The following is a 72,089-nucleotide window of genomic DNA, read 5'->3' on the forward strand; positions in this document are numbered from 1 at the left end:
CTTCTTTAAGAAAGTCATCGAACTCTCCAGACATATACTCACCACCTCGATCAGATCGAAGGGTTTTGATCACTTTGCCAGTTTGCTTTTCCACTAAAGCCTTAAAGACCTTAAATACGTTAAAGGTCTCGGATTTGTGTTTGAGCAAATATACAAACCCATATCTTGAGTAATCATCAGTGAAAGTAACGAAGTATTCGTATCCTCCACGTGCCTGTTGGTTGAGCGGACCACATACATCAGAATGTATTAGTTCCAGCAACTCAGTGGCTCTTCGACCCTTATCGGAGAAAGGTCACTTAGTCATTTTTCCTTCTATACAGGATTCACAAGTAGGTAGTGAACCTATTGCAGAGGCTTGGAGTGGACCATCCCTCACAAGTCTCTTAATCCTATCTAGACTGATATGACCAAGTCTTAAGTGCCAAAGGTATGTTGATTTTGTTAGATCGGAGGATTCAGAAAGTTTGATCCTCTTTGGCTCCCTAATTAGATCGTTATCTATTTCGGTGTCTAAAAGAGAAGGTTGAGTGGGATAGATGTAAAAAAGACCATTCTTCATACATGCATCAGTGACAAAAGAATTATCAGGAAACGAAATACGAATTCCATTCTTAATGAACTTTAAACAATAATCTTGCTCACGAAGACGAGCAACAGATATTAAGTTCTTTCCAAAGGAAGGAACGAAATAAACATTATTCAAGTTTAAAGTACGGTCTTCAAAAGACAGCGTCACGGATCCCACAGCCTTCGCAGACACCAGGCTCCCATCACCCCATTTGAAACAGAACTCGCCTTCCTCTAAGCTTTTGGTTTTCTTGAAACCATTCAAGGAACAACAAATATGGTTAGTAGCAGCGGAGTCAATAATCCACGATGAGACATTATCAGCTACTAAGCATGCTTCGGTAACTAGTACAATACTATGTTCCTTTGCTTTGAGATAGGCGGGACAGTTCTTTTTATCGGCCTTGTAAAGTCTCTTCTTAGTTCCAGAGGCGGAGGCTTTGTGCTCAGTAGCATGTGCCTCTCCTTGATTCCTCTTTCTCTTAGTGAGACCTACAGCAGTGTGAAGTCCCTTCATAAGCTTGGTAACAGTGTACTCTAGCTTGTTTATGAAGTAGTTCATCTTGGAGGTATCAAGAGATGCGGGGAGAGTTTCTAAGATCATATCTATGACATTCTTCCCATCAATCTCAGATCCTAGGATTTCCATTTTATTCAGAAAACTAATGATCAGTATCATGAAGTCTCCAACAGGAGTCCTAGCCTGCATATGACAGTTCATAAACTGTCGGACTGCTTGTAGCCTTGTTTGATGCCTTTGCCCTCCAAACATCTCAAGGAGATTGTAGAGCATGTCAGCGGCAGTCTCGATGTCATGATAATGCTCTTTCAGCATATTGTTCATAGATGCCAAGATATAGCACCTCACAATCTCATCGGATCGAAGCCTGGCCGCTAAGGCGTCATTGTCCTCTTGAGTTGAATCATCATTCGTCAGAGGAGGACACGGGGTGGTGAGTACCCATTTGTGCTTGTTATCGGTAGGTATTATGTCGAGGTTACGTTTCGAATCTACGTAGTTTTCATTTTCGGGTTTGATCAAGGAAAGAAAGATAGAGAGATGGTTGAGAGACATATTGCCTATATAAGTTGAAACAAGTTTATGATTAGTCTTTGGTTTAGGATTTAAGTTTTATTAAGACTTTTGTAAAATCCAAAGGTATTATAAACCAAACGATAATTTACTCCCTCAAGAGAAGGCCGCAAAAAATCTCCATTTATAAGTAAATGACACATCATTAATGCTAAGCCAAGATGTCAATACATCTATTTTGACTAGACACCTTTTAAATTGGTTTGATCACTCACATCCTTTCGCAGAGCCTCAAGGGAGGATTACTAGGGATTGAGTCTAAGTGTGTAACCAACCACTTAGTCCAAAAGATCAGCTTTGAAAAACAATCCCCCAAGGGGAGGCCTTGTCATCATTGCATCACTCTCGGACGTAGCTCATTGAGCAATGATCGAAGCAATAACGCCTTGGAGTACTCACATTTAAGTGAGGGTCGCAAGAGCGGCTCTTAGTCCCACGTTATTGCATCTTTCATTAGTGTTGGGGATCGTGGGTTATAAACAACGAATATAACCCTCCCACTTAGTTTTTGGAGTTGGTTCATCGACTCTTATAATTTCGGAAACAGATTTCCTAGTTAGAGAGCGACAGAGCGGACAACTAGAAGAGAATCCTAGATCGACATGTTCAGAGCAGTATTAGTGCATAAAGGCACAAGGTACATACTCAATCTTTTCCTATTTTCTATTTCGGGAAAGTGCGTGAGGGAAGTGTGAACTTCAACTCACTCGAACACTTGAAAGTTTGAGATTACACATCTTTTATTTTTCGGCTTGTCTACAAGGAGACCTCCCACTTAAATTTTCAAGAGCATATAGATTTTGAACATATGTGATATAGATATAGTTTTGAAAATATTTTGAAAATTTATTTGATTTGGATGACAAAATATTTTTCAAGTTTGAAAGTGAAAACGGTTTTTCAAAATTCAAACTAGTTTTGTAAAAATTCAATTTCAATTAATCTTTCAAAAATCAAAACTTTTAATCTTACACATCATGTTTATAATCATATGAAAAACATTTTTGCTCAAGAAAGTTTTCTCATTAGAGTTCTATAACTCATGGTAGTGGGGTTTGTAAATCCGGATTTCTAAAAAACTGGAGTTTCAGACAGCCGCGCACCTCGGAGTAAAATCGCCATATCTGGCGGCTCCCTTGTCCTTTTCAGCCGAAACCGGTGGAATTGGACAGAGGACAGACAGAGCTTTAATTTGATTCAAGAATCATTAAATTTCGATTTTTGAGCAGAGAGTTATGCCACTTTTAATGCGGGTTTACTCCAGCTCGAAGAAAAAGAAATAAATTAAAGATTGGTCCTTTTTAAGTGCGAAAAAGAATCAAGTGTAACGGAACGTTTTAAGATGTTGTTTAAAGCTTTTATTTGTGTTTTATTAGCAGGGTAATAACATAGAATAAAAGAAATAACAACAAGCATAAAACGAATACGGTAAATAAAAGAAACTAGAAAGACAAAGTAACTAGTCACAAAATTTACCGAAATTTCTCAAAACCTTTAAAACACGTTTTTCAATATAAAAAATTAAAAACTTTTAGAACTGATTCTAATGTGTTTTAAAAACATCCCAAACTCATAGAAAATCAACATGCTTTTTAATTTAAAGACAAGAGCATTAAATTAAAAAAAATCTAAGATTACAATTCTAACTTGTCACAAAATTAGTAAACTTTCGAAAACGATTTTCAAGCTCATAAATTTAAAAACATGTACATGCTAATCTTTGACCATAGCTCTGATACCATTTGTTGGAATCGATCTAGGGTTTGAGAAAATAATTAACGCTTCGGTAAGCGGCGGAATTTTAAAAATTTTCTTTTACAAGTAAAACAGTTTTTACTAACCTAGACAAGTGCAAGTACATGTAATTAAAAACCAATATGAGCTAGAAGTTTACTAACCTTTCTTGAAGCTTGAACTTTGAAGAAGCTTGTGGAAATTTTGCAACGCTCGTCTCCCCTCGCAGCACGTCTCTCTTTCTTTCCTCGGCACCTCGAGCAACCACGAAAGTTTCTATCACTAAATCACTCGAAAAGAAGGAATCAGTGAGTGGGCACTTTTAAACGCTACGACTTAAGAACGAGTCTCAAAGTCGCAGAGCTAAAGACTAGGTCGAGTGAGGACCTGGGTGCCAAGACAAGAAAAAATCGAAAATAAACTAGAGAGAGAGAGAGAGGATTTTCGGCCAAGTTCTAGAGAGAGAGTCTCTCAATCTCTTAAACTTAGGATGAATGAAATGTGAGGAATGGGGCTCCTATTTATAGGAGAGGTTTTACCTTCAATAAGGTACTTTCCTCTTCTATAGAATATCACATATTCATGAGCAAAAATCCCTTATTTCCCATTCCATGTTGGGCGCCCAAGGCTGCCTCCTAGAGGCTTGGATTTGTTTCCTTTTTTGTTCCTTGCCTTGCCCATTACTCTCTTGGCCGAAATTCCTTGTGCATCTACATGCAAATTTGTTTCCTCTTTTTCTTTTGGCAAGTATCTAAATACATTTATGCACAAAATAAACTCTCTTTCCTTGGGTATTATGGGTGCCTATTCTCATCTAGAAGGAGCTTCTAGAAGCTTCTTCATTTGTTCATGACAACATGAGAAAAGCCCATTAAGAATTTTCAATAAAATTCTTATGAAATGAAATTAATTCACAAGGCCCAATGATCAAGTCATGGCCGAGTGAAATTAAGTCATCAAATGAACTTGTCAAAAAATTTATTGACATTCATTTCATCCTTTGTCTCAAAAGACAAAAATACCCTTTTGACTATTTTCGTTCTTGTTTTGACTTAGCTTCCAGTTTAACTATTCCTATCGATGTGATTCGTGACAGTGACCTCATGGACCCAAATGAACAAAGCTTGAGCTAAACACTTGGACTCAAAAGTTCACAAACCTTTTCCAAGTTTAGCTTAATGCCAACTGACTCCACTAAAGAGCTGACACTGAAAATCTCTCGGTTCAAATGAATTTATTTTCTACTCAAGAATTCACCTAATTATAATGAGCGGATCCACTGAATATTATCTATGTTTACCCTTCATGAATGTCATCAGCTAGTCGGGATTTACTAAATTACCATTTTACCCTTCTAGCTGTTATTTCCTCAACTCCTTTGTCGCTTGTGAATAAGTTAGAAACAATGTATTTGACGAGGAGCTAACAAGTCACATTGTTTCATCCAAAAGAGTCAGGACTCTATTTGGACACTGGCCAGTTCATTTATTCACACTCCAAGGAACAAAGCATGAGGTGACATACATTGCATTTCAGCAATCTTGTACATGAATTCCATATCTATGAGAACTTCACAAAGTTACTCATGACAGACTCACAACTTAGTACTTCACCAATAGGCCTTGTTCGGAATCACATAGTGAGTCCGAACTTTGACTTTCTCAAATGAGAATACTAAGGTGTGAAATGGCATGTCTCATTTCAGGATTAAGGTAAGCATGATGCAATTCATACATAGTGACTTCAAGACATAAGAGGTTAAATGGTTTGTTCTTATATTGTCTCTAGAAGTGCACTGGTCAATTCAGTACCTTCGGAAGATACCTAGAAGAACTATAGAGTCCCCAACTCTCAATGCCTCATAACCAGACATCATAGATTCTTCTAACAATCATACTGAGGTCAATAGTCCTTTGACCCTAAGATCGCGAATATATCATTTTAAGCAAACTACGAAGAGTTTGTTCATGCAAATCTACATTTGTCTCTTCGTAAGTTGTTTAGTTTGTTTATGGACTAAAAGACTTTGGTTTTATCATAAAGCTTCAGACAAGGAAGATTGAATGAACGTTTCAACTTTTTATTATAGAATAAGCAATTACAAGCAAGAGTCTTCGTAACACTATATGACATCAAATGTACATAAATAGACACTACTACTCTTCTTGTGGGCACCATTGACAACAAACTCCCACTTGACTCAAAGAAGATGTGAGTAGTCCTACATGCCTTATCCCTCTCGAAGTTGGTCGAAGACCATGTTCGCTAGGGCCTTGGTGAATGGATCTGCCAGAGATCTACTTCACCTCCACGTCTCCGCGTTGCGCGATCTCTCGAATCAAATGGTATTTCCTCTCAATATGCTTAGAGCGCTTATGGCTTCGAGGTTCCTTTGAGTAAGCGACAGCCCCACTATTATCACAATAAAGGGTCATGGGCTCGTCGACGTTTGGAACAACTTCCAAATACTTAAGGAATTTTCTAAGCCATACAGCCTCTTTGGATGCTTCACAAGCAGCCACATATTCTGCTTCCATTGTGGAGTCAGCAATGCAAGATTGCTTGATACTTCTCCACACAACAGCTCCACCATTAAGGATGAACACAGATCCCGAAGTGGATTTCCTGGAATCCTTATCCGCTTGAAAATCGGAGTCGGTATATCCCGTCATAGTCAGGTCAGTACCTGAGTATGTAAGCATTAAGTTCCTACTTCTTCGAAGATACTTAAGAACATGCTTAACAACAATCCAGTGCTCGGGTCCAGGGTTGGATTGGAAACGGCTAACTACGCCAACGGCGAAACATATATCAGGTCTAGTGCAAAGCATAGCATACATGAGGCTTCCTACGGCAGAGGCGTAAGGAATCTTCCTCATGTCTTCAATCTCTTGTGCAGTCTTGGGAGACTCGTCCTTAGAGAGTGAAACTCCATGCCTAAAGGGTGTTTGACCCCTCTTGCAGTCTTGCATCGAGAAGCGATCCATCACCTTATCAATATAAGATGCTTGAGAGAGTCCGAACTTTGACTTTCTCAAATGAGAATACTAAGGTGTGAAATGGCATGTCTCATTTCAGGATTAAGGTAAGCATGATGCAATTCATACATAGTGACTTCGAGACATAAGAGGTTAAATGGTTTGTTCTTATATTGTCTCTAGAAGTGCACTGGTCAATTCAGTACCTTCGGAAGATACCTAGAAGAACTATAGAGTCCCCAACTCTCAATGCCTCATAACCAGACATCATAGATTCTTCTAACAATCATACTGAGGTCAATAGTCCTTTGACCCTAAGATCGCGAATATATCGTTTTAAGCAAACTACGAAGAGTTTGTTCATGCAAATCTACATTTGTCTCTTCGTAAGTTGTTTAGTTTGTTTATGGACTAAAAGACTTTGGTTTTATCATAAAGCTTCAGACAAGGAAGATTGAATGAACGTTTCAACTTTTTATTAATGAATAAGCAATTACAAGCAAGAGTCTTCGTAACACTATATGACATCAAATGTACATAAATAGACACTACTACTCTTCTTGTGGGCACCATTGACAACAGTGAGATCGCTCGATGCTTCCCCTTTCTTGGTGTCAGCTTCTTCCCTTGAGTCCAAGTCTCTGAACATTTGAGCCTCCCCGAATTTGCTTGGGAGAACATCTCCGATCTGGTGGATGGCCTATCGCGTCATTTTTCATATTGTGGGATCCTTGGACGTGGTACATCCTCGCGTCGGCCTGATTTCCTTGCATCACTCTTACTCCTGTTGCCGTTGGGAGTTTCATGAGGAGATGGTACGTCGAGGTGACCGTGAGAAGCTTGTTGATTGTCGGTCGTCCTATGATTATATTATGGGCGAAAGGTCGGTCCACAATCAGGAAGTTTACTAAACGCGTGATTTGGGCTTCCCCCTCCTGTCCAAAGGTGACAGAGAGGTTGACGGAGCCTTCTATGTCAACATGCTCTCCCGTGAATCCAAAAAGTGGGGTCTTGACTAGGGTCGTGTGGATTTCTCCGAGATCCATCCGGTCGAGAGCCGTCTTGAACAATATATAAGATGAGCTTCCATTATCGATGAGGATCCTCCTCACCAGATTTTTCACCACCTGTGCTCTGACAACAATGGCATCATTTTGTGGGTTCATGACTCGGCAAGACTCATCTCCGATGACCGCCCTTGCATAGTTTTTTCACTCGTGCGCGTCGTCTCCCTCCTCGGGTCATTGACCGGGGCGTTGGTCATGTTGCCTCGGGTGTCGTTATTATCACCGCCACTCGTGGCAAACTTCCTTTCCACGGTCTTGTCGCCTGTTGTTATGAGAAGCTTGTCTCCTCAAAGCGGGGCCTAGATTGGCGACCATCATCATCACGAAATCTTTAGCTTGCCGTCCTGGATGAGGTCTTCGATTTGTCTCTTGAGTTGGATGCACTCAGCGGTGATGCGGTTGTGGTCTTTGTGAAACTCGCAGTACTTGTTCTTGTTTCGCATCGATAAGTCCTTCAGCATAGGTCGAGGCTCGGTAAACATGTCCCCGTGTAAGGCTAGGATCTTGTCCGACGTGGTCTTGAGCGGTATGAAGTCCATGTTCCTCTGGAACTTCTCGACCAATAGGGGTTTCTGATTTTTTTTTGGTCGGACTTTCGAGGCTGCGATATTGGTGCTTCGGTTTTTCTTTCATCGTGGGTCATTGTCGGCCTCGTCCTCGTCCCTGCGATGACTTCCCCTCTCGCGGATCCTTCGGCTTTCGTAATACTCCTCGACCAAAATGTGCTGCGTGGCTTGAGAAATGAGCTCTGTCATTGGGGTAGGTCGTTGCTTTACTAGCGACGTCAAGAGGTCACAAGCACGCATACCGTCGATAAAAGCGTAGACGGTGTCTCTATCAGTGCTTCCTATTGGAATTGATCTAGGGTTAAGAAAAGATTTAATGCTTTGAGAAAGCGGCGGAATTTAAAAATTTTCTTTAAAACAAGTAAAACATTTTTACTAACCTAGACAAAGAGCAAGTACATATAAATTAAAACTATTGATGAGCATTATATGTTTACTAACCTTTGAGAAGCTTGAACATTGAGAAGCCTTAGGAAGGTTGAAACGTTCGTCTCCCCTCGCAACACGTCTCTCTTCTTTCCTCGGGAACTCGAGCAACCACAAAAGTTTCTATCACAATAATCACTCGAGAAAGAAAGGAATTAGTGTGTGGGCACTTTTAAACACGACGATTCAAGAACAAGTCTCAAAGTCGAAGAGCTAAAACACTAGGTCAAATGTGGACCTAGGTGTCAAAACAAAAACGAAAGAAAACTTAGAGAGAGAGAGAGAGAGAGAGAGAGAGGAGATGGGCGGCCAAGCTAGAGAGAGAAACTCTCAATCTCTAAAACTTTGGAATGAATAAAAAGAGATGAATGAAGGCTCTATTTATAGGAGAGGGATTACCTTCAACAAGGTAATTTCATCTTCTATAGAATATAACATATTCATGAGCAAATATTGCCCTTTTTCTATCCAAGTCACACGGCCAACAAGGGCCTTCATGACTCCTTGGATTTCTTTCCTCTTTTATTCTTTGCTCTCTCCTTGCTTGTTTGGCCGATTTCCTTACCTTCCTCATAGAGGAAATTTGTTTCCTCTTTTTTCTTTTGGCAAGTATCTTGATACATCAATGCACAAAATAATCTCTCTTTTTTCTTTGAATTGGGCGGCCTAGAAGGTCTTCTAGAAGGTGTTTCTAGATTTTTCTCCACTTGTTCATGACAACATAAGAAAAGCCCATTAAGAATTTTCAAGTAAAATTCTATGAAATGAAATTAATCCACAAGGCCCAATGAACTTGTTATGGCCGAGTGATAATATGTCATCATATGACAATGTCAAAAAATTTATTGACATTCATTTCATCCTATGTCTAAAAAAATAAAATTACCCTTTCGACAATTTTCGTAAAACTTGTCTCGTTCTTGTTTTGATTTAGCTTCTACTTTAACTATTCCTACTCGATATGATTTGTGACAGTGACCTCATGGATCCAAATAAACAAATCTTGAGCTAAAATGCTTGGACTCAAAAGTTTACAAACTTTTTCCAAGTTTAGCTTAATGTCAACTGACTCCACTAAAGAGTTGACACTGGGAATCTCTCGGTTCAAATGAATTTATTTTCTACTCAAGAATTCAACTAAATTGCGATGAGTGGATCCACTGAATATTATCTATGTTGACCATTCATGAATATCATCAGCTAGTCGGGATTTACAAAATTACCATTTTACCCTTCTAGCTGTTATTTCATCAACTCCTTTGTCGCTTGTGAATAAGTTAGAAGCAATGTATTTTCGAGGAGCTAACAAGTCACATTGATTCATCCAAAAGAGTCATGACTCAATTTGGACACTGGCCAGTTCATTTATTCACATTCCAAGGAACAAAGCATAAGGTGATATACATTGCATTTTAGCAATCTTGTACATGAATTCCATATCTATGAGATCTTCACAAAGTAACTCATGACATGTTCATAACTTAGTACTTCACCAATAGGTCATGTTCTGAATCACATAGTGGATCCGAACTCTGACTTTCTCAAATGAGAATACGTAAGCTATGAAATGACATGTCTCATTTCAGGATTGAGGTAAGCATGATGCAATTCATACGTAGTGAATTCGAGACATAAGAGGTTAAATGGTTTGTTCTTATTCTGTCTCTAGAAGTGCACTGGTCAATTCAGTACCTTCATAAGATACCTAGAAGAACTATAGAGTCTCCAACTCTCAATGTCCCATAACCAGACATCATAGATTCTCCTAACAATCATACTGAGGTCAATAGTCATTTGACCCTTAGATTGCGAATATATCGTTTTAAGCAAACTACGAAGAGTTTCTTCATGAAAATCTACATTTGTCTCTTCGCAAGTTGTTAAGTTTGTTTATGGACTAAAGACTAATGTTTTATCATAATGCTTCAGACAAGGAAGAATGAATGAACGTTTCAACTTTAATTAATAAATAAGCAATTACAAGCAAGAGTCTTCGTGAGACTTTATTACATCAAATGTACATAAGTAAAGACTACAACTCTTCTTGTGGGCACCATTGACAACACTTCCTTCCTTGATCACCATGAGATAAGATTTCTCTTTTCTCCATACTCATGAGGCGGAGAAATGAATGAGGAATCTCTCTTGGAGATCCTCGAACGATTGTATCGATCCTCGTCCGAGCCTTTGGAACTACTCGAATGCAGTGCCAGTGAGTGTGAGGCAAAATGTCGGACACATCTTCGATGGCGAATGTCCTTCCATTCTCATATTCGTCTGGTATTGATGGATGTGTTAGAGTGGGTTCGTGCTCCCATCGTAAAGTGGCACGGTAGGCGGGCGAAATTTCCCCATGGCATCGTCAGCGAGCACGTTCAAGGAGAACGGCGAAGCTACACTTTTGATCATACTTCTCACAAGCGGGGTCCTAGTTTGTGCTGCTCGTAGCTCCCGAACTTCTTCTCTTAGCACGTTGACCTCGTTGGTCAATTCTTCATTTTTGGTTTGTGTAGTAGCGGGTGCAAATCGAGTAGTGCTTCCCATTTCGTTTGACGCTTGGGTGGCACGCGGCCTCGGCGGCGTTAAGGTGATACCTTAAGTCCACGTGTGGCTCTAGGCGTCCTGGCAATCTTGTGCATCGGGGTGGTGAGAACCTCCTGACGTCTCCACTGTCGATGACCTTCTCTCCTTCTCCTAGTCGTTCGAAGGTGGATCTTCGCGATTCAATCCTTGTTCCTGCCGCGCAGCGAGCGATTTGAGGAAGGTTGGCGCGGGATTGTGGGGTGCTCATCCCTGCTCCCGGGCGGTTCTCCACTCCTCTTGGTGGTTGTGGACAATGTCTCGGATGCTCGGTTCGGGAACGTCATCTTGACCACCCTCGTCTTGGAGTTCTTCAATGGGCGCTTGTCCTTGCTCGCGTCCATGGTCTCCCAAATAGGCCTCTTATGCTTGCTCGCCTCTTGCCCAAGGTGTGGCACCTCATGGCTCATTCTTCTCTATCTCTGACGAACTCGCTCGTTAGCAAGAAAAGACTATTATCGAGACGTTCCATCCGATCGTCTCGCTCGATGAATATCGAGCCGGTGGGGTTCGCCATGCCGATGGTATTCTGATTGGCCGTCAAGTCAATGAGGCCCCTTTTTCTTGTCCATGTCTTGCTTGTGTTCGTGCTCGCGTGTAGAGTTTTACCCTTTTTGTTCGTTTGGGGGCAGCACTTTCGGAGACGGCCGTGCGGTTCAACATAGTAGTTCCTTGGCGTAGTGAAAATTTCTTGGATGTTGTCAACGCTCCTTCCTCTCAAAGAAAAGAGAGTTTACTGGTGAAGAGCCCGTTCGTGGTTGTTCTCGGGGACCCTTCCTTCTAGCGCAAAAATATTAAGCCGTTTTTTGGACTTAACGTTTGTGGACACGTGATGTGCTTGGATTTGTCGCGTGCCTTGTCTTGGGTCGGCCCAAATTACTTTTCAAGAGTCCAAAGGGCTCGAAGAAGTTCAGGACAAGGCTCAAAGCGTCCAAGAGCTTCAGAGGATCTTTGAATCGCAAAGAGGGAAATAATGCTTCGCCTTGTTTTTTGTCGAGAATGTGTTCTTCATCCTTGATTCCTAAGAAAATTTGGGAAAAAAAAAACGTGAACTAGAGGGACGTGGAAGGTTTCCCCTCGGCGTACTCCGACGCTCAACATTAGCGTTGGTGACGTTTATGTGAGTGGAGATGACCTTGATTTTCTTGATTTTAGTCTCAAATGTGTGTAAGTGAGAGAATTTTGTTGAGTAAATTTTTTGCCATAATTTGGCTAGAGAGAGATAGACTTACCTCCTCAAATGATGGAGTTATGGGGGTATTTATAATGAATTGTTGTTGGGCTCTTTAGAGTTATTTTTGTGGGTCTCAATTGGAAATAAGCATTTTTTTTTTTTACTTATTTGTGTGTGTGGCCATGTTTTATTACTCGTGGGAGCTATTCAGCTTTTTTTTTTTTTTTTTTGCCGATGACATTGCCAAAGAAAATGTGAGAGGCATTTTCTTTGGTGGATAAGACTATTGGCAAGTGGGTTTAGTGATGATGTGAGGTATTGAAGCTTCTTTTATTTTTTGGTGGACGACGTGGCATGTCAAATATTTTGGCAAACATTTCTCTTCGTCACTTTGGTGGGGAGGTAAAAAATTGGTTTTTGTTTGGGCTTGATGAGTGAGACCCATTCTTGACAGCTCCATTTTGATATTACCAATTAACAGTTTGTCTTTCACTTCTAAGAGCCCGATAATCAAATATAAAATCTATATTTTCTTACCTTTATTTTCTTATCAATAAATGCCATTATTGTTGATTGAGTTTTTTTTTTACCGAGGTGAATTTCAACTCGATACTGACTTGATATCGAGTCATACCGACTATATTTAAACCTTAGCACTATATCACTACTTGTGAACTTGTGGCCGTGTAATGGCAGTGAACCTGTCTTGGCTGTGAACTCATGAATGTGGACCTAGTCTCGGTCGTGAACATGGTCTTTACAATGATCCATAGCCTTAGGCCTTTTTTGAGGGCTATCGAGTTTCGAGTGAGTATTGAGACGGGACGGGCCGGAGTTGATGACTTTGTCTTAGGGCATGACGTGATTCCGTGGGTTTGACCTATGGCTTTATGACCATTGTAGTCGTTTTTTAGTAGGAGAGTTGGAAAAAAGACGCTACGACGATAAATAAATTAATATTTGGTTAATTTAGACTTATTTTTTCTTTCTCAAAATTACATTTCGATTTTGTTAATTATAACGTATAAAAAACAGATAGGTTAAGTAAGCAGCCAAGTGATGAGCACAAGCGACGTAAACATGAGCATTATAACTTTTTTCTCTTTTTTTTAAGGGAGTTTCTTGTACTAAAAGAAACTACCCTAAAAAAATACCAATCTTTCATTGCTTTGGCATATCTGCCTCTAAGTCACAGTACAACAAAACATCAGAATCAACAATGGTGGAATATTTGGCCAACTTATGAGCCAAAATATTACATCTTTCCGATACGCGTTGTTTTAAGTGACAAAGCATTACTTTCTGTTGATTTTTATATATATAAGTGAATGAAAATGTTAAACAGGGCTTTTCCATAATCATAGCCTAGTTTTAATTTACAGAGGTAAACTCGTGAAACCTATTTTCTTTACAGCCGAAGTTCAATACACTCAACAAGCAGCTTTTGTCTATGACAGCGCATCAAATCTAGATTCAGACGATGAAGAAGGCTCGTCGCTCTCGCTCTTATGTACAAGTTTCTTTCATCTCGTCAGAGACTACTAACTATGCCCGGTCCGGGAAGCCCTCATCTCCTTCACCAACTGCCCCAACATGTCGTAAATCTCGTCGGACCGGTCGTGGCTCCGGTCCTTGGATGCGAAATGGTTGACCGAGCCGGAAGTCTCGATCCAGCTCCGTCCCGTCTCCTTCCTCACGCCTTTCTCTCTCATCTCCTTCCTCAGCTTGCCCGCGCTTTCCCACTCACCCTCATTGGCGTACATGTTCGAGAGCAAAACCCGATACCCCGCCACGTCACCACCGCCGCTCTCCACCATCCTCTCCGCCACCACTTTCCCGAGCTCGAACTCCCCGTGGACCCTACACGCCCCGAGCACCGACCCCCAAACCTCAGGCTCGTCTCCTTCCGAGCCCAGCCCGGCCACGAACTCGTAGGCCTCGGCGACCCGCCCGGCCCGGCCCAACATGTCGGCCACGCAGCAGAAGTGGGGGATCGACGGTCGGATCTTGCTCTCGCTCTCCCTCATCGACTCGAAGATCTCGAGCCCATCGTCGACGAGCCCGCAGTGGCTGCAAGCCGAGAGGACCGCGACGAACGTCACCGCGTCAGGTTCGACCTTCATTGACCGGAAGAGGCTTAGAGCCTCCGAACCCATCCCGTGCTGGCCGTAACCCGATATCATGTTCGTGTACGTCACCGAGTTTTTTTCATCCGCGCGGAGCCGGCGGAAGAGGTTCTCGGCGCGCAAAATCTCGCCGCACTTCGAGTACATGTCGATCAAAGCGGACCCCACGAAGACGTTGCCGTCGAGCGACCGACGGAGTGCGAAGCCGTGGATTTGCTTTCCCGGCTCGACGTTCCCGGTCAAGCTACACGCCGGGAGAATCGAGGCGAGGGTGACCGAGTTTGGGGCGAGCCCGCGCTCGATCATGAGCCGGAACGCAAGGAAGGCCTCGCCGCTCAGCCCGTTCTGGCTGTACCCGGCGATGATCGAGTTCCACGTGGCGAGGTCTCGGCCCCGGGAATTTCCCCTCTCGAAGATGGTCTTAAGGGACTCGACGAGGCCCGATTTCGAGTACATGTCGGCGAGGTAACTTTCCATGCCCTCAAACTCGATCCCGTGTCGGATCATATACCCGTGAGTCTGTTTTCCAACACTTGAATCCCTCAGATTCGAGGCTGCGGAGAGGAGAGCCGAGACGGTCACGTGGTCGATCTCGAACCCTCGGCTCTGCATCTCGCGGACAATCAGTATCGCATCCTCGTCGGACCCATTGTGGACGAGCGAAGAGACCATCGTGTTCCACGACACCACATCCCTCTCGGCCATCCCGTGGAACACCTTGAACGCCAACCCGACCGAATCACACTTCGAGTACATCGACACGACCGCGTTCTCGACCGCGGTCGCTATCGGGGCGGTCTCGGACGAGTTTCTCAGCACGAAGGCGTGGGTTTCGCGGGCGAAATCCGGGCGCTGGAGCTGCGAGACCGCGGCGAGGGCCGAGAGGAGCGTGACTTCGTCGAGGGCTGTGTCTTCTCTCCGGACGGCTTCGAGCAAAACTCCGACGGCTTCGAGAGGGAGATTGTTCTGAACGTACGAGCCGATCATCGTGTTCCAAATCTCCGTGTTCTTCTCTTCGCATAGGTCGAAGACTATCCTGGCTGAGTCGACACGGCCGAGCTCGGAGAACATGAATATCGCGGAGCTCACGACGAACGAGTCTTTGACATACTCGTTACCCATCTTGACAAGCATTCCATAGAGAAGATCAGCATTGCGATGGTCCTTCAAGCCCGAAAGAGCCGGAAAAACGCCGACGAAGCTGACCGGGCTCGGTCTGACCCGAGCCTCCCTCACCATCCTCGCGAACTCCGATAAAGCCTCCGCATTTCTCTCGGCCCTCGCGTGCCACGTCACCAGGGTGTTCCAAGCCACCACATTTCTCTTCGGCATTTTATCGAACACCTTGCGTACGTAGTCGCTCTCCGGCGCAGAGCAGACGGAATACATGTTTAGAAGCGAGTTCTGGACGATCCCGCTCGGCCGCCTCAGGGACCTGATAACGTGGCCGTGCACGGCCTTTCCGGCGGCGAGATTCCGCGTCTCGGCGCAGGCTTTGAGCGTGGACGAGAAAGTGTACGGATCGGACTTCGTCGCCGGAGAAGAGGACTTCATGCGAGCGTAGACGGAGAGAGCTTCTTCCGGGAAGTTGTTGCAGATGAATCCGATGATTATGGTGTTCCATAGGACTGTGTTTGGGCGAGGCAATGCGTCGAACAGTTGGCGCGCGAGGTGAGGTTGGCCGTCTTGGCAGAGCTTGCTGAGCTTAGATCGGATCGTTGGTTTGGGTTTCGGTGAGGCGGCGGCGGTCGGAGTTGGGTGGGACCGAGGTTGAGTCGCCGGAGACGGTGGAGAGAGAGAGAGATGAACGGAAGTTGAAGCCATTGTTAGTGGTTAATAATGCCGATTGTCATTACGGTGATATCGTTTTCAAGCAATATAAAAATAAAAAATGGTGATATCGTTTGCGTGGTAGTTGTTTTCCGTCGCCTTCAAATATCTGCTTTATTTCTATTAAAAAAACAAATTGCATTGTCGTACCTAACGTGATTTAAATGACAAAATGGTAGTTTTTAAAATCCATAATTTTTTAAACTAGTTTTTAAATCCATACATGGTTATAAAATTATTTCAATGATCAAAATCCGAGTAAAAATGAGTCATATAATCATGACGTGATAATTAAATTTTATTTATTTTTTAATTAAAAATAATCGATTAAATATCCGATATCCGATTTTTCCAAAATTCAAAACCGATATCCGGTCTAGTTTTTAAACTGGATCGGTTATCCGAATTCGAATTTTGGTATATGATGTGGCACCGATTTTTTGTTTTGGATCTGTTCGATTATCGATTTTATCGGATTTTTAGTTCGATTTTGTACAGCCATAACCTAGCCTAAACATCTTAAAACCTAATTCAAAGTTTAAACATTAACAACACTTGCTAATCGTAAAAATTAATTAGTTAAAACTAATCTTATCCAAGATTTCCCAAGTTATTTAAGGTGTAATGTTAGCTTTTTATAATTAAGTTAGATTTAAATTAGTTTTTCGTTTAGTAGAACTAACAATTTTAACAATTTTTTTTCTGTTAAGAGTAGTTTAGAAAAGGACGAAAATTGTTAGTTCATGAGCATTTTTTTTTTTTCTGATATATTAGGTCATGGGCTAAAAGACAACTCTGATAGGTGCGTTTTATACTTGTTAAGCTCTTATTTTTCGGCTTGAATCTCATGAGTACTCGAGTGATTTTTAGTGTGTTTGATGTACTTTTGAGTGATTTACAGGTTTGAGAGTCCAATTAGTTTTATAGGAGAATAGTAGAGCATCACGTGATGTTACAGAGTAAGAGCAATTTTGAGGTGATTCGAAATCTTTTCGAACAAATTAGAGCGGAACAAGAAACATTAAGTCCTATTCTACATGATTTTGAGAATTTCATCACACATTATGGATGAATTCTTCCCAGCATTGGATAGAGCTTTCTCTTAGCTTTCAAACGGATATTTATTTACAAGAATCGGACATTGGAGCAAGAAGTTATGGCTATTTTAAGCATCATTGCGCGCCGCGAACACAGACAGAACACTCTGCGTGTTCCGCGCCAATTTTGCGTGTTTTAAGCCTCTAAAATCTTATTTTCCATTATTGACGAGATTTGAACCTGTTGCTGAGATCTAAACCCCATATATACGAATTATCCTCAAAAACACAATTATTTATTAAGTTAGGTTTTGTAATTAGGTTTTTATTGCTTGTTTGGCTCGTTGGAAGAGAAGAAGAATCGAAGTAGAAGACCCATTCCACCACCACCGTCACCACATTGATTCAACGTTTTTCTTCCCCTCTTTATTCTTTGGAACTCCTGTTTTTTTTATACTTGTTTATTTAAGTTTGATAATGGAGTTTGTTTATTTAATTTCTTCATCTGTTACTCTCATCACCATGAACTAAGCCTCTTAAGGGTGATTGTCTAGCTTTGTTTTATTATAATTGTGGATTCATATTTATTTTATTGAAATATTTTTTTCCTTATTCTTCTTCTCTTTTGTTTCATTTAATTTCATGTGTAATGCTTGTATGAGATTAGCTACCTCGTTCATGAATTCTAGGATTGTTTAGTTGCTCGAGATAGAATAAATGATCGTGCAAGTGAATTAGATAACCGTAGTACATTCATAAACTAAAGATAACTAGGGTGCTACGGAGCCATGTGTATTCTATTGAATGTAATGCTTGTTGTGTTTTTAGGAACTGAGATCGAGAGATGATTTTTTGAATATTGATATAGGTTGTTAGATGCTCGAGAGAGATTCGGCAATATTATTACGTGAGCGTGACTAGTAAAGAGAGAGAATAAAAGATCGTGCTTAAGTTTAGGAATCCCGATCATAAGAGATTTCTGCAACGCCGTTACCCTTGCCTTCCTCATATCCGTTCGTTTATTTTGTGTTTGATTTATTTTTGCGTTTTTAATTAATAATCACCTTCGTAGACTTGAGTTCAATTCATGGCTAACTTATTGAATTCCTAGTTAACTTAATTCTTGTGGGATCGACTCGTACTTACGATCTACTATTTGAGTGACTATGTGCACTTGCGTACGAAAATATCGCAACACACTCATATAGTATCTAATGCGGTCTTTGCATAAATTACCCTAATCTCTTTCTATATTCCTCTATGACCTTTTTCTAATAGAAAAATGTGGAAAATATAGATCTTAATTGTCATAATATAACGAATTACTTAGTAAAATAAAAAATTTCATTTTTTTATTTATAAAAAGACTATGTAATAAACACTTCATTTAATGAATTTCTTAATACATATTTTTGCATTGCAATTTTAATAAATTCATGTTGCCATTGGAAATTGACGACAAGAAAACGAGCACCAAAGAGCTCACCTGAAACCAGAGCTCCAATAATCTTGGAAAGAATAAAAAAAGTTAAGTTTTTGCCTAATGTCAATCAATCCATAATTCTTTTATCAAGAGTCAAAAATATAAAGGGAGTGGTGTAAATTAATCTAAATAATCGTTTTAAATGTCCCTTATATACAAAGGATGAAGCTAAAAATGTAAACTAAAGATGGCTAATATGAAAAATTAAATAAGGAAGGCTAATTAGTAAATTCATACGATAGAGGGAAGGAACTCGTATAATTGGAGGTGGAGGGGTTCATATTGCGCGTTATTGTCCTCATGTCACTTGTCGTGGGGTTCTATCTAAAGCTCTTTAAATTTTCAAAGTAAAATAAAAGGATAATTCATTTCGTGCCAACTAAGTTAAGAACAAGGTTTCAAATACTGCTTATTGCAGTCGCACTTCTGATTTTACTGATAACCCGCGTATCGGTTAGGGTATAGCGCAGTTTTTAAACATACCACAATTATATATAATATTATATATATATATATATATATTACATATAATATACAAATTATAAATAACAAAAATTAAAGTTTTGCGATATAATGCGCAGTATATGAGGTATTTCAGGAATTATTAAGTCTAAAAATGTGGGATATATGTGATATTTTGCAAAAATATGTGCGGTATTTGAAGAATTTATGCGGAATATTTGCGGGATTCGACCAATTTGCAAGATTTTATCATCCGCTCTCGCGGGTGTGCAATAGCTGAGTCCCTTGGGGCTTTGATCCGTGGAATAACTCGGACTCATCTCGAACAATCAGCGCCTCTTTCAAAGACTCCTTGAAGATCCCCTTCATCAGGCGATGGGCCTCTTTTGATGGACCAAGGCCCATTTACCTTCAGAAGGTAACAGATTACCCTCTTTTTAAACAATTACAAAATTTTAAGTCTTTGTAAGTTTCTATAGAATTTAATATAGATAACCCATGATCCATTATCTGCATATTCCTAGTTGTACTCATGATCAACCACATTTCTTTGGCATATAACGAGTTACCAGTCACGACTACAAGATTTTCATAGAGATCAAACAACAGTACTAATCTGCATTGGAGTACCAAAGCGATGAAAAGGCAAAAAATCACAAATTCGTAGGTTGGGCCGACTTCCTTTTTAGTTTGTCCAAAGTCAAATCCGTATATACACCTCCTTGACTTAATTTTTCTCATGCTTGACTTTGCTTTTCTTTATACAGATTTTAATTTTAGTTTTACTCTTTTCTGCCCAAAAAAAAAAGAAAAACGTTTTTTTTTACATATTCAAGGAAAAACTATGACTATGACCAAGTATGCTTGGAAAATCAAGTACGTGAACGGCATGTTTGATTTTCTTACTAAAAACATACAAAAAAAATTCAGATAACGTAATCGTGGGATGGAGCCCGACTTTTGTTCCATTTAAATTGGAATTTTGGTTTGATCGAAGACAAGATATTACGTAAAGTGAATGAAAAATTCCGGCCAAACCAGCCTAGGCTTCAGTTTCGGTATTAGTAATTTAAAAAAAAAAAAAACTAAAATATTGTCTAGTTTTCATAAATTTTTATTTTTTTTTATTTTTTACCAAAACAGTACTAATTGAACATAAAATTTATTATGTTACTATTTTAGAAATCAAATATTTATGTTCTATCTAGAAACATAATTCGTACGTGGGCTTTCAAAACAGAAGATAATTTTTTTTTACCAGAACAGTACTAATGAAACAAAGCTTTGGCGAGCCATGACAACCTTGAGCCCAAGTTCATTCTCATTAGGGTCGTAGATCTCAGGCGCCCCGTCCTAGTGTCGTGTTCCGGAGACACCCTACACCGGCTGTGGTCAAGGTTCTCACCGCCGGGAGACTGTTTCGTTGATCGACTCCTCCTGAAACCGGCGCGGTCCCCGACGGTGTTAAGTGTTGTCTCCCAGGCTAACGTCGATCTCGGGTTTGCATTCCCTTGCGGTGAGGGCCCTCTGAACGTGTTTGTGTTGGTGTGGGTTAGATATTGGCGGGTGATACAGTTATTTTGAGAGTTTTTAGTAGTTAGACTTCATTTTATCAAATAATTAGGTAACTAGCCAACTAAAACGTTTAGGATTGCTATATAGCCAACGCTTCGTAAATCTTAGGTGAATAACCACAAACTGACGTGGCATCCATGGTTTGCCCTTTCATTGAAATAAAATGGTGGGGTATTTACGTCAATTATTTACGCATGTAAATACATGGACGCGGCTATTTACCTAAGATTTACAAAACGTTAGCTATATTATAATGTGAAACTGTAAATATGGCTATATACCTAATGAACCCTAATTTTATTTTGGATTTTTCATTAGGATTGTTTATGTTTTTAGAGTCAGATCTATTTTTTGGTCTAATTACTCTCATGTGGTAGTTGTGCTTGTGATCTGGAAACGGATTAGTCGTTGTCCAATTTATCCATTCGGATTTCCTATTAGATTCTTGTCTATACAGGTGGAAGAATCATTTTCTTCGTGGTTAAAAAAAAATCGGACTTCGGTTGTTTGGATCTCTTCCATCAACCAGGATGAGTGTTTAGAAAGAGTCTTATGTGTGCTCGAGTTGAATTGTACCATTTGTTCTTTCTTTGTTAGAAGTATACACATGATGAACGATCATTTGTACTTAATGAGATCTGGTCCAACTTAGGTCAGTGATGTGCCTGTTTAAAATGTCATTCTACTATATTTTGAGATTTCTATCCTAATTCTAATGGAATCTTATATGCATTAAAAAAATGTAACTCAATGTGATAGCAATAATTGAAGTCCATGAAAATGACTCAAATATTAGATATAGTGGAACTACAATAAAACCTACCATATAGAAATAATGAGAAAGTGGAGCTAGTAGTCACTACATAAATGTGACATTTTATTGGCTTTGTAATTTTATGAAAAATGCAAAATTCAAATGTAGAGCTTCACTGGCCAGCCTTTTCTAATTTGTCTTTGACTTGTCTTCGACAAGGACATAAACAGATCAAACATCAATGTTGTTGAACTTGAGCCTTGGTCTGATTTTTTTTTATTTTTTATTTTTATTTTTAACTTTGAATTGATTTTAAAGTCATACCAATTAACAGTACAATATGTAACTAGATTGTTGTAGTGTAGAGAAATAGATCCATCATTTTTCTAGTTTGGTGAAGCTTGTGGGGGACATTTTCTGTTGGTGTTGTTGTTATTAAGCAAGGAAAATACTGAAGTCCTATCTTAGACATACTTTTAACTTTATTAGATATTTTCCATATATATAGTTGAAGACTCGAGGGTAATCTATAGTAAACGATTATTAGCACGTTGGTGAACTCAAACAAAAATAGTAGTCTGTGTAAAAGAATTTAAATAGTGACTTAGATTATTTTAGATGATAATAAAATCTTAAACGGAAAAACCATTGTTGATACGATCATCACTGCAAAAAGACTAACAAACATAAAAACGTTGAGTCCTCCGCACGAGTTGCAAATGTAGGTGGATTAATTAGAAAGATCATGAACGTAAAGAAATAAAAAAAGATCATCACGTGAATGTTAAAGTCCAACTTTTTTTTTTCGTCATGGCTAAAGTCACGTGAAAACTACGAGTACGCTCATATTTTTTTAAGGGAAAAGTACGCTCATATTTTTTTTAAGGGAAAAGTACGCTCGTATAGGTTTGAGTTTGACTATATGAGTATATATGATATATTACCAGCTTCCTTGATAGCTGATATCAAATTATTATAAGAGATACAACGTACCTTTCACCTCTATTGAAATATTTTTCAACCAATGTGAAATTATAACACTTATTATGTCACAGTAATCATTAGGACAAATTAGGCTTTTAACTTCGGGTGACTATTAGATGCGACTAGTTGCATCTAAAAGCGTGTTGGATGCGACTAATCTCATCCAATACAGTCATTAGAAGTCATTAAAATTTCGCTCATTTAAGTGGGTATATTGATCATTGGATGCGACTAGTCACATCCAATGATGGTAACGTCATTGGATGCGAAAGTCAAATTTTGAAGCGGAATTTAATTTTCTCTTTTCCTCATTCAGTTATATGACGTGACATTTATTCTAATTAATTTATTTTTAACTATCATCGGATGCGACTAGTCGTTTCCTTTTGATATTCGGATGCAACTTATCGCATCGGTTTGGACTAAAGGATGCGACTAGTCGCATCCGATTGTTAGTTTTTTTCTTTTTAAAGTTGCTTCTACCTCTTATTTTTCATTCCGCTTCCATCTTCACTCTCTCTCTATAACGCCAAAAACCCCAAAACCGACCAAAAATACATCACACTACCGCATTCGCTCATTCTCTCTCTATTTCTCACTCTCCGCCTCTGACCTCTTTGACCCACCACAAACCATCAAAGATTATTCTCTCTCTCCGCCAATGCTAAAATCCGACCACCACCACAAACCCTGAGTCTTCTCTCAGAGTATCACCAGCACCACCTCCATTTTCTCTCTCCGACCACAGCCTTGCAGCCTTCCTCCGTCGTCGACAACGTCGAGAGCACCACCACAGCCACCAGGCGTCCACCACGTCACTTGCATTTCTCTCTTATCTTCTCTTATACGTCGCGCTTCAACGAGCCAACCCAGACGTCCACAGAGCACCATTCTCATTCTCTCTCTCAGTCAACCGGACGAGCACCACCACCGGAAAAGCCCAAAATTTCAAGTTCTCTATCTCGCTCACTTTCTCACTTACAATCTCTATCTCTCCGACTCACGCTCTCTCTCTTCTTTTCTACACGTTGCTCATACTCTCCGACGACCACCGAGCCACATCGATATAGCTGTGAAAGTTGCTCTTTTTTCTTGCCATGAGACAAACAGCCTTTCTCTCACTCTCAGGTACTCCATCTTTCTTTTTGATATCTCTATGTCTCTCTGATCTCTCTCTCTCTCACTCACGCTCACTGTCTCGATCTATCTCCCACTCTCAAGGCCGTCCTCCTTCGTCGCAACCGCTACAAGTCGCTGAGCCCTGACATTCCAACCTTAAAAGTCACTGCAAGTCATTTTCTAGCCCCAACATGCGCTGCCAGCCCCGACACGTTGCTGCAAGTCCCCGACATGTCACAGCCCATACATGTTGTTGAGCTTTGTTACCGCCTCGTCGGTGAGCCTCGAGACCGCTGCAAGTCACTGCCTTGTTGCTGCCTAGGTTCTAAGGCAGATGTTATTTTTTTTATGTTATATGTACATATATTAGTTTATGCAGTATGATAATTTGTAGTGTTTAGGTGTGAATGTAATTGTAATAGCTAAATAAGTTTGTAATTGTAATTAATTTAGTTTAGGTTATTTGGTTGTGATTATAAATTAATGTACTTAAAAATGTAACAAATGAAACCTTGTTTTGCTTATGGATGTATAGTGTTGTTTAGGTTATTGTAATTATAATGTTAATATGACTTAATTAGTTTAGGTAATTGTAATGATAAATGCTAATATGTTAATTGTAATGATTTAATCTAGGTAGTTTGTTTGAAATTAAAATTACCATTGAAATTGAATTTGTAATTGAAAGTAAAATTAATTTAATTGAATTGATTTCGTAAATTGAAATTTAAAATTAAATAAGAATTATAAGTCATGTAAATTTGTTTAGATTTATTATTTTAATTGCTAAAATGATGTGACTGAGTCATTGAGGCTCAGTGTTTAGGACTTAGTTGATTAATAGGATATTTCTAGTTGATTTTTAAATGTGTTTATGCCAAATTTCAGGTTTTGCGTTTGTCAATATTATAGGGGAAACTCTGCCGAATTTTTGGTAGAATATTTCAACTAACACAATATTTCAGTCTTTGATCCCAATATTAACGATTAGATTTCAAAAATAATATCTTTTCTCTAATTCAATATCTCACGCTTTACGAAATTTGTTCCTTGTCCTATAATAATGATTCTCTTTCAAAGTTAATTAATGACTTAATTGTCCCTCTCGTTTCATCTCTCATTCAGCGAAATGGCAAATCCAAGTAGATATTGGATTACCAAAAACGATTTTTTGAGCTTGCAGTATAGAACATGGGTAAACGAGTTTATCCGCAAGCAAACGACTGAACAAAAATGGTCAATATAAGTGTTCTTGCAAGTCTTGCAACAATGCGAGATGACAGAATATCAGGGTCGTAAGGTTTCATTTCATGACAAGGGGTTTACCCAAACTACACTGAATGGTATCATCACGGCGAGCTTCATGTCTTTACCCAAGAAGAAGATGGCATCGGAAGTAATCAGAGAGGAGTCGAAGGATTTCACAATGCTCTACTTGATATCATGGATCACAAGGATTTTGACAACTTTGTGAATCCAACCCTGAATGAGGTGCGTGCAGAGGAGCAAGTGGCAGACATATTCGCGGAGTTGGAAGCAGAATTGTATCCTGAATTCAAAGAGTTTTTGTCTTTGTCGTTCTTGATGTCATTGATGCACATCAAAGTCATGAACCATTTGATGAACAAGTCGTTCACTAAACTTTTGCAGCTCATGAGGAAGTCTCATCCAGCTGGTAACCGAATTCCGAAAAAGTACTACGAGGCAAAGGCGAAGCTGAAGCACTTCGGCATGGGATACGAGATGATCGATGTTTGCATTAACGATTGTGTCTTGTTCGGAAAAGATCTCGAAAAAACTGACGTTTGCCCAGTTTGCAACGCGAGTAGATGGAAGACTCCTAGGATAAAAATACCGCAAAAGATATTGCGATATTTTCTCCTAAAAGACCGATTGAAGCGGTTGTTCGAATGTCAACAGACGTCGCTTCAAACACAGTGGCACAATAGAGAGCGTGCCAGGGAATAAGTGTTCTGTGACATCCTGGTGATGGAACGACGTGGAAGAATCTAGATAAGAGATACCCAGATTCTACTGCAGAGCCGTGGAATATTCAGCTTGAACTAGCTTCTGATGGGTTTAACCTGTTTTGGGATATGAGTTTGGCATACAACATGTGGTCGGTGGTAGTAACTGCGTATATATAACTTTCCACCTTGGTTGTGCAAAAAGAAAGAGTACTTGATGCTGATGCTTTTAATTCCCGGATGCAAGCCCAACAAGCCATGATGAAGCAGATGCAGCGACATATATGTGAGCTCTCACAAAGCATGTGACCAAGTCAGCTATCGCCTATGTAGACTCAACCGTCGCCCTCGACACCGCAGTCTCAAACTACGCCGCCACCAACTACAAGGGCTGATGACCAGACGCCAGCTTCTGTAGAGTTCCAGCGAAAGCGCCCTAGCGGCAGCGGCGCAAGAAGAGGCAGCAGTGCATCCCGAGGCAGAGGCGGGAGAGGATAGCCATAATGGAAACGTGGTTTCAAGCACAGAAGAAATAGTTGAGTATTTATGTTTAGCGAACAAAACGTTAGTTTAATGTTATTTTACAACATTTCGAATGTAATATCATCTTATTTATTTAGTAAATATGAATTAAATTACAAAAAAAATCATTGAATGCGACTTATCGCATCTAAAGCTCTTCTCGCCAAAACGTGAGAAAGATTATTGGATGCGACAAGTCGCATCCAATAAGTCTAATATCGCGCCATGATTATGGCGGAATAGCTAGAGATACGACAATGGATGCGACAAGTCGTATCCAAACTGTCGCATCCACGATCAACAAATGTGGACTATTTGATGCGACTTAGTCGCATCCTTTTGATCATTGGATGCGACTTTTTGACTTTTGGATGCAACCATTGTCGCATCCAAATGTACTATTTGTCCTAACGAGTTATACATATTGACCACTAATAATAAGCGGGAAAAATAATAAATAAGTTGTATAAATATTATTTAAATAAATAATAAATGAAACTAATGAAACAACTATATAGACATGAAATACAATATTTTATTTAAATAAAATTAAACCGGATTAAACCAAAAACCGGCTAAGGAAAAAGGAAACGGAAAACCACGTCGAGGCTCGTTTGACGATTTCTTTAAAGCGTTATTGCTATTCCACCGGATGTTGAAAAAACATGAGCAACCGCCTCCCAGGATACAATGACGTACAAGATGAACAAACACACAATTTGATTCAACTCCGACGAACTTGAACATATGTCAGAACGCCACCTCGTCACGAGAGAGCTGAGAGGAAATAAGAAAAACTAAATTTGAACAATAGTTATTTTGTGTGTTTTTCACTATAGCTTCTCAGCCAAGCTCCCATTTGTTTTCCCAGAGTGATAAAAGCAATCAGCCTTATATGGGCTCGGTGCAAACAGTTGTGGACAATACCGTTGCGTGTTTATCGGACACTCGTCAATAGCGGTACTTAATGTACGTTTTTTAACCAGCTAACCGTAACCATAGTCTTTAATGGCCATTTAAAACTATTCTGGAAGTTTTAAAAAATAGCTTCGGGTATAAAGAAAAACAACAAATTGGTGTAGGAGAAATAGTACAAGTCAGCCAACCCGGCTCGCTCGCCCAGACGGCGGCCGCGTGATTGGTGGACTTGGGCTTGCTTGCACTTCAGCCCATCTATAAAACTGGGTCACTCTTGAGAGCCCAAAGGCTTATCCAATTTTTCATATATATATGCACTACAAAATCCACATATCTATTCCATGTAAGATTTTGGTATGTGCACACTCATTCACAACACACTTAATTTTCCATCACAATTTTTATTTTTTAACGCAATTTGAGCATCAATTTCTCATTCAACTTAGCTCCGATTTTAGAAAATAAATAACGATCTTATATCTCTCACCATGAGGAATAAAAATCTGTTAAAACTTTTTAGATTTGATTAATGGACTCCACTCAAATATTTACCACAAATGAGCCAGTAAATTGATATTAAATTTTCTTTAATATCAGTAAACACACTATTTCCAACAATACATGTAATATAGAATCCTATAAATGAGATCTTTCTCTCGTTTCATAATCTGCAAAAAAAAAAAAAAAAAGATTCTTAAACCAAATTATATTAAACCAATAATTCAAAAATATAATTTATTTTCAAAAATGGAAATTTGAACTAATTTATTATTAATATATAGGAAATATTATACATTATCACACACTTATATATTGATATCATTGGAGATATTTGTGGTGTAGTTTTGATAATAAGTTTAGTACACCGGAGTTAATTTGATAGTGTATTGTTCTTCTCATTCTCTGATATATCATGATCACACTTGTTAGTGGATTTCAATACACGAGAAAAAAAATATTTATATAGTTTACCAAACTGTAAAATACCGACTTTCGTTTATGTAAATAATAATAAATAAAAGTCGAGAAAAAGAATTTTGAGAGCACTTGAGTGTTAAAATAAATTTAAGTGCTTGAGAATCACGGGAATAAATATTCCGGAAATTTATTTCATAAATAAATTCTCAAGAACGAGAATTATTTCCGAGAAATCTTAAATATATTTGAATTAATCAAGAACGAACGAGAAAATTCTCGGTTTAATCATATAATTAAAATTCGTTCGGTTACGGATTTAATTAAATAATAATATGATGAATGATTTAATTGTAACAATTTTTACGACCCATTTGAAAGGAATTTTGAGAGTGGGGTCAATTCGAGGTTGTGAGAGAAAAGAATGATAGAAATGAACAATTATGGATACTTGCTTCATATAAATAGAAAACCCATTTCTCTATCCTCTTCATTCTCTTCTTCGATCTTCTTCTCCTCTCATTCTTCTCCACCACGCCAACCTGCAAAAGAGAACAGAAGAGAAAAAAAATCAAAGACAAGAACAACAATGAACAATCACAACAATACTCACCACCACAATCATCAATCTCCATCTTCCTTCTTGTTAGAGAGCCGTACAGGTCAGCTAAAGATCCAGGCTAGACACGTTAGCCATGTGCTGAGTGGGCCAATCAGTTAGAGTTGGTTAGAGTTAGTTGTACAATCAACGTAATATATAGATATATATGTAAACGTAACAGAAATTGAGCAATGAGAAATATACTCAGAGAGAGAGATTGAATTAGTCCTCTCCAAAATTCCCAAATCTTCCATTGTATGATTCTTCTCTTGGTATCAGAGCGCTATAATGGCGATTGATAACTCGGCGATCTCAGTCAAGCTAGACAAAGAGAATTACCTGATTTGGTGATCTCAAATCTATCCAGCCATCCGAGGTCACAATCTACAAGGTATGATTCTAGGAACGAAGATCTGTCCACCTGAATTTCTCACCACCATTGATGAGGCGGGGAAGAGCATTGTGAGTCCAAATCCAGATTTTGACAATTGGAATCGCTAGGATCAATTGCTGTTGAGTTGGCTCCTCTCGACGCTGACTACAACGATTCTTCGCAGTGTGACTCGAATTGTCACCTCTAGAGGTCTATGGATGGCTCTCGAGAAATTGTTTGCGGTGAAGTCGAAGGCGCGGTTGATTCCTCTGAGAGTTCAGTTGCAGACGACGATGAAATGAGAAATGTCTATTTTGGACCATTTTGCAAAAAATGGAAGGAATAGCAAATCAATTGTTTCTTGCTGGTTGTGATGTTCCTGAACATGAATTAATTACAACAATCCTCACTGGCTTACCAGCGGAGTATAATGTGACAGTGGGGATGGTGAGCAATCACCTACACATGGCTGAGCTTCAAGGTGTTGAGATCTCTGTTCAGGAGATCCAGGCAATGGCGCTAGCACAAGAAACAAGGATCGAGCAACAAAACCCCTCAAACGTGATCGATTCACACCATGCGATGGCAAACCTCGTAGAAAATCGAAACCATGGCGGATCTCGAGGTCGTGGAAGAAACAACTCCTTCTCCAAAGATCGTGGTGGCAAAGGACGCTCCAACAATGGCGGTCGAGGCAACTCCAGGCCTACTTGCCATATCTGTGGCAAGCGAGGTCACTCAGCCTTAGTTTGCTGGCACAGGTTGGACGAGAGCTTCAATGGTGAGAACATGCAGTCGCCACAGCAAAACAAGACCGCATCGTTCTTTGCAGGACTTGAAACCATTTCAGATCCGTGTTGGTATGCTGATTCAGGTGCCACAAACCATGTGACGGCAGACATGGAGAACTTACACTTCAACTCGGAGTACAAATGAAAAGAAAACCTAATGGTACGAAATGGTAAGTGCCTCATGATTACACACACATGATCAACTACACTGCCTATAAACAAAACACAAAACCTAAGAATGCAAAATGTCCTTAGAGTACCTAACATCAAGAAAAGTCTGATCAGTATTTCAAAGCTAACTGCTGAAAATCGAGTTTTTGTTGAATTTCACTCAAACTTTTGTGTTGTTAAGGATCTGAAAACAGGGAGGCATCTTCTTCGAGGGGAACTTAAAGATGGACTCTACCGATTGTCACATGGAAATCCTAAAAAAACTCATTCCTCAAGTCAGTTCTCAAGTCAGTCCTCAAGTTCTTACCTTGTGTCTAAAGGTCCAATTGAATTTTGTTGTAGTTCTTGTAATAATGTGTGTAGTAGTTGTCCCGATCTGTATACACAAAACAAGTATGTGAGTATAGAGTCTAATTCTTGTCATGTACCTAAGTCAAATCCTTGTAAGATTACCTTAAATAGCTGTAATTCACAGTCTGATACTGGTGGTCCCTCTGTTCTCTATCAAACTGAGAAAACAAAAGGTGAAAAGCATCACAAGTAAGGTCTTTGGCACAGACGCTTAGGTCATGCCTCAAAACACATTGTATCAAACATTTTAAATAAATGCAATATTGAGTTGTCTGATTCATGTACAAATTTTTTTTGTGATGCCCGTCAACTTGGAAAAAGCCACTCTCTACCATTCACTAGATCCCAAACACGAGCCAACTCTCCTCTTGAATTGATACACACCGACCTTTGGGGCCCTCCACCAAATTTATCACAAACAGGTCACCGCTATTACATCCATTTCATAGATGATCACACCCGGTTCACCTGGATATACCCCCTAAGATTGAAATCAGAGGCGTTTAGTGTGTTCAAAAATTTCAAGAAATTTGTTGAGAAAGCCTTTAAAACACACATTGTCATTGTAAAATGTGACTAGGGTGGTGAGTATCGGAGTTTTAAGACTTTTCTTACTGAGCAAGGCATGCAAATGAGGCATCCTTGTCCTCATGTTCACGGCCAAAATGGCAGGGAGAACGTAAACATCGCCACATAGTTGAACTAGGACTTACCCTCTTAGCTCAGGCAAAATTACCTCTTTCGTTCAGGTGAGATTCCTTTCTCACAGCTGTGTTCCTAATCAATGTTTTACCCATACATGTCTTGCAAAACAAGTCTCCATATCAGAACATGTTCAATAAAAACCCCGACTATAATTTTTTGAGAGTGTTTGGTTGTGCAGTCTTCCTACACTTGCGTCCTTACAACACTCATGACAAGGCGATCTCAAGACTCATAGATGATCTTCATCACTGCTTTTCACTTAAGCAGTTGGGTGATCTGCATTTCTTCCTTGGCGTTGAAGCTTTTCGTGACTCCACCGGGCTGTACTTGTCTCAGTCCAAGTATGTCGCCGACCTGCTCAAAAAGACTGGCATGACCAATGCCAAGCCCTTTTCCATGCCATTGGCTCCTAGTCAAACCCTGGTCAAGAGCGAGGGGGAGAGAATGACTGATCCCACTCAGTACAGGGGTGTTATAGGTGCTCTGCAATACTTGACACTCACAAGGTCGGACATTGCCTACATAGTTAACAAGTTAAGTCAGTTTCTTCAATCTCCAACTGAGGTTCTCTGGCTCACGTGCAAAAGAGTGTTGAGATATCTCAAGGAAACGATTACTCATGGCATTCATCTTCGGCCTTCATCAACATTCTCACTCACATGCTTTGCTGATGCTGATTAGGCTGGATGTCCAGACGATCGAAGATCCACCAGTGGCTATTGCGTCTTTCTAAGTGGATGTTTAGTGTCTTGAAGCTTAAGAAAGCACCATGTGGTTGCGAGGTCAAGTGCAGAGGCAGAGTATCGCGCTCTTGCCCATGTAGTTGCTGAGGTACTGTGGATTAAGTCTCTACTCAGTGAACTTAAGGTCAAGACAACTCAGGTACCAGGTGTGGTATGATAATATGGGAGCGGCCTCACTGGCAGCAAATCCGGTGGCTCATGCACGTACACAACATATTGAGATAGATGTACACTTCGTGAGAGACATGGTGATGAGGAATGAGTTGGAAATTCGGTACGTGCCAACACAGGATCAAATAGCAAACGTGCTAACTGATAAACGCGTTTTAAACGTGCTTGTTTGTACTCTCGGAAGTGAAAAGAAGTTAGTTCGAGAGCATTTTCATGTGTTTCTGAGTGTTTTTCCTAATTTTCAGAGATTGGAAGTTCAAAATGACAAATAGAGCATCAGAGGACAACGGGGCAATCGTAAGGAGTTCAGAACATCTTTCGGATCTCAATTCCGACACCCGGAGCTCAAGATAGGTGGTTCAAGGTGAACCAAGCAATGCACAAACTTCCAGAGTCCTGTGCGGCCCCTGTGCGGTGCACAGCCCTGTGCGTTTGCCCTGTGCGGCCCCTGTGCGGTGCACAGCCCTATGCGCTCACCTTGTGCGTTGGGTGTGCTGTGCACAGGCTGCCCAGAAGACCTGTGCGGTGCACATGAAGACATGTGCGGCGCACAGGCCTCGATTCCCACTTTTTTTGTCACGCGTTTTAATTGTAATCCAAGCCGTTGGATGCGATCCGACGGCCCATATGAGCTCCGAAAAACCTAGGAAACCTACAAAAACACTTTAGTTTGTTGAGACACATATCTTTGCTTTTGTTTTTAGTTTTGTTTCTCTTATTCGGCCGCAAAAATCCCGGGATAGAAGAAGCATTAAGAGAGGATCACCATCGCCACAATCTCGTTTTCACCATTCACAGTTTTTATCTCTATTCTCTGAATCTTTGGAACTCCCATTTTTATTAATATAATTCAGTTTTAGTCATGATTGCTTTATATTCATCGCCGTTTATTGTCCGTTCAATCATGCACTAAATTCATTGAGGGCTATGGTGCAGCAAGTTAGGAATATGGTTATGGATTCAATCATGTCAAATTAATATTCATATGCTCTATCATGTTTGTTTATTTTAATTCTGTGTGTAATGCTTGAATTCGATTAGCTACCATGTTCATGATATTAGGATTGCTTGATGCTCGGAAGGGATTAGGTTAGTCGTGCACAAGGATTAATTTACCGAGATACATTCCTAGGCTAGACATAGCTAGGCTGTTTCGGAGTCGTGTGAACGTTCTTGTTTTTAATGCTAGCCGTTGTTTTTAGGGGTTGAGATCGAGAGAAGATATCCCGGCATATGTTTAGATTCTTAGATGTTCGAGAGAAATCTTAGAGTACCATTATCGTGAACGTGATTAGCAAACAGAAGAGTGTGTGTTTAGTGCTTAATTCTCGAATCCAAACCATATGAATAACTTGTGAAACCATAGTTCTTGCTTTCTCATTATCGTGATCTGTCGTATTTTAATTGCTTTTAATTTTCGTTCATTTTAACAATCATCAAATCATTGGGTTCAATTCGTGCTAGTAATCTTGTCAATTTAATTAAACAGTTTCCTCGCGGGATCGACTCGTACTTACGAACTTTACTACTTGAGCGACTACGTGCACTTGCGTACGGAAAAATCGCAACAAGTTTTTGGCGCCGTTGCCGAGGAAATTTTGTTTAATTAAGATTAGATCAAACCAGTTTACATTTCGAACTTCTTTTATTTCTTTTGTATTCATCTATTTTCGTGTTCTCTTTTGCTTTTGTGAAGGTGCATGCGAAAGGACGGTGAATCAAGTCTTCTTCCGATTGACCCTGAAATCGAGAAAACCTAAAAAAATAATCGACAAGAAAAGAAGATGCAATCAACGATGGCAGAACCTGGACCCAAAGGACCACTCATGGAGTATGTGCAACCCACGGTCCAAGGGTATCGCCCGGCGATCAAGAATCCATCTGTTGAAGGGAATCGAAGCTTCGAGATCAAATTGGGGATGATTAACATGGTTCAACAGAATCAATTCTCGGGAGCCCCCAATGAAGATCCGAATGAGCACATCGAAAACTTCAATGAATTATGCGATACTTTCCAAATCCATAATATCAGTACTGATGTCATTCGTCTTCGATTATTCCCTTTCTCTCTACACGACCGAGCAAAGTCTTGGCTTAAGTCGCTACCCGCCGACTCCATTGAATCATGGGAAGACCTCTGCAATGTCTTCTTCGCCAAGTTCTTCCCATTCGAGAAGACAGCCCGACTACAAAATGAGATCCATAGTTTCGGACAATGGGAAGGCGAATCTCTACACGAAGCATGGGCTCGCTTCAAAGAGATGCTGAGAAAGAGCCCACATCACGGAGTCACCCTTCCGATCCAGCTTCAGATATTCTACTACGGGCTGCTCTCATCCACGAAAACTTTGGTGAACACCGTGGCAGGAGGCACGGTGCTAACTAAGACACCCACAGAGTTCCATGAACTCCTAAACGAGCTGGCACGAGGCAATGACCAATGCCCGGTGGAGAAGCGAATCATGAAGCCATCCCCAGCATCCGCGAATGCCACGACATCCACACCTGATGCGGAAGCAATTAGCGCAGTGACGGCTGAATTGGCGGAACTAAAGAAGCAGTTGAAGGAGATGCAAGCCACAACCCATGCGATGCACTCAGCACCAGAGCCATGGTTCTGGTGTAACGGGCCGCACTTCACCGAAGATTGCCCGAACGCAAACGAGTGTCAAGCCGATAATGCAAATTTCGTAGGGAACTACAATCGTCCAACGTTCCAGAACTCCAACAACTACTACACCGGAGCACGGAACAACCACCCAAATTTAGCATGGAAACCGCAGCCTCAACAACAACAACATCAACATCAACAGGGGTTCCTGAATCAAGGACAGCCCCGCGGGTTCCAAAATCAACAACAAGGGCAGCAACAACACCAACAGGGGTTCCAGCCACAACAACAAAAATCAACCCACCCCTAAGGATGAAATGAAGGAGATGTTCACAGCCTTCATGTCTCGAACGCCGTACATGCAGAATCAAGATGCGGTGATGCGAAACCTCGAGACACGGATGGGATAGATAGCTGCTTCATTCAACACAAGGCCCCAAGGTACACTTCTAAGCACCTCCGAAGTAAATCCAAGGGAGCATTGCAACGCCATCTCACATCAGCGCGCTGCGATCGTCGAGTGCCCAAAGAAAGAAGAAGAAGAAGAAGAAGAAGAGGCTGCCTCTGTCACCGAAGCTCCTAAGTTGCCCTCGTCGATCCATACTTATGAGCCGTCAATTCCATTCCCGTAAAGGCTCATGGTGGCGCTTGAAGGACCCAGGCAAATTCACGCTGCCGCGCACCATAGGAGATGTCTTCATCGACAACGCCTTGTGCGATCTAGGTTCGGGCATCAACCTCATGCCCATGACCGTCTTCAACAAACTCGGGATGGGTGAACTAAAGTCCACGCGCACCACTCTCCAACTAGCAGATTGGACCATAAGGCACCCGAGCGGCTTTGTGGAAAACCTCCTCGTCAAAGTCAGAGAATTTACTTTTCCGGCCGATTTTTACATCATCGACATGGACGAAAACCACGAGATTCCCATACTCTTGGGAATGGCTTTCTTAACCACATGTGGTGCTCGTATCGACGTGCAAAAAGGCGAGTTGACGACGCACATGAAGAACGAGGAAGAGACATTTAGGATCGACAAAGCCCAAAAGCGCGAAAAGGAGATAGAAGAAGTCTATGTCCTCAAGACTATTGAAGTCCAGCCTCTGATGCCTCCGGCGCCTCCGCCACCTCCACCACCACCACGTGCTTCTCCGGACAAATCAACAAAAACTACGAACAAGGGTGCAAAGCCGAAGTCTACATTCAAGAGATGGCGAAGACACTGGCCGAAACCGTTCAAAGAGGTTTGGAGAAAAAAAAAGCGCATAAAAGAAGATCTACCGCCGCCTGAGCGCGGCGGCAACGAGTAGGGGAGTTCGACCACCCCCGCAAGATATGTTTTCTTCCCATTTGTGCTCTTTGAACTACATTGGGGACAATGTAGATTTTAAGTTTGGGGGGTTCTTGTTTTGTGGATTTGTATATATTAGGATAATTTATTTGTTTATGAGGTTTTTAGGTAGAAATTTGTGTGAATTGTCTCGATTGATTGTTATATTGTTTGCCGATGATATTGTAATGCCTTAGCTTTAGAGGTGAGATTTGTTCATGAACTACTAGGTGAGAAAGAATTTTTTGAGTTCTAGAGTTTCCATATTTGACCCGAATGATGCATGTCTCAACCCTTTAGGTAAACTTGGATAGCAACTTGACCGATCACTTGATTGAAAACACCCACAACACACTAGAACCTTCTCCAATTCCTAATCGAGGCGAAATAAATTATACACTAATCTAAGTCGAAATGAAGTAAGCATTAGGATGAGCCACGTGGACCTAAAAAGCCGACCCGATCATAGATATCTATTAGAACCCTTTGTAGAAAAAGCCAAACACGACCCATCTCGTTCTAAGTCACTAAATGAGCTTAACCAAAGAAGACATTCCCACAAAGAACCCGTTAAGCTAACTAGGATTTCATCGCTATTCACTTCTATATGATTTGTTCGTAGAACGATCTTCCGAGTCACAAAAAAATATCAAAAGCTCGTTAAATACCGTCGTTGTTTTTATCCACGCACTATGTAAAAAAAAGAGAAAAAAAAAATAAAGAAAAAGAAAAAAAAATGCAATGAAGTACGCTCATCTTTAGCGTTGCGTATATTATGTTTATTTGTTTTGAGTTTGTTGACGGTGTTTAAACGAGTAGTTTTGACTTGGAAGAGAGTTTGAGTGAGTCTAAGGAGGTGAGTAGTGACCCTAGTCAGCTTAGCCATGAGCCGTGAAAATATCCATATCTACCCGTGACCTAAGCCTAACATTACAAACCTTAAAGACTTACCGATTGACTAGAAATGATGTGTGTAGATTAGTGGAGACTAAGGGAGAAGATGAGGCATCTGGGTGTGTTGAGCCGAATTTCACAAAATTAGGCATTAGACTGTTTATTGAGAGGGGTTGGAAGAGTTGCAAAGCCTTGAGAGTCGAGAGTGGGCGAGATATGAAAGCATTGAAAAACGGTCAAGGTAACTTGAGCTTGTAATCTTTCTTTCGCATTTAGTAGTTGACTTGAAGTTTAAAATCATGAATTCTCACTTGTATGTAAGTCTACGCATTATGGTTGAGGCAAACGATTATCGGTCGATGCATGGAACACCAAGTTCTACCATTTTTTAGGTTTATTGCTTTTGTGTGATTTTGTTTTATTTTATCGCTCGAGGACTAGCGACAATTCAAGTTTGGGGGTATTTGATAAGTGCGTTTTAAATGTGTTTGTTTGTACTCTCGGAAGTGAAAAGAAGTTAGTTCGAGAGCATTTTCATGTGTTTTGGAGTGTTTTTCTTAATTTTCAGAGTTTGGAAGTTCAAAATGATAAATAGAGCATCGGAGGACGACGGGGCAATTGCAAGGAGTTCAGAACATCTTTCGGATCTCAATTCCGATACCCGGAGCTCAAGATAGGTGGTTCAAGGTGAACCAAGCAATGCACAAACTTCCAGAGAGTCCTGTGCGTTTGCCCTGTGCGGCCCCTGCGCGGTGCACAGCCCTGTGTGCTCACCTTGTGCGTTGGGTGTACGGTGCACAGGAAGACCTGTGCGGCACACATGCCCCGATTCCCACTTTTTTTGCCACGCGTTTTAATTGTAATCCAAGCCGTTGGATGCGATCCGACGGCCCATATGAGCTCCTTAAAACCTAGGAAACCTACAAAAACACTTTAGTTTGTTGAGAAACATATCTTTGCTTTTGTTTTTAGTTTTGTTTCTCTTATTCGGCCGCAAAAATCCCGGGAGAGAAGAAGCATTCAGAGAGGATCACCATCGCCACAATCTCGTTTTCACCATTCACAGTTTTTATCTCTATTCTCTGAATCTTTGGAACTCCCGTTTTTATTAATATAATTCAGTTTTAGTCATGATTGCTTTATATTCATCGCCGTTTATTGTCCGTTCAATCATGCACTAAATTCATTGAGGGCTATGGTGTAGCAAGTTAGGAATATGGTTATGGATTCAATCATGTCAAATTAATATTCATATGCTCTATCATGTTTGTTTATTTTAATTCCGTGTGTAATGCTTGAATTCGATTAGCTACCGTGTTCATGATATTAGGATTGCTTGATACTCAGAGAGAGAGATTGAATTAGTCCTCTCCAAAATTCCCAAATCTTCCATTGTGTGATTCTTCTCTCTTCTTCTTCTTCCTCGCGCTACCACGAAACCACCAAGCTCCATCGCACGCACTCGGACCGAGAAGAACAGTCACCGCCACGAGCTAGAGACGGATGCCGACCGGGAAAGGACGCCAGAGAGTTGATTTAACGAAGCAAAGTGATGAATCTCTATCCTTGGATTAATATTGATTGAGCTCAGTTTGTGTTGATTATCACTCGGATTTGTGAATTTGAAATCATTTCTTGAAAGTTTTGTTTTGGTCCGACTTGCTGAATTTCAGTCTGATAAAATGGACATAGAAAGGTTTATATATTCTGAGATTATTTTTACTAGTATTTTTCTTGAATAATACACATCATGAGGTTTCTAAAAAGTCCAAGAACATGGAAATCCGTTAAGAATTGAATGTGATATGAATTTTTGAAATCAGTGTTTCAAAGCTGTGAAAAATTGGAACTCCGAACCTGTGAACCAATTTTCTAGGATGTTTTTGAGATAGTTTACGTGATCCAAATTCCGCTTACAATATCTCGTTATAAAGGTACAGAAGTTAGTTTTCTCATAAAACTGGAATCGTTAGATTTCGATTTGTGTAACTGAAGTTATGATATGTTCTTTAGCTGCCGCTCGGATCTGAGATTTTTGGGTCTAGTTGTTGTTTGGACGAATTTGGGTTTTTGAATGTGATTTTGGCCGTGCGACTTGGAAATAGAAATTGTAAAATTCTTTTTTTATTCTCGTGTTGGATTTTTTTTTCTGAGATTACTATTGTTCTTGAGTTTCGAGTTGATTTGAGCCCGGTTAGTTCGATGATGATTCGAGGTTGATCGAGGTTGTTTCCGAGAGTCATTTTGCTGAGAATTTGTTGTATTATTTGAGGTTATTTTCGGCTTGTGAAGTTGTGGTGGCTGATCTTGTGGTTTGGCTGATTGGTCTTGGTTTGAATCCGGTTGTCTCTCATGTTTATGTTGGCATTGGTGCCCACAAGAAGAGTAGTAGTCATTACTTGTGAACATTTGATATAATAAAGTCTCACGAACACTCTTGCTTTTAAGTGTTGAATAATTAATAAAAGTTGAAACGTTCATTCATTCTTCCTTGTCTGTTTGAAGCTTTATGATAAACTATAGTCTTTAGTCCTTAAACAAACCTAACAACAAATGAAGAGTCAAATATAGATTTGCATGAACAAACTCTTCATGGTTTGCTTAAAACAGTATATTCACAATCTACGGATCAAATGACTATTGACCTCAGTATGATTGTTAGGAGAATCTATGATGGCTGGTTATGAGGCATTGAGAGTTGGAGACTCTATAGTTCTTCCTAGGTATCTTTTGAAGTACTGAATTGACTAGTGCACTTCTAGAGACAGAATAAGAAAAAACCATTTAACCTCTTATGTCTCGGAGTCACTATGTATGAATTGCATCATGTTTACCTCAGTCCTGAAATGAGACATGTCATTTCATAGCTTACGTACTCTCATTTGAGAAAGTCAGATCTCTAGACTCACTATGTGATATAGACAAGACCTATTCGTGAAGTACTACTCTGTGAACAACTTTGTGAAGATCTCATAGATATGGAATTCATGTACAAGATTGTTGAAATGCAATGTATATCACCTCATGCTTTGTTCCTTAGAATGTGAATAAATGAACTGGCCAGTGTCCAAATTGAGTGGTGACTCTTTTAGATGAATCAATGTGACTTGTTAGCTCCTCTTCAATACATTGTTTCTAACTTATTCACAAGCGACAAAGGAGTTGAGAAAATAACATATAGAAGGGTAAAATGGTAATTTTGTAAATCTAATCTAGCTGATGATATAATATTCAGTGGATCTACTCATCACAATTAAGTTGAATTCTTCATTTGAACAGAGAGATTCTCAGCGTCAACTCTTTAGTGGAGTCAGTTGACATTAAGCTAAACTTGGAAAAGGTTTGTGAACTTTTGAGTCCAAGTATGTTGGCTCAAGCTTTGTTCATTTGGATCCATGAAGTCACTGTCACAAATCATTTCGAGTAGGATTAGTTAAAACTAGAAGCTAAGTCAAAACAAGATCTAGATAAGTTCTACGAAAATTGTCTAAAGGGTAATTTTGTCTTTTTGGACATGTGATGAAATGAATGTCAATAAATAAGTTTTTTGACATTGTCATATGATGACAATTGACTTAGACCACTCGGCCATATTGAGAAAGTTGGGCCTTGGGGATTAATTTCATTTCGTGGAATTTTACTTGAAAATTCTTAATGGCATTTTCTTATGTTGTCATGAACAAATAAAGAAACATCTAGAAGATCCTTCTAGAAACTCTTGGCCGTCCAAAACAAGAGAGGAAAAGAGATTTATTTTGTGCATTAATGTATGAAGATACTTGCCAAAAGAAAAAGAGGAAACAAATTTCCTCTAAAAGGAAATGAGTCACACGGCCAATCAAGGAGAGAGCAAGCAAAAGAGAAAACAAATTTTCTTCTAGAAGCAATAGGTTGCACGTCCAAGAGGGAGAAAGAGAGGCAAATATTTGCTCATGAATATATGATATTCTATAGAAAAGAGGAAACAACCTTTTGAAGGTAATCAATCTCCTATAAATAGAGCCCTCATTCTCATTGTTTCTCATCCCAAAATTTTAGAGATTGAGAGCTTCTCTCTCTAGAATTCCCCCCCCCCCCCCCCCTCCCCCCCCCCCTCTCTCTCTCTCTCTCTTTCTCTCTCTCTCTAACCCCTTTCGTTTTTGTTTTGGCACCTAGGTCCACATTTGACCTAGCGTTTTGTTTTAGCTCTTCGACTCTAAGACTTGTTGTCGTCGTGTTTAAAAGTGCCCACACACTATATCCTTCTTACCTCGAGTGATTCATGTGATAGAAACTTTCGTGGTTGCTCGAATTCCCGAAGAACGAAGAAAGACGAGCTGCGTGGGGAGATGAGCGATTCAACCTCCACAAGCTTCTCAACGATCAAGCTACGTAAAGGTTCGTAAACGAGTAAATGATGTTAGATAGTTTTAATTTAAAATAGCATGTGCTTGCTCTTTGTCTAGGTTAGTAAAAATCGTTTTTTGTTTTAAAGAAATTTTTAAACTCCGCCGCTTGAAGAAGCGTTAAACTTTTCTTAATCCTAGATCTATTTCAATAGATACTTGCCAAAAGAAAAAGAGGAAACAAATTTGCTTTAAGAAGCAATGGTATTTTCGGCCAAGAGAGAGCAAGCGAAAGAGGAAACAAATCCATATGGCAATGAGGCATGTTGGACGTGCAAGAGGGGAGTAAAGAGGAAACAAGGATTTGCTCATGAATATATGTGATATTCAATGGAAAAGAGGAAACTACCTTTTCAAGGCAAACCTCCTCCTATAAATACCCCACCTCATTCACAATCACAACACACAATTTTTAGAGATTGAGAGCTTCTCTCTCTAGCATTGTTGGCCGCCCCTCTCTCTCTCTCTAGATCTCTTCTTGTTCTTTTGTTTTGGCACCTAGGTCCTCATTAGACCTAGTGTTTTATTTTAGCTCTTTGGCTCCAAGACAAGTTCTTGAGTCATAGTGTTTAAAAGTGCCCACACAATAAATCCTAGCCATACTCAAAAGACTCTAGTGGGGAGACGAGCGTTTCAACCTTCCTAAGGCTTCTCAACATTCAAGCTCCATTCAAGGTTGGTACCGAGTGAAAACTCAAAGTAGTTTTAAAATTTTAAAATATACGCTCACGCACTTTGTCTAGGTTGTAAAAACGTTTTACGAGTTTTTAAAGAAATTTTTATATTCCGTCGCTTGCTAGAAGCGATAATCTTTTCTTAAACCTTAGATCTATTCCAACAGTTTACTTCTGGCTAGTTATTGGATTTGTGACAAGTTCGCCAATTTTATGACAAGTTAGTTATATTATAACTTGTGTTTTGCGCAGTTTTATTGCGAAAGAAATGGAACGCGACGAGTCGGTCTAGAAACGCTAATTTCAACAGACGATATTCAAAAGTTTCAAAAAAATCAGAACGTGACTCGTGAGTCACTCGCAATCTCTGCACGCAGAGCTCGTTTGAAGACTTTTATTTTACATTTTGGTCTTAGTGTAGTTCAAGTTCTAAGTTTGATAAAAGGACACAGAAATGAGAATCCTGGTTTGTAGGAACTTTAATACGCTAAACATGTTGTAAAGGTTTTGGAATCAAATCGATAGTGTTGACTTGGGTGCATGAAATGATTACGAGAGATTTAGATATGGATTCCGGGTGAATGGATAAGAAATAAATCGAAAACGTAATCAAAGAAATAAATCATTTACCCAAGATTCTCGTAATCAATAAATAAGATCAGTACGTAGTTCGAAACCCGAGATTGACAATAACGAACCTAAGTCTTCTCAGATCTCTCGAGTCTTAGTCATAGCATAATCTCGACGAAGAATCTCAATTTGCTAGACGTGTTCCAGGTTCTGAAGTCGATAATCGTTATCGCGCAAAAATAAGCTTCACGTTTTGCAAGTAACGAGTACTAGCTATTAGGAGTCGGAGTAGAATCTTTCTGTTTGATTGCGAATCAGGTAAGTAGAAACATTCCAACTGTATCACAAAATCAATGTGTTGTGTGTGTTGCTTATGTGCTTGCATTTACATGATATGGTATGTGATGATTGCATTTATTGCATTTTTCATTCGTGTGCATCTCATCTAAAAATGAGAAAATAGTTTACGAGAAACGAGGTTTTTCGAAAGAAGGATGTGTGTTGTGGGTCGTCTATGAATGGTTGACTAGTTCTTAGGATTGGGGAACTAGTTTGGCTAACTCCTAGGATTTCGGGGATTTAGCTGTATTTTCGTGAGATAGGATCGGTCTCATGAGTAGTTTGGGGCCATATGTAGTGCTAGGCACCTTATGGTTGTGACTTCCGGGTTGTACGTAGTGCTGGGAACCTTACAGTTGCGGCGTTAGTCATGCATGTATGCGAGATGGGCCTGAGTGAACTTCTTACAACACACACCTTGTGCGCAATTAAGAAAAGTTTTAAAAAGATGAAAAGATGAGAAAAAAAACTTGCTTGAATTTTTTTAAAGTGAAAATCATATCATACGCATTGTTTATGCTTACCGGGCGTTAGCTCACTCGTTTTTTGTGATACATGTGAGGAATGCAAATAAGAGTTTCATATACGGTAGTGGGTTGACTGGCGAGCGCCTCCACGTGGACGAGACTTCGTATATGGGCTATTTTGACCTGAAGGGCTTTCTTTTGAGTAACGTTTTGTGAACTGTTTGTGTTTTGTGAAGTCTGTTTAAAACCTAAAAGTCTAGTAGGTTGTTTCTTTTGTTATGTTGTATATGCATGCAGACTTTAAGTCAATACGATGGTGTTGTGTGTAGATACGAAATGTTTGTCATGATGTCGTGTTGTTTATGTTTTTTTTTTAAAAAAAATCCACAAGTTTGCTAATTAAATAAACTACTCGTCGGGGCGTGACACAAACTTTCTAACATATCTCAACATTTTCAGATTTTCTCGATTTAGTTTTAATTTTAAAGATTTATTTCAAGTTATGAATTCATTCTAAATTATATGATAATCACTACAGATCCCAAGAAGTAAAGTTGGTCATATGTAATCCTATAAATGGGATTGCTTAGTTCACTTCCGTCCCATATTTTACGTCACCATATTTGTGAGAAATGATAATTTCCTAAACCATTATTTACGGTTATGGAAGCTTCATATTTTTATTTCATTTAGTTTGAACTAAAAAAAATAAAAATACTAAATGAGACTAATCAAGGATCCTATAATTAGAACCATCTCATATATCGGTTGGTATCGGGACAAAACATCGTTACCACTTTTCATAATCTAATTGTTTTTCCAATTTTTGGATACTACAAATAATACAGGAATTTTGGGTCTCGCGATATCCTTTATGACTAGCGAGGTATGCCCGATCAAATTTGTATTTGTTTATTTATATTATTATTATTTAATTAGTTTTTTTATTTTTCCCAAAAATATTATATTGCCCTCTTCGAGATTTTTTTTTTCCCTTCATAAGTTCATATTAACCCCCCCTTTAACTAGCTCTCCATCTCCGTCCTTGTTTATTTGTTACGTGTCATATTTTAGAACACATATTCTCAATAGCATCTAACGATTAATTTTATAATTTTGCAGCACATTTTGTAGTCGCTCAATGTATAGGAAATTGTACATTCTGTACATTTCGATGTACCATTGATAAGAAGAAGCACAAAAACATGGCCTACCAAGTACCAGCTGCTTTTGGATTTTGTGTGAGGTAAAAAATCGTAAAATATAAATAAATGATAAATCCCGTCTCAGCTTAACAGGCTGTCAATTATACTACTTTTTTAAGAGAATTGCTATACGGATTCTTTTTTCAAAAAGTATATGGATTCTTTTCAAGCATTCACGCCATGGACAATTATTGCCTTGCACTTTCTTTGTATATATAAAAAAATCAAGCTGAATAATCCAACATTTTCCAGATCATTGATACATAAAAGGGTATATCTAAATGTGCAAGGTCAAATAATTTACCGAGCATAACTGGAATGTTTCCTCTATTTCAATTAAATGATGATTTGACGCTTTTGATCATTACAAATCCAACAAAATTTTTATAAAGCGAATAAATTTTAGTTGAGAAAATAACACGTTTATACCGAATGTCGAAAACGTCAATTTTTTTTACTATAATCAATAGTCAAATCAATGATCAAAAGCGTCAACTTTTTGTCAAATCATCTAACTTCACTAAATCAAATGTGTTATTTTCCCGACTATTGATTACCGGCTTAATTGCTCTTTAAAATATTGTTAATAAAAGTTGAAGTTAGATATTATAAACAATATTTTAAAGAGCAATTAAGCCAGTAATCAATAATTCACTTATTTTTTTTTATAAAATAGACAAAATTTTATTTTATTAAGAAAATAGTCCGTCTGATCCGCAGTAAATTAATTAATCAAATAGTAAATTAAATTTACTCTTTAGTTAATTAATTTACAGCAGGCATGGTGGATTATGTTTTTAATAAAATGAAATTTTGGCTAAAATTTTGAAAAAAGCTAAAAAATTGACTAATTACAACAAATTTTTCATAATTTAATATATTGAGTAAAAAAATTATCATTTATTATAAATACATTAGACTAGATAATATAGTGCAATTTTTTTATTTTTTATTTTTTATTTTTTATTTTTCTATAAATCATAGTGCTTCACGCACTATACAGTCTATACCAACAAAAATTAATATATAAAAATAATAATAAATCAAGCAAAGTCTTTTTGGCTGCTGCTAGCTGGGGGTTCACGAGACTTTTCCAACACTAGAGGACCATTTTTTTAATACAAGAAAACTCTTTGTCTCAGTAGTGATGTTTAATTTATAAGTTATTCACATATTATCCTCCTTTTATGTTTTTTCATTTGTATTATCTATTGTGTTAGTTTCATGCTCATCATCAAGGTTTAATCAAGCGTTATGACATGGCTACATCGACTCATCTAGCGAAGGCTTGATTTATGCGCTTTGAGGACTAGGTTAAATTAGTTGGAACATACAAATTGTATTCGGTATTACTTTCAGATTGTATAATTTGAGAGAAAAAAAAAAGCTAGGAGTTAGAAATAAAATATAGAATATGAGAGAGAGATATCTCTAGAATTTTTATCGCACCCGAGTGAAGATAGTGAGAACGATGGTTCAATCATTGCTCTTGTGATTTGTGCAAATCGAGCGTCTTTATTAGAGATTAGAGGAGTTCACGGAGGTTAAACATCATTAATGTCAAACTTCGCTACTAAATTAATTTGTGTTCATTTCTTTATGTTTTGTGATTGTTTGTTAAGATTACTTGTGTTCTAAGGATGAACGCGTTCTTGAATAGAACGCCTATATTTTCTACGGAATTACCCTATTTTTGTTCTTTATGCTCTTTAATTCGTAACTTTATCGACATCGAAAAATTTGAAGCCGCAATCCTAGAAAAGTCACGAGACGTGAATCTAATACCATATTCAAAGAGATATGAAAGATCACTGTCCAATCTAAAAATCTTACAAGAAACAATTTATTCACAAATATATATCCCAAGCATTGACAACCAGTCGTTTCATTGACATCATTTCTTGGCAATGAAGACCAACATCGATAAGTTCGATGACATCAAAGAATTTTAGGGTTTGGAGAAGAAATACGTCTTCATTGCTTGCTCAACAATACATGTTCAAGGTGATCTCATGGCCAGTCAAATGGAAACATGATTTTAACAAAGATAAAAAAGGAAAAGATGTTCGAAACAACAAGTTATATGATTTTCACTCATCAGATTCCATCACTCAACTTGTGGAACGAGAGGATACACCGACTAATATATGAAAGAAACTCAATCATCTCAATTTAAATCGTTGTCTAAGTATTTAATTTAATTACAACAAGTTACATGATTTTCACTCATGAAATAAGGTTAATAGGTACAAGAGTTCTTGTTTAAGTATTTAATTTTAGTTTATTTGCATTATAATAACTTTATTTGTAATCATTAAATAATTAGTATCAAGTGTACTGATAAAAAATATCTAACCAATTATGTTCTATTTAAAGAAAATAAAATTTCACATTACCTCTAAAGTAGTGGAGATCGTGACTTAATAAAGCAACGAATTCTCTGAAAAAGAAGCATTTTTTTTTTTTTTTTTTTTTGTATATGTCATATCAAATTCAACTACCAAACTGCAACATCAAAATGCACTTAAGGTCCATACGTAAATACAATAAAACTTGTATATAATAGATATATATTTTTTTTTAGAAAGACTTGTATATAATATTAGGAATATAAAATGTCATGATATGTCCATGAGTGGACACGGCATGGCGATTCACAAATTTTAAGGGCCCTCTTTATTTGGAAGCATAACCAAAGTTCCTATTCGGGGGTGTTAACATTAATAATGAGTAAATGTTATTTTTAATCAAACGTAGGATCAACGTCAAGTCTAGTTGTACAACAATCTTAAGGGAATAATGCTAATATAATATTTTGATAATAATAGTAATTTGATACTCGTGTGAAGTATTATTATTATTTTTTAGAGAGAATCGACAATATTGTAATGCTGGACAAATGATGGCTCCTATTTATTCGTTAAGTGGTGACCGAGCGATACAGATTAAGAAAACTTAAAGTAGGGCATAAGCTTAAAGAGATATTCCCTTGTATTGGAAGTAAGTGTACAACATCTTCCATTATAATTTTATTATGATTAAAAAAAAAAATAATAACGAAGTAGTTACACGGCTTGATTATAATAAAGAGATGTGCAAACACTATGTAATACTTTTTTTTATTTATAATTTTATGATAAATCGATCACAATATACATAATTTTGTGATAGTTCGATAACAAAATTATATATTTCGTGAACCATTTTAAAGTTTTGTGAAAGATCAGTTATGAAATAAAAAAACGGTCACTAAAAGATATTTTTATAAGAAAATAATTATTTTTTTTTGTTTTAGTAAGAAAATTGATCAATTTTATATTTTAATTTTTTTTTTCCGGCCAAAATTCAGTTTTGGCCCCCCCGCCCCCCCACGCCTTCCGAGTCTGGATCCGCCACTGCATATGAGTTTAGTAATATGTGTGCTAAAATATCTATACTAAAAAATTGCATAACTATGATTTTTTTTTTTCTTCTATAAATTTTATGCTTTTGTTCGACAGAGATCGGAGTGGACAAAATTTTATATTTGAGAAAGTGGGGATGATATGAAGAAATATGGAAACATCAAGAGAAAGGTAAATGACAAAATAAAAGCATTTTGGTTTCTTTTGACAAATAAATAATAATATGGATTTGTGGAGGTAGGTGGAGATGAGTCAGATTTGATTGAAATCCAAAACATAAGGCCAAGTGGGCATCTAATCACCACCATGCCAATTACACCTCCCACGTAAGCTATGATTAATTGGACCAAATGGTCATTATCAACTATATTAAGCACTTTATTTATTCTAAGACTAACTCCCCACGATAACACAATTTTCTACTCTATTTTACAGTACATGTCACATCAAACACTACTTCATCTCCAACCGAACTCTATTTTTTACACCAAATTGAAATATTAATTTTATATTCAACTTTCTCTTATTAATTTATATACCCTTATATTTATTTAATATATTTTAATTATACCACTTATTCATTATTTAATAATGAAGTATTACTCCATAAAATTATTGAAAATACAAATTAACACAAAGTAAACTTAATATTTATTAAACACAAAATACAATACAAAACAAATAATATAAAAAAAAGTACAATTACACATCTGAATTAGAATATCTCTCCCACAAATGGTCGATCAATGCATTTCAGAGCGTGATATGTGCATCTTTGTCTCTTATTTGTCTGTAGCGACTGAAAAACTCATGAAATCGTGTATCATCATTCTCCGCTAATTCAACCCCCAATGGTGGCGTTTCTATGTTAACTTCAATGGGCACGTTGAGATCACGCTCATCTTCTATTATCATGTTATGCATTATTATGCATGTAGTCATTATATCTTTTAAGACATCTTTTCTCCAAAATCTTGACGGTCCTGCCACAATTGCAAACCGTTCTTGGAGAACTCCACAATTGCATTTTGGGAAGCTGAACAAGCCAAAGTTTTACAAAAGAGAGCCGAACAACAACAATCTCAAACACCATTTTCCAATTCTGATTCATATTCACAATATTTCACCGGTCTTGGAGGATCCGGCGCTAATCTTCCCGACTACTAGTTTATGTAATGTAAATTTATGTTTAATTTTATTTTGTTGTATTTTGTTTTTTTTATTTTAATGTTTTTTTTTTTTTTTTTACATTTCGATGTCGTTGTAATGTTATTTTATTTCTCTTTTAATATTAATGTCGTTTTAGTTTTTTCCAAACTCCAAATATTAATGTTGTATTTGAAAATAAATTTAATGAATAATTTAAGGATAAATATGATATAATTTTATAAATCAATACAAATATATAAATTATAAACTTTATAGGAACTAAAAAAAATATTTTGGGGTAATGAATAGTGTCACGCCATATTTGGCGTGACACCAAAGTGAATAAGTATCCCACGCTATAATGGCGTGAGATAAAGGGTACGAGTGGAGTAAAGTCATACGCTATTGCCAGCTTTTGAAGTTCGGCTGGAGATGCTCTAAATAAATAAAAAATATTACACAAAGCACTTTGCATTTAATACTAATTACCACTCATTCAAGAAATTCATTCAAAAAATTGTAAACTTGTTATATACTTAAAAAAAAAAAAATAGTCAGAGGTTGGTTTAGAAACTCATTTATCCCCTCCAATAAACAATACTTTCTAAATTTTCAAATGCTATTTTTTTCGTGTTGTTTCCGAGTTTCCGAAATACGTAAAATCGACATACCAATAAAGAATTAAATGAAAAAAATGGAAAACATTAAACTTGCTTTTTCGATGAAAAAATAATTTTTGACGAAAAGACATTACAAAACATATTAAATAAACATAGTTTTTAATGAAGTTAAAACATTATAAATCACGCATAAAAAATATATGGCTCACTTACAATTAAACTATAAATTGTTTAAAAAAACCCCAAATAATAAGTTTAAGCGTTACGATTCACAGAAAAAATTGATTTTTGTAATTAATTAGGTTTTTTTTTTTAATTGATTTTGAAATCAAGCTTTTAAGAAATATAGGAAAAATTGATTTTTTTTTTTTTTTTTGGTATGGATTTTTCGTACTTTTTCACAGAAAATATTGATTTTGTAATAAATTAGGTAAAAAAATGTTGATCTTGTATTAAATAGTGTAAAAAAAAGACATGAAAAATATCGTTGGTAAGAAATACATGAATTTTTCATAAAAAAATCATGAAAAAACAAAGACGAAATGTAAAATATAACTTCCAGTGAATGATCCGAAAACTAAATTTTAGCGAATTTTACTCGATTTTTGCTAGCATTTAAAATCATGCCCGTTGTAGATATTTTAATTAATGACAGGTTGTAGATATTTTAATTAATGACAGGTACTTTAATAAGGCGGGGATTCCCTAGTTAGCTAGTCAAGTTTTCTATTTGAGATGTTTTTATTTTCTTTTTGGTAGCACTATGGAAGTGGATATTTGTCCTTTTCGATTCCAGTATTTATAGCTAGATGTTGTATGTGACAATAATATATTTATACTCTTTGATTTAAAAAGGTATATGACGACATTTTGACTTGTAAATTTGGCACCGGGGTATTTAAAAAAAAAAAAAAAAAAAAAAAAATTTGCCACCGGGGTTCTTTGGTCCTAATAATTACACGTTACACCATTCAGCCATACAATAAAACTCAAGACGTATGGAAAAAAATAAGGATGATGAGGTGGATGATATTTGACATTAGCATAATAGTACTATAGGTTCTTTTGGCTTTGGGTACGAATTTTTGTATTTTATTGGTATGAAGTATGAACTCAAGTTTTTAAGCTGTTACTTTTATTTTCTAAAGTTGGTTTTGTCTTGATTTTATTTACTTATTTTGTGCGTAATTGAATTTTTCCATCAACCACACACTTTATCATTAAGCGAAATCAATATAATCCACACATTTAGCATATATAAATCTCAATGTAAACAATAATATTTGAAACGTGATTTCAAATCGATAAAGAATCATGACTCATACTACGTGAGTAAAAAAGTATCATTCTTCAATCATTTATCGTCATGGAAAAAAAACAATCTTACTCAAAATACGATTAAAAAAATATGAATAATCAAGAAAACATCAAGAAACCCACAATCATAGTTCGAATTGTGAGACCCACGTCAACACTACTCGAACATTTTTCGAACGATGCAACCGTCCATCTAATCCCTTCTCGTCAAGAATCCATGTAGTTACCCCCTTAATAAGCAAGTGCATGTGTCTAGCTCCTTGCTGCCAAGGGCGTACCTAATTCACCTTCGCGAGTGCCTAGTCCATCCTCATCGAGCCTCGCTCAACGAGGATTCCCATAATGAGCCTCCTCTCGACAAGTACTCCTCGTTGATCCCTTCAAGTGTCGAGCCTCTTCTAACCGAACCCTCTCGTCAAGAGCCCATGTATAGTACTCGTCAACGAGAACCCCTTGCCGAGTACTCGTTGTTGAGCCTCTCCTCGTCGAGAACTACCGGTCGAGTCTTCTTTCACTTAATCACCCCTATTTTCCTTGAAGGGTCATCCAACCATCCCAATTCTCCTATAAATATCTTATTTCATCCATGCTTGAGGTTAGTTTCTTCAATCTGAAAAAAATTCGCATCTCTCTCAACTCACTTTCTTTCTAAAGATAAAACATAGAACCCCCAACTCACTTAGTTCCCCCTCACTAGTGTCGTGTCGAAGCATACATCATGAGAAACTTATACATTCATTTGTTGCAAATTGCGGTATCGGTGACGTTCATTCTCGATGCCTTTTTTTTTATTGAGATTCACACCCATTAAAAAAAACCACTATTTAGATTTGAGAGTAAGATCTAAGGAATGAAAATAAAATTACATAGATCCAAGATCTTTTAATACAAACATCTTATTTAAATCCATATTATCGAAACATAGTCAAAAAATAAATTTCACATTGACACATGTATAATGACAATAATGTCCTTTTTTCAATTATATATGAGAAAATATTTATTTCTAAATCTGAAAATTTATGACAATAATTGAAATTATAAATTATAAGAAATGACGACCAAACATTTAATCTTTTGTGTAAAGTAGTTTATAAACAAACCACACAAATATTTCATTATAAACAAGTGGCACGCGCCCACGCGTTGCCGCAGAAATAATAATTATATTTTTGTAATGATAAATTATATTATTTTATATTAGAAACATTAAAAAATATCTAAGATACGTGAGAGAGTATACGAAAAGTCTGAAAAAATCTGAAAAAGTCTAGCCAAGTCTGAAGTAGTAATTTCTTCACCGAGTAGCGTATTTGTAAATTTTGTGTATTAGAAGGGTAGAAATGATATTTCATAATAGGGTGATTATTTTATATTAGAAACATTCAAAATATTTGGGATATGTGAGAGAGGATACGAAAAGTACGGAACGTTTTAGCCAAGTTAGAAGTTGTAATTTCTTCACTGAGTAGTGTATTTGTAAATTTTATGTAGAAAGATAGAAATGACATTTTCCATAGGAAGAAAAGTAAATCGTTTTTAGATTAAAAAATAAATATTTCCTCTTCTTTATATATATATATAATTATTATAAGAATCTTCATCATATCTTAACACTATAAAAATTTACTCAAACAACAATTAAATCCTTGAATGTGGAGCGAGAGCGCGTTCAAAATTGAAGACATTTTCGTCATCCAAACAAAATAATGATAAATGATTTGTATTAATAGATCCTCGTAATATTCAAGAGAATAAACTGTTGGAAAAAGTAAGTAGGTATCAGACACAAATAATCGCTCTGATACCACTTGTTGGTGAAACACGTAGGGTATCGGACACGAAAAATCACTCTGATACCACTTGTTGGTTAAGGTATCGGACACGAACAATCGCTCCGACACCATTTGTTTGGTGAACCAAGCGGGTATGAGATGTTGGAATAGATCTAGGATTAAGAATAATTTATCGTTCTTGTGAATGGCGGAAAATAAATAAAATTATTTAAAACATGTAAAAACAATTTTACTACCTAGACAAAGTGCAGAACATGTAATCTAAAATAAAACTATAATGAGTTTTCACTCGGTACCAACCTCGCTTGAAGCTTGAGCGTTGAGAAGCTTATGGATTAGTTGAATCGCTCGTCTCCCCACTTAGCTTGTCTCCTTCGTGTCTTCTTGAATCCGAGCAACCACGATAGTTTCTACCACTAGAGTCTTCAAGTTTGGATATGATTTAGTGTGTGGGCACTATTAAACAAAATGACCTGAAAGCTAGTCTTAGAGCCAAAGAGCTAATACAAAACGCTAGGTCTAATGAGGACCTAGGTGCCAAAACAAAAGAGAGAGAAGAAGAGAAGGAGAGAGGGGCACGGCCAAAAACTTGTTTCAACATTGTGAATGAGGTGTGATATTTATAGGAGAAGGAATTGCCTTGAATCAAGGAAAAAGATGCAATTACCTCCTTTCTATTATGGTTGAATATCACATATTCATGAGCACAATATTTATTTCTCATTCCTATCATAATAATGCGAAGGCTGGAAATTTGTTTCCCTTTTCTCTCTTGGATGTGCAACACATAGCCTTGTGCTATAAATTTGTTTCCTCTTTTCCTTGTTCCAGAGGTGGAGGCAGTAGCATGTACCTCTCCTAGAGCCCTCTTTTTCTTAGTGAGTGCCTCAGCGGTTTGAAGTTCCTTCATGAGCTCGGTAACAATGTACTCTAGTTTGTTCATGGAGTAATTCAGTTTGAAGGTATCAAAAGTTTCGGGGAGAGTTTCCAAGATCATATCTATTTTAGTCTCCCCATCAATCTCAGATCCAAAGATCTCCATTTTGTTTAGATAGCTAATGATCAACATCATATGATCTCTAACGGGAGTCCCAGCCTCCATGCGACAGTTCATAAACTGTCGGACTGCTTGTTGCCTAGCTTGACGTCCTTGCCCTCCAAACATCTCATGGAGATTGTAGAGCATATCGGTGGCAGTTTCGTAATCACGATGTTGTTGTTGCAACACATTGTTCATAGATGCCAGAATACAGCACCTCGCAATCTCATCGGATCGAAGCCAGGCCGCCAGGGCGTCTTTTTCCTCTTGCGTCGAATCTTCATTCGTTTGAGGACAGGGGGTGGTGAGAACCCATTTGTGCTTGTCGACAGTAAGTACTATGTCGATGTTACGTTTCCAGTCGACATAATTGTCGCCTTCGAGTTTGTTTGAGGAAATAATCACTACAACAAATAGGACATTTACCGACGATTTTTTTCGTCGCTAATGACCCCGTAATCGTCGCTAAATCTCTTTAGCGACGATTTTAGCGACGATTTTTATCGTCGCTAAATGCCCGTGCCTAAATATATTTAGCGACGAATTAATCGTCGCTAAATATTTACCGACGATATTAGCGACGATTTTTTCGTCCCTAAATGTTTAAACTAGGAGTTTTTTTTAATTATTTAGCGACGACTTAATCGTCGTTAATTCCCGCGGGTGAATTTCGCGCGCGAATTAGCGACGATTAAGTCGTCGCTAATACGTTAATTTTTTAATAATTAGCGACGACTTTGTCGTCGCTAATTATTAATTTTTTTTTCAATTTTTTAAATTATTCATTTTTTATGATCGTTAGTTATTATTTATTTTTTTTCGTGTATGAAATTCTAAAATGAAAAATCAAATAAAAATCAAATTATATTATCGAAATGAACTTATATATAAAATACTTGAAATTGAATCATGGTTATTAATTAAATTCTCGAACGTTATTAAATAAATAATCATAATTTATTTATTTAAATAAATGAAATACATTTCAATAACCAAATGAGAGTATTTAAACGCTATAAGCGATTTAAAAAACTCATGAGTTAATCGAGCTTTAATTTGGATAACTCTTTCTTGAAAACTTCAAAAATCCGACTTCGTCAACTTTGACTCGTCCGGTTCCCGCTCGTCCGCCCAAATCTGTCATCAAACCGCGAAAATCCGACATCGAGTTAATTTCTTAAATCCAAACTCTTATCAATATCCAAAATTCCAAATCCGACATCTCGACTCAAAAACCCGAGCCCAACCAAGTCAACAACCAAACACGAATCCAAACTAACTTGTCACAAAATTCGTAACCTTGTCATTAAATCCACATTTTAAATTCAAACCAAAAACCCGTAACGTACAATCTCATCTCAAATCACAAATCATAACTTTCAACTCCAAACTTCAAAAATTCCCGAGGCTTAGACTTTCATCATCAGAAAACAGTCTCAATGCCACAAATATCACAATATGGCTCACGGCCAAAAATCACAGGGTCAAATAAAAATTTCAAGACCAAAACAACTCACGGCCATAACCATTTCCAAACCAAATTACATAACATTCCAAAAATCCTCATAGCCTCCTAATTCAACCAAAAATTCCTTCACAAATATGAGCATCAACTTAACCATAACAAATCACAATCAACCCCTTATAACACACGACAGAAGAACAAGACACACGGCCAAATGAATCTCACGGCCAAAGAAAAACACAATCCAACTCAAGAAATTTCATAAATCCAAGAGATCATCATCATAGCCTCAAACAAAATCAATACATCACAAACCCAAAATCTCAACTCACACCACACAGCTGAGCAAACAAACACACGGCCAAAACACGTTCCACACATAAAACCCGTCCAAACCACAATCAAAACAAGAATTCAGTCCAAAATCAACACTTCCATAAGTAATCAACACTAAACAGAGCACAAATCACATCACAAAGCATCAACCACGTTCAGATGTAAAACCCCCAAATCAATTTCATCAAAACCCTAATTTTCGGATCTTTCACTTTAGCCCAAGAAATCCATACCTCACTTGAAGAGTCGGACCATTTGGACCGTCTTCACCCTTTTTTTCCCTCGCCGGAGGTGCTCGCCGGAGCTCCTAGGACGCGCGGCGACCTTCTCCTCTCGGCTGGTGGTGTGCACGCGGCTCGAAGATGGGCGGCTGGCCGAGCTCAAGCACGGAGAAGAAGAGATGAGGAGAGGGTGGTGCTGTGGGGTGTTTAGCTGCCGAGAGAGAGAGCTCGGTTGATGATGGCCGATTGACTTTTTTTTTAGGGTTTGGGAGCTCACGAGGGAACTGATACGCGACCTGGTATTTAAAGACATTTACTGACGATTAAATCGTCGCTAAATATTTAAAATTCGCCGCTAAATCATTTCGTTGTAATTAAATGTGAGGGATTTTTCCCTCTTTAAAATTCGTCAAAATTCAAAAACATTTAGCAACGATTAAATCGTCGCTAAATGTTCAATATTCGTCGCTAAATCATTTCGTTGTAATTAAATGTGAGGGATTTTTCCCTCTTTAAAATTCGTCAAAATTCAAAAACATTTAGCGACGATTTTATCGTCGCTAATTGTATAGCGACGACAAAAAAAAACATTTAGCGACGATATTATCGTCGCTAATTATTTTCCCGGGAACTTAGCGACGACAAAAAAGAATTAGCGACGATAAATTCGTCGCTAATTATCTTTGCCGCCAAACTTTAATATTTTTGGCACCAAAAAATTAGCGACGATAAAATCGTCGCTAAAAGGGTGATTAGCGACGATTTATTAGCGACGATTAAGTCGTCGCTAATAGATTCGTCGCTAAATGTGGTATTTCTTGTAGTGAATGGTTGAGAGAGGGTTGAGAGATATTTTGCCTATAAAAGTTGAACCAAGTTTATGATTAGTCTTTGGTTTAGGATTTAAGTTTTTAAACATTTGATAAAATCCAAAGGTGTTATAAACCAAACGATAGTTTACTCCTTCGAGGGAAGGCCGCAAAAAATCTCCATTTATAAGTTAATGACACATCATTAATGCTCAGCCAAGATGTCAATACACCAATTTTGACCAGCCACCTTTTAAATTGGTTTGATCACTCACATCCTTTCGCAGGGCCTCGAGGGAGGATTACTAGGGATTGAGTCTAAGTGTGTAACCAACGTCCAAAAGATTGACTTTGAAAAACAATCCGCTGAGGGGAGGTCTTGTCTCATTGTCTCACTCTTGGACTTAGCTCATTGAGCAATGATCAGTGCAAAGCGCCCTTGAGTACTCTCATTTAAGAGAGGGTCACGAGGGTGACTCTTAGTCTGGCGACAATTGCACTTTTCATTAGTGTTGGGGATCGTGGGTTACAAACAACAAGTATAACCCTCCCACTTAGTTTTTGGAGTTGGTACATCGACTCTTATAAATTCGGAAACAGTTTTCCTACTTATAGAGCGATAGAGCGGACAACTAGAAAAGAATCCTAGATCTTCATGTTCAGAGCAGTGTTAGTGCATAAAGGCACAAGGTACATACTCGGATCTTTTCCTATATTCTACTCGGGAAAGTGCATGAAGGAAGTGTGAACTTCAACTCACTCGAACACTTGAAAGTTTGAGATTACGCATCTTTTTATTTTTCGGCTCGTCTACGAGGAGACCTCCCACTCAAATTTTTAAGAGCATATAGATTTTGAACATATGAGATATATATATAGTTTTGAAAACATTTTGAAAACTTATTTGATTTGGATGACAAAATATTTTCAAGTTTGAAAACGAAAACGGTTTTTCAAAATTCAAACTAGTTTTGTAAAATTCAATTTCAATTAAACTTTCAAAAATAAAAACATTTTAATCTTACACATCATGTTTATAATCTTATGAAAAACATTTTTTCTCAAGAAAATTTTCTCATTAGAGTTCTATAACTCATGGTAGTGGGGCTAAAAATCCGGAATTCTAAAAAACTGGACTTTCGGAACAGCCGCGCACCTCGGAGTAAAATCGCCATAACTGGCGGCTCCGATGTCCTTTTAACCTAAAACCGGTGGCATTAGAAAGAGGACAGACAGAGATTTAATTTGATTCAAAATCATTAAATTTCAATTTCGGAGCAGAGAGTTATGCTACTTTTACTGCGGGTTTTACTCCAGCTCGAAGAAAAAGAAATAATTAAGGTTCGGTCCTTTTAGGTGCGAAAAAGAATCGAGTGTAACGGAACGTTTTAGGATGTTGTTAAAGCTTTTATTTGTGTTTTATTAGCAAGGTAATAACATGGTATAAAAGAAATAACAACAAGCATAAAACATTTCAAGTAAAAATAAGAAACTAGTAAGACAAGAAAACTAGTCACAAAATTTTACTCGAAAAATTCTCAAATTTAAAAACACGTTTTTCAATATAAAAAAATAAAAAATTTAGAACTGATTCTAACGTATTTTAATATCATCCCATACTCATAGAAAATCAACATGATTTTTAATTTAAAGGCAATAGCAATAAATTAAAAAAAAATCTAAGAAAACAATTCTAACTTGTCACAAATTAGTAAACTTTCGAAAACGATTTTCAAGCTCATAATTTAAATACATGTACATGCATATCTTTGACCATAGCTCTGATACCATTTGTTGGAATCGATCTAGGGTTTAAGAAAAAGTTTAACGCTTCGGTAAGCGGCGGAATTTCAAAAATTTTCTTTTTCAAGTAAAACGTTTTTACTAACCTGGACAAAGAGCAAGCACATGTAAATAAAAACTAATATAAGCTTTAAAGATTACTAACCTTCTTAGAAGCTTGAACGTTGAGAAGCTTTTGGAAAAGGTTGCAACGTTCGTCCCCCTCGCAGCACGTCTCTAATGAGTTGTGTTAGTGACTTCATGGATCCAAATGAACAAAGCTTGAGGTAGCATACTTGGACACAAAAGTTCACAAACATTTTCCAAGCTCTAGCTTAATGTCAACTGACTCCACTAAAGAGTTGACACTGAAAATCTCTCGGTTCAAATGAATATATTTTCTACTCAAAATTCTACTTAATTGTGATGAGTGGATCCATTGAATATTATCTATGTTTACCCTTCACGAATATCATCAACTAGATGAGATTTATAAATTTATCATTTTACCCTTCTAGTTGTTATTTCCTCAACTCCTTTGTCACTTGTGAATAAGTTAGAAACAATGTATTGACGAGGAGCTAACAAGTCACATTGATTCATCCAAAAGAGTCATGACTCAATTTGGACACTGACCAGTTCATTTATTCACATTCCAAGGAACAAAGCATGAGGTGATATACATTGCATTTCAGCAATCTTGTACATGAATTCCATATCTATGAGATCTTCACAAAGTTGTTCATGATATCTTGTCTATATCATATAGTGAATCTAGAACTCTGACTTTCTCAAATGAGAATATGTAAGTTATGAAGTGACATGTCTCATTTCAGGATTGAGGTAAGCATGATGTAATTCATACATAGTGACTTTGAGATAGAAGAAGTTAAATGGTTTGTTCTTACATTGTCTCTAGAAGTGCACTGGTCAATTTAGTATCTTCAAAAGATACCTAGGAAGAACTATAGAGTCTCCAACTCTCTATGTCTCATAACCAGACATCATAGGTTCTCCTAACAATCATACTGAGGTCAATAGCCCTTTGATCCTTAGATTGTGAATATATTGTTTTAAGCAAACCATGAAGAGTTTGTTCATGCAAATATATATTTGACTCTTCACTTGTTGTTAGGTTTGTTTAAGGACTAAAGACTAGGGTTTATCATAAAGCTTCGAACAAACAAAGAAGAATGAATGAAAGTTTCAACTTTTTATTAATTATTCAGCAGTTACAAGCAAGAGTCTTCGTGTGACTTTATTACATCAAATGCATATAAGCAACAACTACTACTCTTCTTGTGGGCATCAATGCCAACAAACTCCCACTTGGCTCAAAGAAAATGAGAGTAGTCCTTCATGCCCAATCCCCATCTCGATGCTGGTCGAAGACCTTGCTGGCTAAGCCTTGGTGAATAGATCTGCCAGGTTGTCCACTATCGAGATCTTCTTCATCTCCATGTCTCCGCGCTGCACGATCTCTCGAATCAAATGGTATTTCCTCTCTATATGCTTAGAGCGCTTATGGCTTCGAGGTTCCTTTGAGTTAACGACAGCCCCACTGTTATCACAATAAAGTGTCATGGGCTCGTCAACTTTTGGAACGACTTCCAAATACTTAGGAATTTTCTAAGCCATACAGCCTCTTTGGATGCTTCACAAGCAGCCACATATTCTACTTCCATTGTGGAGTCAGCAATACAAGTTTGCATGATCCTCCTCCAAACAACAGATTAAGGATGTACACAGATCCTGAAGTGCATTTCCTGGAATCCTTATCCGCCTGAAAATCGGAGTCGGTTTATCCCGTCATAGTCAGGTCAATACTTGAATATGTAAGCATCAAGTTCCTAGTTCTCCGAAGATACTTAAGAACATGCTTAGCAGCAATCCAGTGCTCGAGTCCAGGGTTGGATTGAAAACGGCTTACTACGCCAACTGCGAAGCAGATATCTAGTCTAGTGTAGAGCATAGCATACATGAGACTTCCTACGACTGAGTCTTAAGGAATCTTTCTCATGTCCTCAATCTCTTGTGTAGTCTTGGGAGACTGGTATGTAGAGAGTGAGACTCCATGCCTAAATGGTGTTTGGCCTTTCTTGGAGTCTTGCATCGAGAAGCGATCCATCCCCTTATTAATATAAGATGCTTGAGAGAGTGTTAGAGTCCGGTTCTTCCGATCTCGAAAGATCTGAATCCCCAGAATGTATGCGGCTTGATGAGAATCGAGGAGCTAAAGTGGATGCAAGTGATCAAGGAGCTCAAATGGATACAAGTAGACCTAAGATGACTAAAAGAAAACTTTCAAGTGGTCCATTAAGTTTGCCTAGTGGACCTCTCACAAGGTTTAAGGCCAAACAATTCAAAGAGGCTCTAAATGGGCTGATTATACAAGTTAGCTCATTTGGGCCAAAAGTTGAGGAAAATCAAAAGCAAGAGAGCCTAATTACAATGATCTTTCGTGGCGTCATTCAATCCCCGACTTATCAAACGATCTTTCACCATTGTTTGTGGCATCTTCATTATTCCAAGGTTCGTGTCTCTATAGGCGTTGGGTCGTGGAGTCACCAAACTTGTGGAGAAAACGATCCTTCCGCTGGAAATCGTGTTCCTCACAACGAGCATCGCGTCATTTGGTATCAGAGCGCAGAACTCTCCCAGGTTTTTATGAGTGATTGTTAATAGTTTTATTAAAAGAAAATGGATTTTGATAAGGTTTTGAGTGAAATGAAGGATATGGTTTCAAAAGAAACGAGAAAGCTTGTGAAGAGATTAGATCAAGTTGAAGAAAAATTACAACCAAGAAGTCTGATTCAAAAGAAAAGGAGGTCAGAGTGGATTTTTTTTATGGAAAACATCTACACCATGTTGGAACAACCGACTGAACAAGAAGACAAGGATGAACTTGTTTCGCGTGTTGAAGTTGTTAAAGAAATGAAAAAGCCCACGGAGAAGGATTATGTGACTATGCTGAACGAAGAGCCTATTAAAGCAAACATAGAAGTTCCAGACTCTGAAGGTAATGATTTTGAAGAGAACAAGAGCCTGGAGGATGAAATAATTTCCTCTCAATTAAAGGAGTTCAAGATATCCCCAATCGCTGCAAACAACATGCAAGATTTGAGGACAAATCTTTTCCAAGAGAGAGAGTATGATATGATAAGAGCAGCATCTAAACCAAGACATGTCAACGAGCCAATTCCAAATACAAGAGTTCAAGATGTTGGGTCAAGTCTCAACATTCTAGTCCTTTGCAGATCTTGGGGTCTTTTTCCAATCTTTGTTATTGGGTCTTATCACATTTGTTGGTAAGGATCATATCATTTGGTATCAGAGTTTGGGTTCTAAGGAAAAGTTTGTCTATAATTTATTTTAATTTCGTTTGTGTCATTTCAAGTAAAAAAAAAAACACAAAAAAAACACAAAAAAACACAAAAAAGTAGGTTTTCCCCATTTTTTTTTCGCACAACTTTCAGTTTTCTTTGTTTTCTTATCATTATTATTTTTTTTTAAAAAAGGCAAAAAAAAGGAAGAAAAAAAAAGCAAAAAAAAAAAAAAAGCAAAAAAAAAGAAGCCAAATGAAGAAAGATCTATCTTTGTAGTACTTTTGTTTATGGTCTGATTCAAGAATTGGTAATAGACCATTTTTAGTATACTTAGCTTGGGTTGTTTATCTCATATTTTATCCTTCGCTTTTGAGTCTCGTGGTTTGTTGAGTTGTTTAACACATTGAATTGCTACTCGAAACACTTGTTGTTTACTTAGTCTGATTAAGAACAAAAGAAAACACTAGAGTGGAAAAAGGCAAGAGTGTGAGATTATTTGAGGGTAAAAGCCATTTTATTCTAAACACGAGTGTTGAGCGGATACATTATTGAGAGAAACACGTGATCGAGTGTTTGCGAGGTCCTCTAACAGATACGTTTTTTTTAATAAAAAAATATATATATTTTAAATGTCAGGAAACGAATCTGATCGTGGGAGATACGTACAACCACCACTTAATCGAAATCTTCAAATGGAGGCATTCGTGGCGTTGATGACGGAGAAGTTTGAGCAACTAAATGCGAGGATTGATGGAATAGAAGGGATGGCAGCAAATCATGCACCAATTGTTCCCAATAGACGAGCACAAAGAGCTGAAGAAGAGGGTGATGTATAGGAAGGTGTTGAAGACGAGGCTGCTGAAGATGGTGTAGAAGAGCGTCAACACAACTGGGACAGGTTTGGGCGTGGTAATGGGAATAGAGAAGCTAGGAGGGGAAGGCCTGGAAGAGATGATGAATTACCCATTTTGCTTCTGGAAGTGTAGATCAGCCCATGCCAAGATTTATACTTTTTCCATTCATCTTGGCTTAAACCATGAAAGTCTTCATTGAAGTCTTGAACTCTTGTATTTGGAATTGGCTCGTTGACATGTCTTGGTTTAGATGCTGCTCTTATCATATCATACTCTCTCTCTTGGAAAAGATTTGTCCTCAAATCTTGCATGTTGTTTGTAGCGATTCGGGATATCTTGAACTCCTTTAATTGAGAGGAAATTATTTCATCCTCGAGGCTCTTGTTCTCTTCAAAATCAAAACGAAATTATAACCCCCTAAGTAATCAGACCACATTATGACACCTCTTAAACCCAATAAATACAACATTTTTAATTCAGCCTACTAATAAAACGAAAATAACAAATACTAATTGTTTCAGCCAACTAAAAGATACCAATTTAAGGTGAAACTTCATAAGAATCCCAAAAGTCATGCCCATTTATAATCTGATGAAGAATAAAACGTTTTTGGCTTCTTAACCATCTCTTCAATTGCTTAGATGATGAATTACCCATTTTACTTCTGGAAGTGTAGATCAGCCCATGCTAAGATTTATACTTTTTCCATTCATCTTGGCTTAAACCATGAAAGTCTTCATTGAAGTCTTGAACTCTTGTATTTGGAATTGGCTCGTTGACATGTCTTGGTTTAGATGCTGCTCTTATCATATCACGGCTTCTCCTAGATCCTTCATATCGAATTGCTTCGCTAGCCAGATTTTAACATCAGATAACTTACCAACGTCATTACCTATGAGTATGTAAACTATGAGGTGACATGTCTCATTTCAGGATTGACGTAAGCATGATATAATTCGGTTGGAATCGATCTAGGGTTTAAGAAAACGTTTGACGCTTCGGTAAGCGGCGGAATTTTAAAAATTTTCTTTTTCATGTAAAACGTTTTTACTAACCTAGACAAAGAGCAAGCACATGTAAATAAAAACTAATATAAGCTTTAAAGATTACTAACCTTCTTAGAAGCTTGAACGTTGAGAAGCTTTTGGAAAAGGTTGCAACGTTCGTCTCCCTCGCAGCACGTCTCTCTTCCTTTCTCGTTAACTCGAGCAACCACGAAAGTTTCTATCACTAAATCACTCAAGATAAAAAGGAATTAGTGTGTGGGCACTTTTAAACACTACGACTTAAGAACGAGTCTTGAAGTCGAAGAGCTAAACACTAGGTCAAATGCGGACCTAGGTGCCAAAAACAAAAACCGAAATTGAATAGAGAGAGAGAGGAGAGGGGCGGCCAAGCTAGAGAGAGAAGCTCTCAATCTCTAAAACTTGGGATGAATGAAATATGTGGAATGATGCTCCTATTTATAGGAGAGGTCTCACCTTCAATAAGGTAGTTTCCTCTTCTATAGAATATCACATATTCATGAGCCAATTTCCCCTTTTCTTTCATGAGGCACACGGCCAAGACTTGCCAAGCAAGTCCTTGGATTTGTTTCCTCTTTTATTTGCTTCTCTCTTGACCCATTTGGCCGAATTTCCCTTATGCCATGCATAGGAAATTTGTTTCCTCTTTTTTCTTTTGGCAAGTATCTTCATACATTCATGCACAAAATATTCTCTCTTTCTTTGGGTATGTTGGGCGCCTAACATCATTCTAGAAAAGGCATTCTAGAAGCTTTTCCATTTGTTCATGACAATATGAAAAAAGGCCCATTAAGAATTTTCAATAAAATTCTTATGAAATGAAATTAATCCACAAGGCCCAATAAAACTAATATTGGCCGAGTGATGTATGTGTTGTCAATGGTGCACACAAGAAGAGTAGTAGTGTCTATTTGTGTACATTTGATGTAATATAGTCTTACGAAGACTCTTGCTTGTAATTGCTTATTCATTAATTAATAAAGTTGAAACGTTAATTCATTCTTTCTTTGTTTGAAGCTTTATGATAAAACCTTAGTCTTTTAGTCCATAAACAAACTTAACAACTTACGAAGAGACAAATGTAGATTTGCATGAACAAACTCTTCGTAGTTTGCTTAAAACGATATATTCGCAATCTAAGGGTCAAAGGACTATTGACCTCAGTATGATTGTTAGAAGAATCTATGATGTCTGGTTATGAGGCATTGAGAGTTGGAGACTCTATAGTTCTTCTAGGTATCTTCCGAAGGTACTGAATTGACCAGTGCACTTCTAGAGACAAGATAAGAACAAACCATTTAACCTCTTATGTCTCGAAGTCACTATGTATGAATTACATCATGCTTACCTTAATCCTGAAATGAGACATGTCATTTCACACCTTAGTATTCTCATATGAGAAAGTCAGAGTTCGGACTCACTATGTGATTCCGAACAGGGCCTATTGGTGAAGTACTAAGTTGTGAGTATGTCATGAGTAACTTTGTGAAGTTCTCATAGATATGGAATTCATGTACAAGATTGCTGAAATGCAATGTATGTCACCTCATGCTTTGTTCCTTGGAGTGTGAATAAATGAACAGGACAGTGTCCAAATTAAGTCCTGACTCTTTTGGATGAAACAATGTGACTTGTTAGCTCCTCGTCAATACATTGTTTCTAACTTATTCACAAGCGACAAAGGAGTAGAGGAAATAACAGCTAGAAGGGTAAAATGGTAATTTAGTAAATCCCGACTAGCTGATGACATTCATGAAGGGTAAACATAGATAATATTCAGTGGATCTGCTCATCATAATTAGGTCGAATTCTTGAGTAGAAAATAAATTCATTTGAACCGAGAGATTTTCGGTGTCAGCTCTTTAGTGGAGTCAGTTGGCATTAAGCTAAACTTGGAAAAGGTTTGTGAACTTTTGAGTCCAAGTGTTTAGCTCAAGCTTTGTTCATTTGGGTCCATGAGGTCACTGTCACGAATCACATCGATAGGAATAGTTAAACTGGAAGCTAAGTCAATACAAGAACGAAAATAGTCAAAAGGGTATTTTTGTCTTTTGAGACAAAGGATGAAATGAATGTCAATAAATTTTTTGACAAGTTCATTTGATGACTTAATGTCACTCGGCCATGACTTGATCATTGGGCCTCGTGAATTAATTTCATTTCATAAGAGTTTTATTGAAAATTCTTAATGGGCATTTTTCATGTTCTCATGAATAAATGAAGAAGCTTCTAGAAGCTCCTTCTAGAGACATGTTTGGCGCCTACCCTATAGAGAAATAGGAGAGTTTATTTTGTGCATAAATGTATTTAGATACTTGCCAAAAGAAAAAGAGGAAACAAATTTGCATAAGGATGCATAAGGAACTTCGGCCATGTTGAGAGAAAAGGCAAGCCATGAACAAAATTGGAAACAAATCAAGGCTTCTAGAAGCCCTTGTTGGCCGAGTGTCTCAATAGGGAAAAGAGGAAATTGGCTCATGAATATGTGATATTCTATAGAAGAGGAAACTACCTTATTGAAGGTGAGACCTCTCCTAAAATAGGAGCCTCATTTCCTCACATTTCATCCATCCAAGTTTAAGAGATTTGAGAGACTCTCTCTCTAGAACTTTGGCCGAAACTCCTCTCTCTCTCTCTAGTTTATTTTCGATTTTTCTTGTTTTGGCACCTGGGTCCTCACTCGACCTAGTGTTTAGCTCTGCGACTTCAAGACTCGTTCTTAAGTCGTAGTGTTTAAAAGTGCCCACTCACTAATTCCTTTATTTCGAGTGATTTAGTGATAGAAACTTTCGTGGTTGCTCGAGGTGCCGAGGAAAGAAAGAGAGACGTGCTGCGAGGGGAGACGAGCGTTGCAAACTTTCCAAAAGCTTCTTCAAAGTTCAAGCTTCAAGAAAGGTTAGTAAACTTCTAGCTCATATTAGTTTTTAATTACATGTACTTGCTCTTTGTCTAGGTTAGTAAAAACTGTTTTTACTTGTAAAGAAATTTTTTAAAATTCCGCCGCTTCCCGAAGCGTTTAATCTTTTTCTTAAACCCTAGATCAATTCCAACAGTATGTCATCAAATGACCATGTCAAAAAATTTATTGACATTCATTTCATCCTATGTCTCAAAAGACAAAAATACCATTTTGACAATTTTCAAAAAACTTGTCTCGTTCTTGTTTTGACTTAGCTTCTAGTTTAACTATTCCTACTCAATGTGATTCGTGACAGTGACCTCATGGATCCAAATGAACAAAGCTTGAGCTAAACACTTGGACTCAAAAGTTCACAAACCTTTTTCCAAGTTTAGCTTAATGTCAACTGACTCTCCTAAAGAGTTGACACTGAAAATCTCTCGGTTCAAATGAATTTATTTTCTACTCAAGAATTCAACCTAATTGTAATGAGTGAATCCATAGAATATTATCAGTGTTTACCCTTCATGAATATCATCAGCTAGTCGGGATTTACAAAATTACCATTTTACCCTTCTAGCTGTTATTTCCTCAACTCCTTTGTAGCTTGTGAATAAGTTAGAAACAATGTATTGACGAGGAGCTAACAAGTCACATTGTTTCGTCCAAAAGAGTCTAGACTCAATTTCGACACTAGCCAGTTCATTTATTCACATTCCAAGGAACAAAGCATGATGTGATATACATTGCATTTCAGCAATCTTGTACATGAATTCCATATCTATGAGAACTTCACAAAGTTACTCATGACATTCTCACAACTTAGTATTTCACCAATAGGCCTTGTTCGGAATCACATAGTGAGTCCGAACTCTGACGTTCTCAAATGAGAATACGTAAGGTGTGAAATGGCATGTCTCATTTCAGGATTAAGGTAAGCACGATGCAATTCATACGTAGTGACTTCGAGACATAAGAGGTTAAATGGTTTGTTCTTATCTTGTCTCTAGAAGTGCACTAGTCAATTCAGTACATTCAGAAGATACATAGAAGAACTATAGAGTCTCCAACTCTCAATGCCTCATAACCAAACATCATAGATTCTTCTAACAATCATACTGAGGTCAATAGTCCTTTGACCCTTAGATTGCGAATCTCGTTTTAAGCAAACTACGAAGAGTTTGTTCATGCAAATCTACATTTGTCTCTTCGTAAGTTGTTTAGGGACTAAAGACTAATGTTTTATCATAAAACTTCAAACAGACAAGGAGGAATGAATGAACGTTTCAACTTTTTATTAATGAATAAACAATTACAAGCAAGAGTCTTCATGAGACTTTATTACATCAAATGTACAATATAAAGACTACAACTCTTCTTGTGGGCACCATTGACAACAAATTCAAAGCTTTATTTCGTTTTATTCTTGGTATATTCAAATGATATATTCTTGGTAGTTTCCAAAATATATTATTTCGTTTTATTGTGTTCACACTAGTGAATCAAAGCTTAGCCTTTGGATCTCATCTCATGAATCCTACTTCCTCTCTTAGCCATCAGATCAATATTTACGAGATTTTATTTTCTGTTTAAATAGAGAATGTTTAATTTATGAGAGAATATATTAAATATCTTATTTCCTTCTAAATATTATTCTCTCCTAATATTCATGAGAGAGAATAAATGAAAATATCTCATTTCCTTTTAAATATTATTCCCTCATAATATTCATGAAAGAGAATAAAGGATAATATCTTATTTCATTTTAAATATTATTCTCTTAATATTCATGAGAGAGAATAAAGAATAATATCTTACTTCCTTTTAAATATTTTTCTCTTTTTTTTTAAACAACTAAAGAGAAAATATTGGTAAGTATCAATGTTATGATGGACGAATTTTGAGACACGGCCAAAAGGGAGTGACGCAATTCCTTGTGCTCAAATTCCAAAAATTCGATTTCCTCATTTTGTGCAAGGCCCAATTGCTTAAAACCCAATTAATTATTTATTTACTTGGTCCAACAATAAACAAATAAGTAATTGGTTAATTATTTACTTGATCAAGCAATAAATAAATAATGGATCAATTGATTATTTACTTGTTCAAACAATAAATAAACAATTCTACTATAAATACTTTAGTAATTCAGCAAATACCCGTTTTCTAAATTTAATGCTGTCAATCACCATTACAGCTTGTGAGATCTATAATAATGAAACACATTATTATTAGAGGTTCTTTATTCGTCTTATCGAATCCGAATCGGGGACTATGAACCTAGTAATAGAAGCTTAACAAAACCGATTAAAAGACGAAAAAAGTTCTTTATCTTTATCACATCGATTTGTCTAATCTTGGTCAGACTCCACCTAGGTACGCCAAGACTGAACTTTCATTTATACTAGAATTATATTTACTCATCGTGACGAGTATATACTGATCTAGTCAGTTCGTGGTCAAGATCCTCCAAGTTCAATCCGTATAGAGAAATGTTAATTAATTCGTTATACATTTCTTGATACTTATATACCCTAAGCATTGTTGCTTCCTCAACGAAAGATTCTTCCGAACACTTCGGAAGTGCTGGCGATCTATCTGTTATGGATTCAACCATTTGATGAGTGAACATTGACCTTCTTTCAGGAAGGCTGGATTCCGTATCTGTCAACCACTTCCCACTCGAATCATGCTCCGAAACTCCCAAGGCATAAGTTGTGATTAACATGATAGTAGCCTTCTAGCGAATGAGTCAAAGAGCACGGTAACATGATCCAGTGTCCATGATCACTTCAAGATTTAGATCAAGCCTCGCTGTGACCATCATAGCGACCCCGGTTAGTGTGTCGTAACGGTACTTAAACGACACATCTACAACCAAAGTCTGTTCAGGTCGCGCACTTACCACAAGTGCAGAATGGTCGCACGTCGTGATCAACCTTCACTAGTGTTCCTCATATATGACTTTAGATATAGCTATCCAGGCATGTATCAGTCATCGACCATGTTTTAGCTCACCGCCCGAACTCAGGTGCCTAGCACGTGACTCAGTTTAATACGGAGGCTACAGATGATAGTTGCTATTGATTATGATATTCAGAGCTCAACCCACTAATCATATGATGCTAATAAATTAAACCATTATTCTATTTAGTAATAATTTATAATGTATTCATTATCTCTCGTGAGCAAGAATTCCTAACATAAACCTCCGTCAATAATACATACATTAATTAATACATTTGTTTTCCTTTGATAAAATGATAGTGAACATTTTTTTTTAATAATTCAATTTTACATCATACATCATACATCATATCATCAAGGGTGATACGGCTATCTAGCCAATTTGAACTTTGGGTTTAGTAAAATAGCCAAAGTTTCTAAAGTTTAAGCTGATTAGTCAAAAATATCCAAAATCACCAAAATAACCCTAAAACACATTGAAACGCTCTATTTTGCACTCTTCCTTGGACTCATCTCGTTGAATCCATTTATGCGTTTATGAAATCCTCGATCCTCCGATTGAAATCCTCATCGCTCATCCGATTCACTGCTTTCGATTTTCCTGTCTCTAGCATCAATTTTTGACAGACTTCAGTGTACGCTCACCGGAATTCCTTCTACAACTCTTCTCTGACAATCATCGCTGGAATCATCGTCCTCGTGTCGAAACTCTCTGATCGAGTCCTCTCATGAATTTCGAAATGAATTTGAGTCTTCTCGTTCACCAACAGCACATGCAAGGCCTTCTCATTCTCGATATTGTTCTCAGCCTCGATTTTCGTTTCTTCTTCGACATTTTCGGAGGCGATTGTTTTTGGCAGAGAGGATTCATCGGCGGCGGAGGCAATTCGTTGATGGCGGAAGCGATTATGAAATCTCACCTCTTCGTCATGAATCCTCGATCACCATCGTGAATCTCCTGACCTCTCCGTTGCTAACGAGCTCCAAAAATCCTTTCTCGGCGAACTCCGCCGCTGATTCTTATTCTTATTCTTCTTCTTTTTTTCTTCTTCTGATATATCGAATGGTGGATTAAATATTTTGAAAGCAGAATTAAATTTTTTGACATCTTCTTTTTTTTCTACTTTTGGTTTATCGAAGAGTGGATTAAATATTTTGAAAGCAGAATTAAATTTTTTGACATCTTCATCTGGTTGATCGAATAGTGAATTAATACAGAAAGTGGAGTGGATTAAAATTTTGGAAACTAGATTTATTGTTTTGAAAATAATTAAAGGTATATCAGTACTTTTAAATTATAAAAGGCTAAAATTTACTAACTTATGAAATCCATGATTATTTTGCTAAACACTAAGTGACATGGCTAATTCATATAAAAAATCACCAATTACTTTTAATATTTAAGTACAAATTAAAAAATCACCAATTACTGAACCATGATTGAATCATTGCTCTCGCACAAGTTAGCTCACAGACACGAGGTTTTACCACACAAGCTAAGTCTTTAGGGCGTGAATGAGTTTGTAATTAATTTTTAATAATAAACAATCCTAAACCCTAAACCCTAAACCCTAAACCCAAACCCTAAACCTTAAACCCTAAACCCTAACCCTAAACCCTAAACCCTAAAATCCTAAAACCTAAACCCTAAACCCCATATATATTTCAAAATTGCAAGTAGCCATTCAAAATATATATATATATATATATATATATATATATATATTATATTTTAAAAGAAAAATTCAATTGTATGTTTTAATAAATAGTGACAAACACAACAAAGGCAAAAGTCATGGAGAATAACTTGATTTAGTGGAGCAGAAGATCAGATTGAATGAAGTCAAGATAATTAATTATTTAAATAGCTATTCTAAATTATAGCATAAGAAGAGACAACGTGACAACGTAGAATGACACGAAAATTAGATAATTTGCATCTTCAACAATTGAAGCATGAATTATGGTTATTCGATTCTATCTCAAAATAACGTTTTGGCATGTTATATGCTAAATAAAACGGTGGCTTTTGATCCGTGTAAAGGTTGTTTTTTTTTTTTTTTTTTTTTTTTTTTTATATATTTCAAATTTACTAGAATAATGTTAATTTATGGTTGATGTTAGTTTTCAAAATTGCTAAATTTTTATAATCCATTTTTAGCATATTTCTAGACACTAAAATTGTTAAATTTCAAAATTTTCAATAGATTTTAAAATCGTTTACGAAATAAATTCATTTGTTGATGTTAGGTTTTTTTTTTTTTTATTGGTATATTAGAAAAGAAACTAGGTTGCTCACCATATATGTCAATAGGCAAGCTGATTTCGTTTTTTAACAGGGAAAAAAAAATCCCAACCCTTGTTTAATTTGAATATTTTACTAATGGAATGTTTAACTAATCAAACTTGTTTTTGTTGATAAATATAGAAGAAATCATAAAATTATAACAATGGACACACATATCAGAATATATTTAAAATGATAGTTAGAGGTAATGTCTCCCCGAAATCTAATAAAACTATATTATAAACCTTTCCACGAAGTTTTTTGAGGTCGTTGTTGGAGTAATGTAAATCGTTGCTCTCCTCGCTCCCTTCCTCTGCATATGGTGCGCCGATAATCACTCGGGTGTGGATTCTGTTGGGTGGTTGGATATAGTTGTTTCGATATTGGGTACAAGGGAGACTTATTTTGGCTATTAGATGATATTGTTTTTCTAGTTGTAGGTCTTTTTATATATTGGGCCGTTAGATCTAATTTTTCGTTGTCGTGTTGTACTTGTCTTATATTGGATTGGAGACGAATGAGTTGTCGTTC

General features: G+C 37.6%; 3 protein-coding genes across 3 annotated transcripts; 1 reads left to right on the forward strand and 2 right to left on the reverse strand.

Annotated features, from left to right (window-relative positions):
* Positions 1-6,989: 6,989 nt before the first annotated feature.
* On the reverse strand, positions 6,990-7,541 carry LOC149383500 (uncharacterized). Its single transcript, XM_089627815.1, has one exon. The coding sequence runs from the start codon at positions 7,539-7,541 to the stop codon at positions 6,990-6,992; it is 552 nt and encodes a 183-aa protein (XP_089483941.1).
* Positions 7,542-13,321: 5,780 nt separating this feature from the next.
* On the reverse strand, positions 13,322-16,211 carry LOC149383501 (Tetratricopeptide repeat (TPR)-like superfamily protein). Its single transcript, XM_089629541.1, has one exon. The coding sequence runs from the start codon at positions 16,136-16,138 to the stop codon at positions 13,730-13,732; it is 2,409 nt and encodes an 802-aa protein (XP_089485667.1). The 5' UTR covers positions 16,139-16,211; the 3' UTR covers positions 13,322-13,729.
* Positions 16,212-33,582: 17,371 nt separating this feature from the next.
* On the forward strand, positions 33,583-34,707 carry LOC149383502 (uncharacterized). The gene has a single exon (XM_089627816.1). The coding sequence runs from the start codon at positions 33,583-33,585 to the stop codon at positions 34,705-34,707; it is 1,125 nt and encodes a 374-aa protein (XP_089483942.1).
* Positions 34,708-72,089: the final 37,382 nt, after the last annotated feature.

The sequence above is a fragment of the Urtica dioica genome, chromosome 10 (genome assembly GCF_054948205.1).
Source record: "Urtica dioica subsp. dioica isolate 48M chromosome 10, U.dioica_male_clone48M_v1_H2, whole genome shotgun sequence".
Taxonomy (NCBI): Eukaryota; Viridiplantae; Streptophyta; class Magnoliopsida; order Rosales; family Urticaceae; genus Urtica; species Urtica dioica.

Coding starts and splice junctions, on each gene's coding strand:
- LOC149383500 (XM_089627815.1), bottom strand. CDS start 7,541: ATGAACCCACAAAATGATGCCATTGTTGTCAGAGCACAGGTGGTGAAA.
- LOC149383501 (XM_089629541.1), bottom strand. CDS start 16,138: ATGGCTTCAACTTCCGTTCATCTCTCTCTCTCTCCACCGTCTCCGGCG.
- LOC149383502 (XM_089627816.1), top strand. CDS start 33,583: ATGGCAGAACCTGGACCCAAAGGACCACTCATGGAGTATGTGCAACCC.